This window comes from Silurus aristotelis (assembly GCF_946808225.1).
Source record: "Silurus aristotelis genome assembly, chromosome: 24".
Taxonomy (NCBI): Eukaryota; Metazoa; Chordata; class Actinopteri; order Siluriformes; family Siluridae; genus Silurus; species Silurus aristotelis.
This window is the reverse complement of record NC_139597.1, coordinates 4174510-4244633: the sequence shown is the minus strand read 5'-3', so window position 1 is coordinate 4244633 and position 70124 is coordinate 4174510. Positions and strand designations below refer to the sequence as shown.

At 38.8% G+C, this 70124-nt stretch overlaps 5 protein-coding genes across 5 annotated transcripts; 4 read left to right on the top strand and 1 right to left on the bottom strand.

The window, feature by feature from the left end:
- The first annotated feature begins 14210 nt into the window (after positions 1 to 14210).
- On the top strand, positions 14211 to 17627 carry lum (lumican). The gene is made up of 3 exons (XM_083528947.1): positions 14211 to 14678; positions 15362 to 16265; positions 16352 to 17627. Exons 2-3 carry the CDS (start codon positions 15395 to 15397, stop codon positions 16504 to 16506), a joined length of 1026 nt encoding a protein of 341 aa, XP_083385073.1. The 5' UTR covers positions 14211 to 14678; positions 15362 to 15394; the 3' UTR covers positions 16507 to 17627.
- A 6198-nt stretch (positions 17628 to 23825) lies between these two features.
- kera (keratocan) lies at positions 23826 to 32615 on the top strand. Its single transcript, XM_083527841.1, has 3 exons — positions 23826 to 24113; positions 30607 to 31481; positions 31597 to 32615. The coding sequence occupies exons 1-3, from the start codon at positions 24097 to 24099 to the stop codon at positions 31764 to 31766; spliced, it is 1062 nt and encodes a 353-aa protein (XP_083383967.1). The 5' UTR covers positions 23826 to 24096; the 3' UTR covers positions 31767 to 32615.
- A 7446-nt stretch (positions 32616 to 40061) lies between these two features.
- epyc (epiphycan) lies at positions 40062 to 55324 on the top strand. The gene is made up of 9 exons (XM_083527990.1): positions 40062 to 40104; positions 48801 to 48984; positions 49236 to 50276; positions 50532 to 50693; positions 51014 to 51133; positions 51706 to 51864; positions 52201 to 52403; positions 52709 to 52804; positions 54259 to 55324. Exons 2-9 carry the CDS (start codon positions 48963 to 48965, stop codon positions 54427 to 54429), a joined length of 1974 nt encoding a protein of 657 aa, XP_083384116.1. The 5' UTR covers positions 40062 to 40104; positions 48801 to 48962; the 3' UTR covers positions 54430 to 55324.
- On the bottom strand, positions 55010 to 60321 carry LOC310718908 (uncharacterized protein). Its single transcript, XM_083528042.1, has 4 exons — positions 60151 to 60321; positions 58588 to 58681; positions 58371 to 58458; positions 55010 to 56226 (listed from the first exon to the last, which is right to left on the bottom strand). Exons 1-4 carry the CDS (start codon positions 60221 to 60223, stop codon positions 55534 to 55536), a joined length of 948 nt encoding a protein of 315 aa, XP_083384168.1. The 5' UTR covers positions 60224 to 60321; the 3' UTR covers positions 55010 to 55533.
- A 965-nt stretch (positions 60322 to 61286) lies between these two features.
- LOC310718918 (uncharacterized protein) lies at positions 61287 to 62591 on the top strand. The gene is made up of 2 exons (XM_083528064.1): positions 61287 to 61948; positions 62112 to 62591. The coding sequence occupies exon 1, from the start codon at positions 61486 to 61488 to the stop codon at positions 61879 to 61881; it is 396 nt and encodes a 131-aa protein (XP_083384190.1). The 5' UTR covers positions 61287 to 61485; the 3' UTR covers positions 61882 to 61948; positions 62112 to 62591.
- The last annotated feature ends 7533 nt before the right edge of the window (positions 62592 to 70124 follow it).

The window sequence follows — 70124 nt, the reverse complement described above, 5'->3', positions numbered from 1 at the left end:
AAATTATGATTTTATCTTTTCACTCTCTATATGCCTTTTCTGTTCTCCTTTGCTTTCTCTGCTTTATTCTTCTTTTTCCCTTTCTTTCTTTGTGACTTATCTCTATTTTCTTTCATTATTTCTTTCTCTCTTTCTCTTGAGTCTTTTCTCTCATTTATTTCTGTTTTTGTTCTCATATTCTTGTCTATCATACTCTATCTCTATCTCCCTGTTTGTCGTTTTATCATCTCATTCCGTGCTTTTTCGTCTCACTCTGTCTTTATTTTTTCTGTTCTCTTCTTTCCTATATTTTTCGCTACGCATTTGTTTATATTGTCTGTCTGTCTGTCTGTCTCGCACTCGCGGTGTCTCTTTCTTTCTTTTCTACAGTGCCCCCTGCTGGTAAATACAATTATGCCACGTTTTATAATCACAGCCCAATATGTCACAAACCAAAGGAATGCTATGGTCGGCCATTACAAAAAATAAAATAAAAAGGAAAGAAAGAAAAAGCCCACAAAATAATCACCCCCTTGTAAAACGTTTCCCATTAAATTGCCCCAGTCTTCCTGGGTTCTGCTCATAAAATGGACACACAGCATATCAGGAGGTTTTAGTCAAGCCAAGAAGTAACAGCTAAGTCAAAGCTAACGTACATTTACTTACAAGACACACTGATGATGCAGTGAAGTGCTTTGTGCGAATGGGAAACTAATTTCTAAAGAAGATGTCAAAAAGCAAGCAGGAAATAAATGTCTGGAGCTAAGAAGTGGTACATTTAAGGTCGGAATCAACATGCCTATGTTGGGTCATTAATAATGACTAATAAATCCAAAAAGATGGCTAGAAATCTGACACATTAATATGGATTTTTACTGCCTCCTACATCTCTACATCCTCCAGGCTTAAAATGGAGCAGGCCCTGTCACAACCCCTTGGATTTTTTATTTTTTTATTTTTTTTGCAATTTGAGTACTCTAATAGTTTAGTCCTTAAGGGTATAGTGGTAACGCATGTGTGTGTGTGTGTGTGTGTGTGTGTGTGTGTGTGTGTGTGTATGCAGGACAAAATGAGTGAAAGAGAGGGACAGTGTATCAGTGTATGACTGTGTATGTGTGTGTGAATGTGTGTGTGTGGGGGGGGGGGGGTGAGAGAGCGAGAGAGAGAGAGAGAGAGAGAGAGAGAGAGAGAGAGAGAGAGAGAAGAGAGAGAGAGAGAGAGAGAGAGAGAGAGAGAGAGCTGTTAGAAGCTTGAACTATATCATATTTATGGAGGGAGGAACCTCCTGCAAAACAGAAAACTCGATTTCCATAAACTGAGCAATGTTAAAAAATATCAGAAAACAGCTATATACATGTTCAGACCCCGACTTAGACCCCAAAGGCACAACCAGAGCAGACACCAAAAGAAAAAAAAATCTTACTGAGACAAAATGAGAAAGAACCCCTTGAGAAGAACTAATGTTTGAGACGACCTGAAAGTCGATACACATAGACCTACACTGACATCGGTATTTACAATCGTTCATTGATAAACATCAAGGGTTAGAGAAAGGATTAGCATGTGTGTGTGTGTGTTTGTGTGTGTAAGCTGATGTGTGTGTGAGCTGCTTTAAGTCAGTCGAATGCACTTTCCGTGACATCTTGTGTGTGTAACACCATTGCACTGGCTTGTTGACTTTTTGACCACTTGTCCAATAAAGTGTGTGTGAGAAAGAGAGAAGCTCAACAGCATATTGCTTGTTTTTTTGCACCACCATTATGTCATTGCATCACTTATTACACCAGAGGGGTCTTTTGAATTCTGTGAAAACAGGTGCCTTTAACTAAATAATTGGCCTAAATGCAGCTAACAAGCTGTAGCAGAAGATTTAGTAAAGTTTTGTAATAAATAAATAAATAATTATAATAATAGATACAAAAATACATTAATCAGTTTGTTATTTTGTCATGTACTTCAAGTTTCAAGTGTATTGCCATTTGCGCAGATACATTGCAGTACATGTACATTGGAATTTTTTTGCATTTGTAACTAAAGTCAGCTTTATTCACAAAAGCCCTTTACACAGTATTTACACAAAGTAAAATACACAAATAGACTTTCTAATTGAAATAAAATAAAAGTTATCAAAAAGCTTTGAGACCAATGGTGCTGACTGATACTATTCTCAACCATGTCTGCGATTTTATCATGGACAGCAAGTTAAAACAAAGAGCAAACATGGAATTCTGTGTAAACCTGGGTAAATCTGTCACAGAGACGTTTGACATGACATTGACATTAACATAAGGAGAGGCTTACGACACAGGAAGACGACGAGCGTTTAGTAAGGCTTTCAAGCAGCTCAACCCTCTGAAAATGTCAAAACCGTTCGGAAACTTGTGCATGATGATCGCCGTAAGAAGCCACATGATCTCACTTTTGCACCCACCCTACTCGCCAGACTCTGCTCCTGTGGACTTCGCCCTCTTACTGATGATAAAGATCCAGCTCAAAAGTTGCCCTTTTGACACCATTGCGGGGATCCGGCGCAGATCGCAGAAGGAGCTCGACATACTTGAAAAGAAGACTTCCAGGACACATTCCAGAAGTGGCAGGAACGCTGGGAGCACTGTATTGCTGTGCAAAGGGACTATTTTCAGGCTAACCTGTGTAGATCTAGATAAAGTTCTTTCTTGTCAATAAAGCTAGTTTGAAAACTTTTTTCGTATACCACCTCATATACGTTATAAAAAGTAGTGAAATTAAATAAATAATATTGCACATTGTTTAAATAAGGAACACTGCACATTGTTGGCTGTACATGTACTTAAGTAATACTGCACTTTGTTGTTCCAGCAAATTAATAAGCAGGGTCCACGAAGACTTTTTCAATCGATTTGTCGACTTTTTTAGACTCCTTCAACACAACATTATCTCAAAATGGAGCCAATCATCAAATCTAATGACTTGTAGTTAATACATTTCTCCAGCTTACATCACCTTACATAAGGCAGCCTTAGTCAACTTACTAGTTGTGATGTCTGACTATGCTGTTTCTCAACAACCAAACACTAATACCCACTGTTAGTCCTATCTTCTATCTTCTTCAAGTTTCATTTGAAGCTGTCCTCTTAGAAATACACTATACTGATAAAAGTATTGCGACACCTGACTTTTCCAGCTGAATATTTTATTTAATATTTTAATTTTTGTAATTATTATTAAATGATGAATTTACTAACTACTTAAAAGCAGTAGATAAAGTCTGAGCAAGTTAAGTAGAGACCCACCACCTGGTCCTTTATGTTTACAGCATCTATGTGATTAAGTAGTGGGTTTATGTTTATGTGAATTTGCCTTCTATTCTCTTTTATCTTTTCGCCCAATGCGTTGCTCACCCTGATATTAAAAGTACATTACCAAAAGGTCAGTGTTTGTTGGTCGCCTGTGGGCTTCCTCTGTGGTTTTATAACCTGTATAATTTGGCGCATGGTTAAATTACTGCCACACGGAGACATGTAAACATTCTGAAATGGAACCACATGGGTCACTTAACAGCTTTAAACATAAAACCGTATTTGATTTAGATCACTTCGACAAGCATTGGGCAAATGTAGAAAATGAAATACATAAACAGCAAAGCCCAATCACTTGTTTATCTCAAACTCCTATATAATGTATTGCGATAATGAATCTACTTATAATCTTCATGAAATGAGTCCCAAAATTATTTTCACCCAGCACAGAATTCAATACCCTGGAATACACCTACACATACACCCGACCCTTTTATTAGAATTTCCTGACAACATAATGATTATATAAACCATATGCCAGTTGCTCCTGCATGGAAAAATCCAGAAAACAACTGAGCTACTGTTTCTCCTCACTGACAAACACATTATGCAACAATCTGTGGAACAATGGGATTACTGAAGACCTGAGAGACTCTCAGACTCTCATGCTTTTTACCTTCTCATTTGATCTTATTATGGAACAAGGTAGTAAATAAAGACACAAACAAGCTAACTAACTTCACCCATGTATTAAGTTTGTCTAAATTGTAACAATTATGTGATATTCCTTGGGCCCCAACTTAAATATGCATGATATTTATGCAACCTATACAGCCAATACTATAGCATATAGACTTATACAAATGGCCTATGCAAATATTTTAAATCATCATTGTCTACTAATGCCTGAAATATTCTAAATCAGTATTTGCTCTTTGTGATTTTCTCTATTTAAATACATTTCCAACGAGATAATTAAAGAGGAAAGAAAGGTGCTTTATATTTGTCACATGTACTCTACAGCACAGTGAAATACTTTCTTCACATATATGTTAGGAAGCTGGGGTCTGAATGCAGGATCAGCCACGATACAGCGCCCTTGGAGCACTGAGCGTTAAGGGCCTTGCCCAGGGGCCCCAAGAGTGGCACCTTGGCGATACCGGGTCTTGATCCTCCGACCTTCCAATCAGCAATCTACTGAGTAGTTACACTGTGTAGCTGTAACAAGGAACAAATATCTGGAACCAAAATCAATGCTGTTTTTTAAACAGATTTTAACCCAAATCAAGGTTGTGTTTTAGCAGTGCTTCGATATGAATTGAAGGGAGACAGCACAATATCCTGTAAGTTTTTCTCACAATATCTAACCTCAACTCTGGTGTGATATGGATTATTGTATTCCAATTTGATATCTGCTCTGTTTGATCACTGGCTTAATTAGGTTTCCACATTGTTAATAGAATATTTTTATCATCATTACTTTGGTGATGCTGAGATATTTTTTAAAAGTAGCAATATCTGGAGACAATTTTACATATTTGCTGCACATTTGTACCAACCAAATTCATCCATCAACATAACAGTGAGATAGGGGTACTTTGCAGGGTCCTGGCATGAGAGGCGTGGTTTAATTCAATTTTAATATCGTTTAAAGTGATGATTGGTAAGGAAAAAAGTACTGATTACCTGTGGAGGATGAAGTACATAAACTATGTACTTGAATTAAAGTAGAAACTTAAAATGTAGTTGAGTAAAAAGTACGATATTTGACATTGAAATACATTGACGTTAAAGTAAATGTCTCCCCAAATAGAAAACTTAAAGTAAAGTACAGACACGTAAAAAAACTTAAGTACAGTAGTTAACTATTTACTTTGTTACTGTCCACCACTGCTAATTTCATCCGACTCAGAAAGTACAGGGGAAATATATAAAATTACTTTAAAAGCTCTTGCTTTTATCTTTGGTCACTCTACCAAACCAATCATCATTCTCATATATGCTTTGTTAATTTGAGCTGTTTCTTGCTGCTGTTTTGTTTTTTTTTTGTTTTTTTGCAGAGGACCTGACACAGCAATTATGGCCCTTGGATGCTTGCTTTCCTGACATCTTGTCCTTTTTTTGAGACAGAGTGAGAAGCTCCTTTGCCAGGCCACTGAGAATCTTCCTCAGCTTGATGCCTAAAAGAACTGAAGTCTGAGAGATTTCAGGAGCTGCTGGCTGGATGTTCCAGTGTAGCCAATGCAACAATTTCCATGCTTTTTAGCCCACAGAGATTGCTCAATGTAGTTCTTTCTCTAGAATGTAGCCTTCATTCCCTTTCCCCTTATGATGGTCAATTCAACCATTGTGATGATTCTAGTGAATGTAGAAGACAGAAGAATTTCAGGGCACATGGAGCTGTTCAAGGTTTGCCTCCAAGTGATAGGACAGGAGTTTTTGCTATGAGGCTAGCAATACCCCCACCCCCAGTCTTTGTGCCTCAACACTTGAAGGTAATTAATGCAGGTCCCAGTTGTGGTGCTATCTTTATAAGTTTGTCAATTCTACCTTACAGCTAGAAACTATATACTGTACTTAAAGCTCAGGTTCTCAGAGTTGGCAAATCTCCTCTGAATCAGAAATGCAGATTCTGTGGACTTAGAAGTATCTGATATAGCCCTGATAAGAAAGTTCAACCTCGCATAGCGATCCCTCACATATCCACTTAACAGTTCTAGTCACATCCTCTAATATATTATATAGCAGAGTTCAATTGCCTGGGGCATCATCTCAACAAATGGAAAAAATGCCAAGACCATTACAAGTGTCCATGTCGGTGTGGAACAGCATGATGTGGCCATGTCTAATGATCTCCACAACAGTGGAAAAAGCTAATGGAAACAGGAGCAGCTTTCAATTCCAATGCTCCTTCAGTTTTTAACATATGATGAGCACACCTGCTCTGGAAAATTTTATCTCTTGCCAACTCACAGATTTGAGCAAAGATCGTAATTTCGGGGATATGCAATAAGACTCAGATGCTTGAGGGATTTCTATACTTTTTTGGCCATCTATGCAAGTGGTAAGAAGACACTAAGCAGCCTGCAGTGAGGGATCTGTGTAAGTTTGACTTTAGATACTGTGCCAATGGAGTGAGGCTGTAATTGTGAGCTGACCTAACAGTAACACTTTGTGCTTTAATGAATTCGTGGTCAATGCCTGTCCTTTTTTTTACCTTAAGTTTTACTTATGCTCTGGCTCCCTCTAAGCAAATAAACTGTTTACTTTTTTTATATACACTATATGGACAAAAGTTTGTGGACACCTGATCATATGATATATATGTGCTTTTTGAACATCCCAGTGCACACTTAATAACAACCTGCATACTTCTGGGAAGATGTTCCACAACATTCTGGAGATTTGTTCTCACAAGGGCATAGTGAAATATTATTACATACTGTAAAAAAAACTTCCTTTGTTGGACTCTCTATATATTTTTGCACATACAATGCATCGGGAAATTATTCACAGCACTTCACTTTTTCCACAATATGTTATGTTACAGCCTTAATCCAAAATGAATGAAATACATTTTTTTCATGAAAAATTCTTTAAACAATACCCCATAATGACAATGTGAAAGAAGTTTGTTTGAAATCTTTTCAAATTAAAAATAACGTAAGACAACATATTCACAGCCTTTGCCATGATACTCATATTTGAGCTCAGGTGCATCCTGTTTCCGCTGATCATCCTTGAGATATTTCTACAACTTGATTGGAGTCCACCTGTAGTAAATTCAGTAGATTGGACATGATTTGGAAAGGCAGACACCTGTTTATATGAGGTCCAAAAGTTAAAAATGCATGTCAGAGCACATGAAGAGCCAAAGAATTGTCTGTAGACCTCCAAAACAGGATTGTATTGTTGGCACAGATCTGGGGAAGGGTACAGAAAAATCTATGCAGCATTGAAGGTCCCAATGAGTACAGTGGCCTCCATAATCCATAATGGAAGAAGTGTGGAACCACCAGGAATCTTCCTAGAGTGGGCCGCCCAGCCAAACTGAGCGATCAGGAAGGTGACCAATAACTTGATGGTCACTCTAAATTAGATCCAACGTTTCTCTGTGGAGAGAGGAGAATCTTGCAGAAGAACAACCATTTCTGCAGCACTCCACCAATCAGGGCTGTAAGGTGGCAGGAACTGGGAGACAAGTCAGGACTGAAGGAAAGATGAATGCAGCAATATACAGAAAGATCCTTGATGAAAGCCCGTTCCAGAGCGCGCCGGACCTCAGACTGGGGTGGTATCTTCCAACAGGACAACGACCCTAAGCACACAGCCAAGATAATAAAGGAGTGACAACTCTGAATGTCCTCAAGTGGCCCAGCCAGAGCCCAGACTTGAACCAGATTGAACATCTCTTGATGTGGTGATTTCAATTTATCCAAAAGGTGTTTAATAGGGTTGAGGTCAGAGCTCTATTGCAAGGGATCTTCCACTCCAATTCATTTAAAGCCTATCTTCATGCAGCTGGCTTCATACACAAGGACAATGCCATGCTGGAACAAGTTTGGGTCTCCTAGTTCAAGTAAAAGGAACATTTACTGCATCCAAAGACATCCCATACAATTGTGTGCCTCCAATTATGGTTTAACAGTTTAAGAACAAAGCACATATGGCTGGAAAAGTCAGGTGTCCCAATACCTGTCCCTATAGCATGTCTAGTTTGCTTTACCCTTGTGTCTTATTCATTATTATGACAATTATTGTATATGTTACCCATTCTCACAATCCTCACTTTTTTCTTCCTTTACACTGCATCGCTTCTCACCTCCATGTCATCATTCTAGTGTTTTCTGGCTTTGATTCAGCTTCTCTGTGCCTCTGTAACAAAATTAATGTAGTTTAATCTTAGATGATCCTTCCATGTAGGACATCTTCTCCTTCATTACTCCATGACTCTACTTTCAAGTTTTATAGGTTTTATTTGGGTCTGGGTTAGAGAACTGGGTAGGACATCACCAGACAGACATTTTGTGGTCAGTCTGATTTTTTTTTTTTTTGTACATCTGGGGAAATGCTTTTGGAATATTTTCCTGCAGGAAGATCCAACAATGACCTGGTTTTAGCGCCTAACAGCCAAAAGCGTCATCTACTTTTCTGGCCATTTTTTTTCACTTGTAAAAATAAATAAACATGTTTATAGTAAACAGCAGGCTATTGGACAGGAGTTCTTAGTTAAATAAATTCAGACAAATGTGCCAGTAAACAAACGTACGAAAGCGGACGGAGCCCAGACTTGCTGTCGGAACAACGCGAAGGTCTTTCCAGTTTCCATTCTTCGGGATTGTTTAAAAAAAAGATAGAAATCCACTTTTTGTGAGAGAGAAGAGCTGGTGAAAGAAGGAAGACCCTGCCCTGAACTTTATCTGGTTATAAGCTCACAACGAACAGTTAACATGGTTTTAAGCCTATAATTATTGATGAGGAAATCGTGCTCAATTGCTTGTTGCTAGTACAGCTCAGTGATTCTCGAAAAGAAAATCCGCCTCACTGTTTTGTGGCTTAAAATTGAGATGCTTATGCTTAAATTCTTACTCCCAAATCTTCAACACTACATTCTTGTAAGAACCAAATAGTATATTATTATTCTTTCTCCAGCACCAGCTACAGTCTCATAGTGGATGTTTGAATATATATATATATATATAACATTTTAAGGAAGAAATAATTAAAGTTGGGACAGGGCGATGTTTACCACTGTGTAGCATCACGTCTTCTGTCTGTTCACATCTGGGAACTGAGGAGACCTGTATGGCAGTGCTTCTGCATCATGTTCACGCATGCCTTCTTCTTTGCATAATAGAGATTTAACATGCATTTGTGGATGACATGTCAAACTGTGTTCACAGACAATGAATTCTGGAGGTGTTAATAAGCCCATGCAGTGATTTCTATTACAGAATCGTGACGTATTATATAGAATCATGGTTTTAAATGCATATTTGCAAGATAATACATTTTTATTAATGTTCGATTATGAATATTACCTGAAGCTGTTGACCTGTATCTGCATAATTGTTTTACTGTGCTGTTTTCATGTGCTTGGCTGATTTAAATAGTCATTTTTGCCATCAAACATTGATTGGAATTAATTGCATAGAACAAGAAAGGAACTAACATCAGTAACTAAATTCGTAATTGGTAAAATAAAACCCAAAGGCTTCCGGTTACTGATTGGAAGGTTGGGGGTTCAAGTCACAGGATCACCAAACTGTCACTCTTGGGGCCCCTAACTACAGTCCTTAACCCTCCGTGTTCCAGGGGCACTGTATCATGGCTGACCCTGCACTCTGACCCCAGTTTCCTAACATCACTGGGATATGCAAGAAAGAACTTCACTGTGCTGTAAAGTACATGTGACAGGTATAAATCACCATTTCCATACCCTTTTTTCTTTTACTTTAAACTCCAAGCCAGATATAACTTGTTGCATTTTGCAGACGAACTTATCCAGAGTGACTTACAGTAATACAGCTGAGCAATTGAGTGGTTAAGGGCCTTGGACAAGGGCCCTAAAGTGGAAGCTTGGTGGTGCTCGGATTTAAACCCAAAAGCGCCCTCCAAACCGGAATCCAACGTTATATCCACTGCACTTACCACTTCCCTACCAGTTCCCCCATATGAGCATGTGAATTGAAGTGAGAGCTCTAAATACCTAGTCTGATTAATGAAATAACTAACCCAGCCATTAGGGGGGCACAAGCCAGTGTACTCTTAGTGCCGGTCCCAAGCCCGGGTAAATGGGGAGGGTTGCGTTAGGAAGGGCATCCAGCGTAAAACATGTGCCAAATCAAATATGCGGATCACAAATGAGAATTTCATACCGGATCGGTCGAGGCCCGGGTTAACAACGACCGCCACAGGTATCGTTAGCCGACAGGGTACCGGTGGAAATTGGGCTACTGTTGGCCGAAGGAGGAGAAGGAGAGGAGGAAGGCGTCTACAGAGACGGCAGGAAAAGGAGCAGTGTAGGAGAGTAGAGGTTCGGGTTGGTACTTTAAATGTTGGTACTATGACGGGTAAAGGGAGAGAGATAGCTGATATGATGGAGAGGAGAAAGGTAGATGTGTTGTGTGTTCAGGAGACCAAGTGGAAAAGGAGTAAGGCCAGGAACATTGGAGGTGGGTTTAAACTGTTTTACCATGGTGTGGATGGGAAGAGAAATGGTGTAGGGGTGATTCTGAAAGAAGCATACAGTAAGAGTGTAGTTGAGGTGAAGAGAGTTTCTGATAGGGTGATGATCGTGAAGGTGGAAGTTGAAGGGATGATGATAAATGTCATCAGTGCCTATGCTCCACAAGTTGGCTGTGAGATGGAGGAGAAAGAAAGATTCTGGAGTGAATTAGATGAAGTGGTAGATGGTGTACCTAGGAAAGAACAATTGGTGATTGGGGCAGACTTTAATGGGCATGTAGGTGAAGGGAACAGAGGTGATGAGGAGGTGATGGGTAGGTATGGTTTTAAGGAGAGGAATGTGGAAGGGCAGATGGTGGTAGATTTTGCTAAAAGGATGGAAATGGCAGTGGTGAACACGTATTTTAAGAAGAAGGAGGATCATAGGGTGACGTATAAGAGTGGAGGAAGGTGCACACAGGTGGATTATCTTCTGTGTAGGAGATGCAACCTGAAGGAGATTGGAGACTGTAAGGTGTTGGCGGGGGACAGTGTAGCTAGACAGCATCGGATGGTGGTCTGTAGGATGGTTTTGGAGGCGAAGAAGAAGAGGAGGAAAGTAAGGTTTGAAAGAAGAATAAGATGGTGGAAACTGAAGGAGGAAGAGTGTAGTGTGAGGTTCAGGGAAGAGGTCAGACAGGGGCTTGGTGGTGGTGAAGAGGTGCCGGATGATTGGGCAACTACTGCAGGAGTGATGAGGGAGGCAGCTAGAAAAGTACTTGGTGTGACATCTGGAAATAGAAAGCAAGACAAGGAGACGTGGTGGTGGAATGAGGAAGTGCAGGAGAGCATTAGGGGAAAGAGATTGGCAAAACAGAAGTGGGATCGACAGAGTGATGAGAAGAGTAGGCAGGAGTACAAGGAGATGCGGCAGCAGGTTAAAAGGGATGTGGCGAAAGCCAAGGAAAAGGCATATGAGGAGCTGTATAAGAGGTTGGACACTAAGGAAGGAGAAAAGGATTTATACCGATTGGTCAGGCAGAGGGACCGAGCTGGGAAGGATGTACTGCAAGTTAGAGCAATAAAGGATGGAGAGGGAAATGTGTTGACTAGTGAGGAGAGTGTGTTGAGAAGATGGAGGGAGTATTTTGAGCAGCTGATGAATGAGGAAAATCAGAGAGAGAGAAGGTTGGAGGATGTGGAGTTGGTGAAGCAGGATGTAGATAGGATTAGTAAGGAGGAAGTGAGAGCAGCGATTAAGAGGATGAAGAATGGAAAGTCGGTTGGACCAGATGACATACCGGTAGAAGCGTGGAGATGTTTAGGAGAGATGGCAGTGGAGTTTTTAACCAGATTGTTTAACAGGTTTCTGGAAGGGGAGAGGATGCCTGAGGAATGGAGAAGGAGTGTGCTGGTACCGATCTTTAAGCATAAGGGAGATGTGCAGACCTGCAGTAACTACAGGGGAATTAAGTTGATCAGTCACACCATGAAGTTATGGGAAAGAGTAGTGGAAGCCAGGCTGAGAGAAGAGGTGACCATCTGTGAGCAACAGTATGGTTTCATGCCGAGGAAGAGCACCACAGATGCCTTATTTGCTTTGAGGATGTTGATGGAGAAGTATAGAGAAGGACAGAAGGAGCTGCATTGTGTATTTGTGGATTTAGAGAAAGCGTACGACAGGGTGCCGAGAGAGGAGTTGTGGTATTGTATGAGGAAGTCAGGTGTGTCAGAGAAGTATGTGAGGGTGGTGCAGGACATGTATGAGGACAGTGTGACGGCAGTAAAGTGTGCAGTAGGTACGACAGACTGGTTCAGGGTGAAGGTTGGACTGCATCAAGGATCGGCCCTGAGCCCTTTCCTGTTTGCAGTGGTGATGGACAGGTTGACGGACGAGGTCAGACAGGAGTCTCCCTGGACTATGATGTTTGCAGATGATATTGTGATTTGTGGTGAGAGTAGAGAGCAGGTTGAGAAGAGCCTGGAGAGGTGGAGATATGCGCTGGAGAGAAGGGGAATGAAAGTCAGTAGGAGTAAGACAGAGTACATGTGTGTGAATGAGAGGGAGGGCAGTGGAGTGATGCGGTTGCAGGGAGAAGAGGTGGAGAAGGTGGAGGAGTTCAGGTACCTGGGGTCAACAGTGCAAAGTAATGGAGAGTGTGTTAGGGAAGTAAAGAAAAGAGTGCAGGCAGGGTGGAGTGGGTGGAGAAGAGTGACAGGAGTGATTTGTGATAGAAGAGTATCTGCAAGAATGAAAGGGAAAGTTTATAGGACTGTGGTGAGACCTGCGATGTTGTATGGATTAGAGACAGTGGCATTGAGTAAAAAACAGGAGGTGGAGCTGGAGGTAGCAGAGCTGAAGATGTTGAGGTTTTCGTTGGGAGTGACGAGGATGGACAAGATTAGAAATGAGTTTATTAGAGGGACAGCACATGTAGGATGTTTTGGTGACAAGGTGAGGGAGGCGAGATTGAGATGGTTTGGACATGTGCAGAGGAGGGACATGAATTATATTGGTAGAAAAATGCTGAAGATGGAGCCACCAGGTAGGAGGAAAAGAGGAAGGCCAAGGAGGAGGTTCATGGATGTGGTGAGGGAAGACATGCAGGTAGTTGGTGTAAAAGAGGCAGATATAGAGGACAGGGTGGTATGGAGACGGATGATCCGCTGTGGCGACCCCTAATGGGAGCAGCCGAAAGAAGAAGAAGAAGAAGATTAATGAAATAACTAGTTTCACAGTAAAATTAAAATTAGACTAATGGTGAGGTCTGATTTTTTTTTTATTTGAAAATTATGCAGTCATAGGAAACTATGTTTGAAGAAGTCTTTTTTTCTTAAGTGGTTCCAGATTTGCTTCGACCCCAACCCCCCCCCTCCAAAAGACCTTTCACCTGAGCTATTTATCCACCTAAAAATCCATATGTCTATCATATGAACAATATTATATAATACCAGTAAATCTGGGCCTCACGTTCACCCATATGATCACATTCTTTCGAATATGAAGACAAAATCTGGCTGAGGCTCAGCGTGCTCTAAGAAATAACATACTGCTTTTTGCCTGGCTCTCAAGTACTAACACATGTCTGTGTGGTGGAGGGATAGAGCAGTAGCGAGAAGGCTTTTTGTGAGAAATATTCATGAGAAGCCCTGTTTCATCACAGACCATACAAATCGTCAAAAATGTTATGTTTAAAGGTGGATATCCTGTATATTTTTTCAACCCCAGATTGAGCAAAGTAAATTTGTGCAGAGAACATTCCAAGCGACAACCAGGCATAGTGTAAAGATACAAGTACCAACTAGCACAACTTGTCTCTATTCTCCAGTTAAGAAAGTTTTGCAGTAATCTTTGTGTCTGCTGTCCAGAAGCATGCTTCAATATGACAGCATGCTGAGAACGAGAGAGGCAGAAAGCAGGATATACTCTCAGATAAAAGGATGCCTGCTGCCAATTTTATACACATCTGCAGAGCATTGGACGTGCTTTCACTAGATGCCATGCTCTGCAGACAACCGGCAAAAAGCAACAGTAGTAAAGGTCTTATGTAAGTTTGGTCTGGCTTCAGTTTCTTCCTCTGCTTCCTTTTGTCACTTTTTCCGAAGCTTATTTACAACCGCACTGGACTGGTTAATATAATGGCCGGCAGTTGGCATCACATGCAACCGAATGTTTTTTTTTCTTCTTCCTCGACTTTCCACAACATTTTATGAAACCAATATTGTTCCAAAAATTTCTTTATATAAATGATTTCCCCGTTTTAAAAGAAATAGTTTTGGAACTTTGGAAATGTTCAGAGGTGGCGTCATGCTTCACGTGCCTTGGTGTTGCTTCTTCACAATCGTTTGTTTTGTTTTAAAGGGTAATTTGGAATGATTGGGTAATCGAGGTGTGTGTGGGTGTGTATATAAACCAAGCAGGTATAAATATTTTGCGAAGTTTCTTGCAAGCCTTTGCACCCGAAGCACCTCTGCAGATGCGCTATCCGCACCTGAATCTCGTTACATGCTAAAATCGACATGCCACGGCACACGGAACGCTGATATTCCGCAAGCTGTCTGACTGCTGTTTTCCATCATCCTAGGGCCACTGTAGTTTAGCTGAGCCAGTTTTCTCATTCTCGATTTTCCCTCCTCTCTTTCTTCTTTTCTCTATCCCTCCCTCTCTCTTGCCCTCCCTCTCTCATCCTCTCCAGAGACCTTGGGCCACACACACCTCTGCCTGCAGCCTGAAACAGGGAGAGAGAGAGTAAGGTAAGTCAGATCCTACCTGATAAACTAAAGGATTCTTCTGAAAAGTTTGAGATTCGGGCTCTGTTTTGCGTCATATCGTTTGCCTTTTCGTTTGGCGTAGGTTCAAATCGAGGTCTGTTTCGGTGTATTCGAGAGGTCTGCCTAGTTCAGTTACATGTACGCCTGCACTGCAGGGTTATGTGAGCTCGGAATTTCCTTTAACACTTTCTGGAAAGATTTGTTCTGATTTTGCATGATCAAACATAATGCAGAATATGTGCATGTATGGGTCGAAGTACTGTTTGGTGAAAATTCCTAAATCCAAGACAATATATAAAATGAATGTACACTTTTTTTATATACTGACAGAATCATACCTGATTTTTTGCATTGTTGCTTTTGTGCTTTAAATCCCACCTGTAATAGTTTACATTAAAAACCGTGCGGGAGGGGTGAGATGGGGTATGTTTTAGATTGGGGAGGGGCAAGAAGGGTCGGATCATGAGTAAGCAGTATAAGTAATCCCTAATGAGGCATAAACGTGGATTTGTGTACATGAGGCATCTAATTTATTGCGGTTGTGACCTAATTTGTTTGACTTGACATACAAGAATGCAAGTTTATAGATACTGTACAATTTTTGTCCAAGTAAAGTCCTTCAAAGGGAAGAATCTGCAACTTTTTTCTTATTTGTTTTCCAACAGATTTTCCACAGCGTTTGTCACTGCTGTGAAACCATGTTCTCTCTTCGGTCTGTCCTCTTGGCTGGGCTTTTCAGTCTGTGCATTTGTCAATATTATGACTATGACTATGAGCCTGCTGCACAGTCAATGCCATCCTCGCCCAATTGTGCCCTGGAATGCACCTGCCCCATCAACTTCCCCACTGCCATGTACTGCGATAGCAGAAATCTAAAGAACATCCCATTTGTCCCGACTGGAATCAAATACCTTTACCTGCAGAACAACCTTATCGAGGAAATCAAAACAGGTGTTTTTGACAACGTCACTGATTTGCGCTGGCTCATCCTTGACCACAATAACATCATCAGTGACAAGATCCAATCAGGAACCATTGACAAATTGAGCAAATTGGAGAAGCTCCTGTTCAGCTACAACAAGTTGAGCAAACCTCCTAGCCTTAGCTCCAAGTCCCTGGATGAAGTGAAGTTCATTGGCAACCAGCTTACTACATTTCCCTCTGGCACTCTGTCTGGCATGGAGAACCTCACGACCATCCACCTGGGCAAGAACAAACTGACCTCAGAAGGCATCACTGGGGCCTTCAAGGGACTGAAGTCATTGATGCTGCTGGATTTAAGTGAGAACAAACTGAAAAAACTTCCAGCGGGCATCCCCGCTTCCCTGCTGATGTTGTATGCTGACAACAACGATATCGAAAGCATCCCCAAAGACTATCTGGCCAAACTGCCATTACTGCAGTACCTGCGTCTCTCTCACAACAAGTTGGCCGACGCAGGAATTCCGGGAGGTGTCTTCAATGTTACTGCTCTCCTGGAGCTGGACCTCTCCTTCAACAATCTTGAGTCCATCCCTGAGGTCAATGAATCCCTGGAGCACTTGTACCTGCAAGTCAATAAAATAAGCAGTGAGTGCCCATGCTCTTCTAATTTGTTGTTTCTCTACCAGTGTGTTCTCACTCCTGTCTGACTTGTGGTTTTTCTTTTCTTCCAGAATTTGACCTGCCCAAGATCTGCAAGTTTATCTCACCTGTAAACTACTCCAGACTGAAGTCTCTGCGCCTGGATGGAAACAACCTTACCCACAATAGCATGCCTGATGATGCATCCAGCTGCCTCCGTCAGGCCTCCGAGATCATTTTTGACTAGTTTTCCGCTCGCTGTTTCAGCAACTCCTACCAGCTTCTTCTAAAAGATCTACTCAGATTTATATATAGCTACAAGGGGGGGGGGGGGGGGGGGGGGTAACTTTGCCTCACGGTGACAGAATACCCTATTCATTATGTCAGTATAGCCTCAAAAAACCTTTTGGTTATTTGTTTCAAAAAGATCTGTACAATGGAAAAATATAATAGCACCCAAAGTACACTGAGATCTATGTATTAAATCTTGAAAATATCCATTCTTGGCACATTCCAGTATATATATAGTATGAGGCACACCTGTATTATGTTATGTATGACTTAGTGCTTTAATACAAAACATGCTTGAACACCTCTTCGATCCTATTAGTCACTTCAGACATTCCTGTATGTAATATTTATATGGATCAATTGAAGCACAGATCCTCATTTGCTCTTATGCTTTTGTATAGATTGTCTAAATGCTGGCAGCGACACTCTATATTTACTGTACACGCGATAATATTAAGTCTTCAGGAAATAGCATTTCAAATGTAGTTTTAATAATCTTTAGCAAGCTGTAATAATCTGTTTACTCTTTATCTCTTTTCTGTTTCGAAATTTTATATCAAAAGGTATCAGCTATAAAATTGTTCATGTAACCAGAAAAAGATGAAAAGCGAAGCAGTCCTACAAAAGCTGTCGTGCATTACTCAAGTATCTCTATATTACTTTTTTCTTCCAAGAGTGTGGTCGTTAGTTCAATCTACTAAGGTGTGACTTGCAAGTATTATAGATTTAAACTGTGAAAAACTGCTATCTATTGTCATGAAACTAACATATGATTTACCCATTAACAGCTTGCTGCTCCATAAACTGCCAAGATTGAAGCAATATTCGATTTTGTTTTACTTGCATGCAATTCATCATACACTCTCTATAAAGCACTCTATTCTATTTTTATGGGTATGAACACATAAACTACATTCTGCATTCAATTGTGCACCTATATTTTGCTCACATTGCATTGTTCCAATGTCATTGAGTAATAGCAGATTTCGAGCATAATTGCAGGTCTATTATGTTAAATGGTGAAAATTTCTTTTAAAAAGCAGTGGATTGTAAAGCAAATAAATCAAGTTTCCTAAACACGCTGTAAACTTCACTTTCATCACATTTCAGTACTCTGATGCTCGCTTTTTGATTTTTCACCTATTTCATTTGCACTCACCTTCCGCTTTAATAGGAACACCCAAACATGGATGTTGGTGCCAGATGAGCTAAAACTGCAGTCTCGAATGTTTGAACAAAACGGTGCAAAAAAACTAAATAAACCAAAAAATATTTTTGAGTGACAGTTCTGTGTGGAACTTGAGTGGAAATGCTTTGTTTGTGAAAGTCAGAGGAAAATGGACAGATTGGGTCAAGCTGTCCTGAAGTAACTGGTTTTATTTTAATTTACAATCACAGCATGCACAAAACATTTCTTGTAATGGATACACAGGGGGATGGTGGCAGCTTAGTGGGTATGGCTTTGGGTTACTGGTCGGGAGTTCAAGCCCTGTTATCGCCATGCTGAGATTCTTGGGGCTCCTGATCAAGGCCTTTAGCCATCAATGCTCCAGGGGTGCTGTTTCATGTCTATGGGATATATGAAGGAAGAATATCACTGTGCTTTAAAGAACAAAGCACCTTTTTCTTAACCTTTATAACAGCAAAATCCAGGTTCCACACCTTTCAGTCAAGATTATCATGAGCACAGACTGTACCCAAACTGTATAGGTAAAAGCCTGGAAATGATTTTTTTCCATATTTCAATTGCCTATTTTTACTAAGCTTGTGTCAAACATCAGCAGACAATGCTCAGTCAGTGAGTGGGGGATCCCCTGCCCCACCTTACAATTAGCCCCCTGTGGTGTTTCATTGCCTGTTGGCAAAATGTCTACATCAAAGCCTGAGTTCCATTGTGTATCTACGGGGGAGTATTCCTGACACTGGATATCATTAATAGAGGTTTTATATATATATATATATATATATATATATATATATATATATATATATATATATATATATATATATATATATATATATAAGAAAGAAAGTTAAATTTTCAATAGTCCATCATTGGATGAATTCTGGAAATTTTGTGTGCCACAGTGAAATGGAAAATTTTGGAGCTAGGAGGTGGCATTCCTGGGTCATCAGCAATTGTTTGGACTTGTGTGACCTCATTTAGAACCCCTTGCTATTAGTTATAATGTAGTTATAATGACACGCCCATGTTGTAATCCCATGTGCAGACGGGACAGAGTCAAGATGTCCTAACTGGTAACGATGCCAAAAATCTCTCTGTGCATCATTATAACTGATGCAAAGGGGTTCTAAACAAGCTCGTACTGGTTCCAAACAATTGCTGACGCCCCAGTTCCACCAACACCTAGTTCCAAAATTTCCTTATTCCCTGTGCTACTCTGTACAATATAATTCAACAAAACAATGTAGAAATGTTAATTTTATGTTACATATTAAAAGCATTCACCTTAGTGTCAAGATTATGGCCCTGAATTACTTTTCCCATCATTCATTTCACTTCCACATACTCCAAGTACCATGCTACATACTTGATCACTCACACATATTTCCTGTTTCGTCTTATTGTTGTCACTATATAGTTTGTGGATTCTCTCTTTCTCGTCTTGCTTTTGTCATTCGCAGGGAAATCATGGGCTCCTGTCAATCAGAGCATCACTAACCATTCACTGGTGTCTAGGAGTTCATGTATGTGGTAGAGGGCAGATTGCATTTTTCTCTGCATGTGCTAAGTTGCCCTGTAATGCATCACAAACAGAAATTTTTTTTAAAAATAGTTTCACTAATTTCACAAAATTACTGGGACACCTGATTTTTTTTAGACTTATGAGTTTCTTACCATAAAGTTGGAGGCACACAACTGTATAAGATGTAATATAGAGCTCTGACCTTAACCCTATTGATCTGATGAATGTGAACGCTGACTGTACCCAAGACCTCCTCACCTCCCTTGTGGATGAATAAGCACAAATCTCCACAAAATCTAGTGGAACATCTTCCCAGAAGAGTGGTGGTTATTATAACAGTAAATGGGGAGTAAATGAGAAATGGAAAGTTTAAAAACTACAGATGAAACTTATGAACAAAGAATGGGAATTGTCAAGTTCAAAATGCTTTCATACATTACAAATCAAATGAAAAATATGATAGAAACCTGATCTCATTGAAAAGTCAAAAGAACATATCTCTTTGGATTTCATAGGAATTTTCATGAGGTAAAACAAATCAGTACTGTGAATTTTCCCATCTTTTCATATCAGCTGAGCTGTGAGAACTCTTAATGATTGGCATGTATAAGACCATGTTGGCTCTCCCTGGTTGTTAGTAACATTCCAGTTTTCCAAAATTTCACTTCAATTTCACAGTAAAGTTAGATCATGAGTTACAGCAAAACAGTTGTCATGACTTTATTCTTGAACAGAGCAGAGACTTTTCAAGTGAATTGAATTCACATGCACAGAAAAAAAGAACACAGTGCATATTTTATTCTTGCTGACTCAGACATTAGATACACTCTTGGTTAAGCCTGTTCAGTCTGAATGTTTTGCCTTTTGCATGTAGAGCTGTACACTACTGTATTCAATATTTTTAACACAAAATAGGGGTTTTATTCAAAGCAAGGATTTTTAAGTGTTTTTAAGTGTTTTTTTGCCACTTTCAGAGCTTAAAGCAAAATCTACTACATGTGATGGATTTGCAATCTGATTCTACTCCACATAAGTAAGCGGTGATCTGTGTTTTCAACCAAAATGAAGCATTAAACGAACATCTTTATGTTCTGTATGTTTAACTATGATATATGTACTGTAGTTTTCGGACTATAAGCCGCTACTTTTTTCCGCCGTTTTGAACCCCGCGGCTTAAACAACGAAGCAGCTAATTTATGGATTTTTCCTGGGTTTTTCCCGGTTTTACAAACTTCAAGCCAAAAAACTGAACCCCATAACATTAGACCAATGACATTTCCGAACAGAAACAAAAAAACGCACCTCACCTGTGTTCTGAGCTGCAAGGCATCAGGAGAAAAAACTTCCACCGGTGGTGATTTTTAAACGCACGACGATGCCAAAAGATAAACTCTCGAGAGTAATAGTTGTGAAAGGAAGGAGGAAGACAGTGAACAATGACTTTCTTGGTATTCTACTGTTTAGATACAAGTCGTTGTAACGCGTTGAGTCTGGGTGAAGGGAGAGCTCACTAACTCCAGTTGCAACAGAAATCATATAAGCACAGACAGGTTTTCAAAACTCGTGCTTTTTTATTTTTCTTGGCAACCGCGTTACGGGTTAGTCAAAGAAACTTAGAAATTAGCATCAGAAAATAATAAGGACATATTCCTCAGTCTTGCACACATGCAGTAATACCGGAAAATGCGGCGGCAGGCTATTCCCAAAATGCTGTGCTGCTCTTAAAGGAGCCACAACATATTTCACCCGTTACACTGTGTAAAAGACACTGTCTTTCATTAAAGCCTGTGTAAAGTTCATTAGTTTCAGTGTAGACTTATAGACAGGTGCGGCTTATTTATGTTCAAAATAAAAATCTTTGTCACATTCAGTGGGTGCGGCTTATATATTTGTGCGCTCAATAGTCCCATGCTTGTGTGTTTCTTCCTGGTTCTTCAGTTTTCCCCTACCTATCTAAAAACATACCATGCAAAATTGCTTCTTGGTGTGACTGAAATCCCTTCCAGGACATACCCCTGTCTCTTGCCCAGTGTTCCTGGGATACTATACAGATCCACAGTGACCCTGACTAAATGTATTTGGTTCTGACAACCAGAAGCTTGCTGAAAACTGTTAAATATTCTGGGCAACTGTGATTAAACAGTTGTTCAGTGATTACAATGATACCCTTTATTTATTTATTTTCCAATAAATTATTTGTAGTCCTCCACATATCCACACCGGCCATAGGGTTTAATACTTTATTCAGGAACATGCAAAGTTTGTGTTGGAAGAACCTGAATAATGTTCTATGGACAAATGTTTGTAAACACCTGAACATTACACTAAAATGTGGTTCTTGCCACAAAGCTTGAAGCACAATATTTTATATAAAGTCTCTGTATGTTATAAATGTATCATTTCACTTACTTGAACTCAGAGGCCCAAACCTGTTCCTGTTCCTGTTCACAAAGCAAAGGTTTGCATAGAAGAACTCAAGTGGCCCAAACTCAAGAACCCTGACCACCTTTTGGTTGAAGCAGAATGCTGATTGAAAGCCAGACCTTCTCATCTACCATTACTGCACAACCTTACTTACAATCTCTTGGCTAAATGGCTTTTCCTCATAGTTATGTTCCAAAATGTATTGGTCAACCTTCCCACTAAAGTGGCTGCTATAGCAGCAAAGGCAAAATCAAGTCCTTGTTAATGGAAATGTTTTTAGGATGTTCTAAAAGCACAAATAGGTGTAATAGTAAGGTGAGTAAAGGTAGATACTTTCCTTCCCTCTAGTTTAAAAGTAACATATACAACCACAATTCCAATAAAGTTGGGTGGTGTGATAAAATGTAAATAAAAAAAAGATCACAACGATTTGCAAATCTCATAAACACATTCTACTCACAATAGAACATAGAAAACATATCTAATGTTTAAACTGAGGAAATGTACCATTTTGAGAAAAAATAAGGCCATTTTGTATTTGATGGCTGCAACACGTCTCAAAAAAGTTGGGACAGGGCCATGTTTACCACTGTGTACCATCACATCTGGGAACTGAGGAGACCAGTTTCTGAAGTTTTGGGACTTTTATTTGTGACCACAGTAAGCAAGCTGTTGAACTGAACACGAATTTGCGAGTCATTTTAGTATTTTCAGAAATCAAAGCAAAGGAAGTCTCAAAATTAGGGTCAAGTTGAATTAAGGCACATTGTTTAATGTTTAATACTGTTAATGCTTCTTCATCTAACTAATAATATTAATCATGGGTAGGAGAGCCTTAGTATTTCACACTTGTCATTCTTAATTATACTCAGCAATCATCTGAGTGAGTTCATGTATGTAGAATATTGTAGCTCCAGCTTTTCTCTGAGGGTGTTTTGCTGCTGTGGATCAGAGCAGATGCAGGAATTTGAAAAGATCAGAAGGAGCATGTTAATCTTTCATGTAGCTGTTGTATGATAGTGGAGAGTTTACTGGTAAGCAGTGGTGGACAGTAAGGAAGTAAATGTACTTTGTTACTGTACAGACTTTAACTTCACTACATTTCAAAGTCAAATATCTGTCTTTATTTATGAGTTATTATTATTATAATTGTGAGTGGATAAGAACGTGTTTTGACTGGTGCTTGGTGGTATCTACTGATAACCAACATACAGTTCAGCATCAGTTCAACATCGAGCAGAACATTTTGAGAGAAATAAATGATGAAGAAACTCCTGCCTCGAACTCGCCACAACACCCATGGCCTTATTTGCACGATTTTTTTGAAGTAGTTGAAAAGAAGGTTTTGGGATCACAATAAGTTTAATAGATACTGATTGATAACTTTTGAAATTATTATGATTATTATGATGTTTGATTCATTAACATCATTCTATTAATAGATTGGTTAGCTGAGAGTAACATTAGAGTCTTTTTAAATAAACTACGTTGATTAAGCAAAAGTCCTGTGACAAAAATGGTAATAGGAACATTATAGCCATTATTAATCATAGTACTTTGGATACAGTACTTAAGCACATTTAAAGGCTAATACTTTTGAATGTTTAAAGAGAGCACATTTACTTTTACTGGATTAATATTATACTGAGTTTATCTGTACTTTAACTCAAGCACATGGTTTGTGTCAATGCCCTGTAGAATCCATCCAGCATCCCCTCAAATATTCTTCTATACAACCTTAATAATATTCTAACCTGTTATCCGAATAATTGCGCTTGAATAAAACTAATGAAAAGCTGTCAGCTTGCTTTCAAAGCCCCCAGCTCATTTTCTACTTTAACTCTACATATTTTAGCCAAACATGTCTGTGCAATCTCTTTAACCCTGCTCAGGCACATGGACAAACTGATGGATGTGCCCTCTGGGTGGTCTGGGAAATTCAAAATGCCAAAGCCATGCAGCAGAGTAAGCAACCGGTGGGTGTTAGCAATCAAACACACCTTCTCCTCCACCCATATCCGCTATTGCACCGTTCCATATGCAGCTTCTACTTGAAAAAAAAAGGAGTAAAAAAAGAAGGGGAGAGGTAAAAAAATATAAAATATGTCTGGCTGTCAAAAAAAAAATAGCCAGTATAGCATGCCACAAAGAAGATGAATTGCATGCAGACTCTCATACACGCACTCACACGCACCCTGTATTCTAGCTGAAGCAGCTGTCATGGGTACAGCCTTGGGCGAATAGCACCACAAACAATACATATCTAATAAAGGACAGACAGACGCTGAGGCCGACAGACACGCAGAGACACTCACGGAGCCCACAGTGTACCAGGACCAAGTAGAAGTTCATCAAGACAAAGGGAACCAGGATAATTGGAGTTTTATAAACCTGTCCATGCCCAGCTCATCTCTATGTATGAAAAAAGCAGGTAATGTTTCATCTTGTTCATCAATGTTTTATTTTAGGTCTACCAGTGAAGTGTTAGTGATGAGTTTGGAGATGTACCAAGGATGCTTCAAACTATGCTAGATGATGATGATGCCTTGAAACACCTGTTGATTTCTTACCTGCTGACTTCTTACAATGTTTCTTATATTTATCTCAAGCAGAATTTTGTAAAGAAGAAATTTGAGCAAAATAAGTAAAAACCTTAGATGATCTATAAACAAGTTGTACAAAGATTTGCATTTTCTAGTTTTTGTCATTGCGTTTGCTTTTAGTCATTGTTCTTGACTAGTTATATTTCAGGGATGTGTAAGGGAAAATAAAAAGTCAATATGTTTCCTTTGTAAAAGCAACACAATGCACAATTTGGAACAAGTCTGAAGTGAAATATATTTGAAAAAGGAAAAAAGAAAGCTCAGAGATTTGGACCACAACATTTCAACCACAGCTTGTCTAAAAGACCTGAACCCAAAAGCTGAGCTAGCACAGATTCACGTGTTCCTTTTCATATAAGGCCAAGAAACAATAGTTCATCCAGGAAATTATTCAGGTTTCCATTCAAAATCTTCATTTCCAAAAGTCAATATTTTGTTTCCACAGACATTTTTATTGGCATACTGCAAATAGGAAAAAAAACTGAGTTAAGAAACATGATTTATTTTTAACAATGAAACTACAAGTATGTGTGTTATATAATGCTTAATTAGAGCAATTTGATACCCTAAAATATATACATATATATTTTATTGATCTTTTTCAGGTACGAGTAACTGACTGGCTTTATTCAGTAAAGGCATCTGAATCTGGTATACAAACTGTTTGAATATTTTGCATATATTCCTTACACATCTCCAGTGAAGCACCTGTAGTGCAGAGACATCTGATCTGTAAGAGCGTTACTCTAAACAGATGTGGGTTATATTGTGGAATCTGGGTTTTTTTCCAAAGCTATGTGCTTGAATTGGTTCAGTATCAGTTCAAAGTCTTGTGTGAATACAACCTACATTGCTCAAATAATGGTCTGGAATACTTAAAAACAGAGAGCTTGGCAAACACCTCTAGAAGCACTGTACATCACCAAGATAAATAATATCACAGCACTGTTGAATTCTTCATTCTGATTGGTCTGAACAAGTTCATTAATTTTCTATTACAGAAGCTCTAACAGTGGTGTAGCTGCGAATCATTGGTTATCAGTATTCAATCAAGCTTAGCTTCTAAAAGTGTTCTTGTCAATAACCTTTATTTTATTGTGCAGTAGGATAAAGAGGCAGGATGCAAGTGCATAGTCATTAACTTTTGTTATAGATTAAATGCAACGACACTGTAATCTTCCAAATTTAAAGCCTTTAAAGAGCAACTGAAGAACTTTGGAGTCGCACTCAATCAATATATCCTTACTCCGATTCCAAAGATCAGAAACTAAGAGTATCATCAATCTAACAAATCTTCTGGAAAGGTTAGTATGGGATGAAAAACTCCAGACATGACTGTTTAAATGAATTGAGAATTCTTCATGGATCTAAAAATAGATCTTTTAGTCAGCATGTGAAGACAGCGGGTGACTTAGCTATTCAGACATGTTGGTGAAAGTTCATTCCTCCACCTAACAGAACAGAGAAGAGCATTGATGCATGCTGGGAGATGGTGGGCCCAACAAACGGTGCTAAAGAATCGAAGGAAGCATGGCGGAGTGTGAGGTTTGAAAAGTGCATGCAGATAGGTGGGTTCTGGTCCATTTTGGTTTTGTAGGCTGTCATCAACATACTGTAGCAATGGTATGAAAATGCATGAAAGATATTACCTCAACAAGAGTGTCTAGAAAGAACAGAAATGGGCCATGTGTGAAATCTTATGGAACACCAGTGGATAGTTGGCATTAAGATGTGGATCCCCTCATTGTCACTTGATACAAGTAGGTAGGAGGCAAACCCTTTCCATGCCATACTACAAATTCCAAAACTCGTGAGAACGACTTAGTGGTTGACTGTTTTGAATGCTGCTGAAAGATTAGGGAGTATAAGGATTAATGGCAGTTTAACTGATCTAGCACCATTAGGTTTCTCAGTGATAGCCATATGGGAGGTTTTTGTGCACTGTGCTGCTTTGAAGAAAGCTGGATTATCATTTTGCAGGTTATTCTGGGTAAGATAAAGAGATTGTACACAGCACATTTGATATTTTTTAGAAAGAAAAGAGAGAAGTAATAGTGAATAGTAGCCACTGATGTCTAAAGTATCCAGACTTTGTTTCTTCAAGATGGGAATAAACCTTGCTGTTTTGTATGCAGTTGGCACATGATCAGTTGCTGCTAGAAGAGATCAATGGAAGAAGGTCTTGTCTGATGATCTGGAGGTTTGCAGAGGACCGGATCCAGGTGGTACATAGAGGGATTGCAAAACAAGATAACTTGAAGGAATTTTTCTATTGATAGGGAAGTGTGTCAAAGAACCGGAAAGCAAGTTAAAGTGTCTTATGTTTTACTCATGCGCAGTAGCGGTACCTAAGCATTTTCAGACTTTTTATTGTGGATGAGCAACTTTTTGGGAAATCATAGTGATTGAAAAACAAGTGTAGTCGCAGAGCATTTATAGAAGAAAACAGCATTTTCAAATGTATCTGGATTAGTATAGACGTAGCCTCAGTTCTGGGAGTTTATCCTTTCCAGCTACAATCAGCTACAATTATGTATTAGAATATATATTAGTGTTAGAATTTGTCTAAAATATCCAAATGGTTTTTATGTTTCTACAAACTAGTAAAACCTTAAAAGAAGTAACATCTCTTTATATAAATTAAAGATCCAAATTATAACCACTGTTACAATTCATGATGGACAATCTACCCCTCCCACCCAGACCACCAGAAGACTAATTGACATTTACAAATGTCAATTATTTCTTCCTGTGTTTGTGCCCACCTGTTTTCTGTTCTCTATAATTAGTTCCCTTATATATGTTTTGTCATTCACCACCTTTGTTGCTGAGTATCGTATTTAATTGGGTGTTGAGTATCCAGTAAAATTTATGTTGATGTTTTCTAGCCTAATCAGTTGCATTTAAAACTAGCTGTCTCCATTTGCATACACTGCTCCTACCTTGGATTTGTTACAATTGCTCTGTATAACTGATTTTCTAAACAATACCCAAGTTTCATTGTTAAAAACAAAGAGGCAAGCACTTTTCTCCTTCATCATTTTTTATCAGAAATTCAATGCAGCTAAATGCTAATCTATGAGCTAATTAGCATGATTGTGGTTTAGCACTAAATTAAAGATTTGGGAGCTGATATGAACAGAATGTACAGGTGAGGAAGTGAGAGATTTGGGCAGATTATAGTGTTACTGTTTCCCTCTCTTTGGGTACATTTACATTTATGGCATTTGGCAGTCCACCCTCATCCATTGAAGTTTATCAATAAATGTATTCTTAAGATGGTTCATTAGGACAGAGACTAAGAGTACCATCAATCATAAACCTTTTGGGAGGGGGATTTTTTCAAAATAGCAATTTTTTTATTAGGACGAATAAGCAAATTTACAAACTTCAGTAACAGCTTGTGACTAGTTATTCAAACATCAGGTGAAAGTTTGTTTCTCTGCCAAAAATTTAAGAACATAATTTTGAATCATATTTTTCTTCTAGATTTGGCCTTCTGTCCACACTGAGATAGTACTTTTAGTCAAAAAAAAAAAAAAAAAAGCTTTTTGAAAACGCTCTCCAAAGTGAATAATTGTGAAACTGCCTTGTCGTGTCGGATTAAGGATTTCGAAAATGATGATGGATTTTTATTCATGTGATGGTGCCATTCCTCGAGATTTAAAAAGCTTTTAAAAAGTTGAAAATAAAATAAATGCTTTACTCATGTGCAGTACAGGGACATAGTTTTTTTTTTTTTTTTGACGTTTTAATGAGGAAGAGCAATTTTTGAAAGCAATAATAAATTAGATAAGTGCTGTGAAATGTGCTGGTCCATTTCTGGTTTTATAAGAAAGCAAGTGTTTTAAATCTGGTGTTTGGAGTTTAGCAATGGGGTGGTTTGGGAGAACTTTGGAGGGTGAAATCAAGTTGTTTAGCTGTATTCTGGATTAATCTGTGGAGGTCAAATATCCCTCAGAGGCAGACATGCAAGGAGAGAGTTGCAGTAGGTCCATCATGAAATGACAAGGGACTGAATATGCACCAGAGTTGCCTGAATTCTCTTGAGGTTGTAATTAAAAATCGTGAGAACGTGAGAAGAAATTGACAGTTGATTGACCATGGTTATTCCAAGGTTGTATGTGTCAATAGAAATCTCAAGATCTTGATGTGGAGATGTACCACCTAGGCTGAGAAGCAATTCAGTTTTGCTACAATTAAGCTTCAGCTAATGCACAATTAAATATCGGCCAGCTGTGCTGAGAGAGTTAAATTAAGAATGTCTGTAAGGGGTAAGACGAGCAATTGTCTGCATATCAATTGTATAACTAAAGGTCAAGCATGAGCTCTAGTGCCACTTAGATAGGGTAGTTGAAACCGCATTGTTAAACCAAATTCCTTCGTAGTGTTTTTGCGGACTTTTTCAGTACAGTGATAAATCAGCTTGGAGTTGCATTTCACACGATCATACTTACTACCATTGAGGTCAAGTAGAGCTGGCTTGGTCAGACATTATTACTTGAGGTCCAGATTGTCTCATTGATCTCAGCTTGCTCAAAGAAAAAGCCTGAACTCAAAGAAATGTGGTCCAATATGGAAACCAGACTGCAGACTCAAAGAATTTAAACCATTACCAGATGAGTGAACATATATTTCTTATCATGAGTGCAGTTCGTGGTAGTCTGATATAAAAATGTTAGACAATGACCACTGACAAGACTGTGTTAATATTTCAAGGCATACTGTGAAAAGAACAGAAAAACATGTAACTTTTGGTTCCATGCCAACAGATGACATTTGCTTAGATTAGACAACCCATGACTCATGACTTCTTCTGGTGTGAGTAACACTATACAGAAAAGGCTCTACAGTCTTGCGCTACAGGAAAGGCTTTATTTGTATGCTTGAAAACCAGTTGTTTTTGCCATTTCTGGCCCTTATGGTGCTCCAGTACCTATACATCACTAGATATACAATAACTTTGAAGGCATGGTGTAGAACTCTTCTAGTCTCTTTATGAAAAGATTATTATTATTATTTAAATACTTTATCTATCCCACAGAAAAATTCTTTATTTGCATATCCCAATTATGTAGGAAGCTGTGGTCAGATGTATTACAGTGCCCCTAGAGCACAGAGGGTTAACGGCCTTGATCAAGGGCCCCAAACGTTGCACTGGGGCTTCCAATCAGTAACCCGAAACCTTAACCACTGAGCTACCACCTCCCACTTATAAGCAATAACAAAGGATGAATAAATTAATTTATTCATTCATATATCATTACTTCCATTAATTAAATTAATTAATTGCTTCTAATTACATTGTCACATCTTCTGAATTATAAAAATAATGTCAGGTGTCAACAGTTTTAGCTGAAAACATTTGGGGATATTGAGTTGAATAAGATTATTTAACTCAAGTGGCTAAAAAAGGTTTCCTGATTGAATCAAGTGTTCTGAGATCATGAGTCCACAACTATAACTTTGTTGATCAGTGGCTCAAGAGAGCAAAATTGGTTGAGTTCTTCAATTGGATAGAAGGAACTAAGTACTTTTTTTTCCTGTCGCTCTCTGCAATAGTCATGGGCATTAGAGTCATATACATCTGCTATTTAATTTATGTGAAATAGCACTTTCCTTTGAGTATTGACCAGTGATGTAGCATGATGCAGTTAAGTGGTATCTGTTATATCATAAAAAAGCTGGTTGGTGGGTGGGAAATGCCCAAAAACAAAACTTCGAGTAGAAATAGGGGAGAATCTAAATCGAGCAAGGCCATTAACCCTCAACTGCTTAACTGTATAAGTGAGATCATTCTATATAGGCAACTTTCAAATGCCATACATGTAGATATTTTGTAAGTTACATGTATGTAAGTATAAGTCAAAGAAAGATAAAATAATAACATTCAACAGTTGGTCATAAAATCTTACAAACCATTACAGCGAAGAACTTTAATAGGTAAGTGAGCATTGCTAGAGTGACCTGCAAAAGCGATTAATTCTAACCTAAGCTGCAAACCTAATCTAGATATTGCCTCAAGAAAAATATCTTTACGTGTTTGTGGAAAAATTGAGACACACGAGTGTTAAAAAATCTTTTCTTATGAATGTGTATAAATCTTACAGAAATCTCTGATTAGATTTAAAGAATGTGCAGTTCTACCACAGCATCACGTGAATAATAGGTATCCCAACACTACGGAGACCAAGGCGTCTCACAGAATATAGATTAACATGGCAGAGGTAGAGCTGCATCTTCCTGGAGACAGAACAGGAAAATAACCTCTGGTTTTAAATATCACAGGCCCTTGAAGTTGTATACCTTTTGTTTCTACAGGTTGAGGTTCAACATGGAGTCCTTCCTCATTGCTTTAGCAATCCTGCTACTCTTTGTCTCAGTGAACTCTGAGGAAATGTCATATGAACAATTGCTGTCCCAACTGCATGCATGCCCCAAAGAGTGCTACTGCCCTCCCAGCTTTCCCACTGCAGTCTATTGCAACAACAAGGCGCTGAAAAGAATTCCCAAAATCCCACCTTTCACTTCATATCTGTACCTACAGAATAACCTCATTGATGTCCTTTCTGTAGATGCCTTCCAAAACGCCACACAGCTAAAGTGGATCAACCTTAATCAGAATAAGATCTCAAATGAGGGTGTGGAAGAGAACGCCCTTAAAGCCATGTCCAAAGTGTTGCACCTCTACATGGATGCGAACCAGCTGACCTCAATTCCTTCCCCACTTCCCCCAAATCTAGAGCAGCTACACCTCTCCAGAAACCAGATCTCAAAAATCCCAGCAGGTGTCTTTTCTGGGAAAAAGAATCTTCTGTTACTGAACCTGCAGGGGAACAAACTTCAGGATGATGCAGTCAATGAGGTCACCATTAAAGGCCTCAGTACTTTGGTTCAGATTAACTTGGGAAAGAACCAGCTAAACAGTATGCCTAAAGGTCTTCCTCCAACCATTGTGCAACTCTACTTGGATGGCAACAACATTCAGAAGATCCCTGCAGGATATTTCAATGGGCTCCCCAAGATGACCTTCCTAAGGCTTAATCACAACAAACTATTTAATGGAGGAATCCCAAAGAATGTGTTTAACCTTTCTAGCATCCTGGACCTACAGCTTTCTTACAACCAGCTTACAGAGGTACCACTCATTTCTTCTGCTCTGGAGCATCTACACCTGGACCACAATAAAATTAAGAGTAAGTCAATAACTAACCATCTAATAAAGGTATCTATTACAAAAATTAATCAACAACTTCTGAATAATCAGAGCACAGTGGTATAACATGTATTACATATTTGTGTTCACTACAGGTGTAAACTCCTCTAACATCTGCCCTGTTTCCATTGATCATTTGGATGACTACTCTGATGAAATCGCCCCTCGACTCCGCTACCTCCGCCTCGATGGGAACGTAATCGAGCCGCCCATTCCCAGAGATCTGTTTAACTGCTTCCGTCATCTCAGTGCTGTAGTCATATAGCTAAAGAACTAGGGCCCAACTTTGGCTTAGGTGGAAAGTGAAAATGTGAAAAAGTGAAAGGAATCGTCTTGTCGTCTTGAAGCTTTGATACTTGGCAGAGAGAATGGGTTTAGAGACTGTTTATTTTATTTCAGAAGTGACTTCTTTGTGACTGTTCAAGTCCCAGCTGAGTAAACATGGTACAAGGGGAATCGTATTTGTCAGTAAGGATGTTGATCTGAGTGTGAGGGTAAGGCAGTCTCTTCATGTTTGGGAAAGTATGTACAGGCTACAAATCACATTGAATCAAATTTGCAGGCCAGGGTAAATAAATATTCAGCTTTTCATAAAAATGAGACTGCATTACACAATATTTTTGAATTAATATAATAGATGTATATTCATTATATATTAAATTGACATGCACTAAATTGCTGTGAGACATGAGCAGTTTGAGATCTGACATTGTAGTAGTTTAGTGTATGCCAGCAATTGAACCTATAGAGGAAACGATTGATCTCTTTTTACTCATTACTCATTTTTTTTGTTCTTTTTTGGGGGAAGAGGCTCAGGGTCTTTGGTATGATCTTTAACTGAAACATGAATTCTATAGAATTTTAATGCAAATCCAAATGATGTTAATCACCTACATAATGTCTCTTTGGGTTTGGAAATGCTGCAGACAAAATGCTAAATAAAACCTGCTTTTAATCAAATGCTGAACTCATAGCATTTTATTGACTTAATGACCTGGGAATAGTAGCTTGTTGCATTTACAATAAAATTTTATTGTTTTAAAACTGCATGTCTGTATCCACATCAAACTCTGACCATTTAAGTGCACATAATAAAAAATGAACATGGGACAAATATTACATTACCTGTCTATCCGTAACTATAGTAACTGAATTACATAAAAAAAAAACGAAAAGCGATCTGAAATGCTGGTGTCTAAATGTCTTCAAGTCAAGTCAATTCAATTCATTTTTATTTGTATAGCACTTTTAAGAATAGACATTGTCTCAAAGCAGCTTTACAGAGATAAATCAGTAATAAGAGTGTATAAGTTTATATAGAGTATATAGTTTTTTATAGGGAAAAACTCCCTGAGATGTCAATGGTGCATAAATGATGCTGTCATTTAGGGTGTACGATGTGGCAATGCGGAAGAGTGTAATATGGTAATGCAGGAGGTAAGAACGAGGTGGTATCAAAAGTTTCGAGACTAGAGTGTATAAAGGACATTAGACAGTGGATGCTTGATAACTTTCGTCTGCTCAACAAAGTACTTTTAGTAGGACCACATGCAGCTAGAAGTAAAATTTCCGATTACGTAGCATCTCTGGATGGTGTTTCTATCTCAGTGTGTACAGCAGTCATAAACCTTGGTGTGATTATTGACCCTAGTCTTTCTTTTGAGGCTCACGTGAATAATATTACCAGGATTGCCTTCTTTCACCTTAGAAATATTGCTAAAATTAGAAATATGATGTCTTTACAGGATGCAGAAAAACTAGTTCATGCTTTTGTTACATCTAGATTAGATTACTGTAATGCTTTACTGTCTGGGTGTTTGAGTAAGTGCATAAATAAGCTTCAGTTAGTTCAGAATGCAGCGGGAAGAGTCCTCACTAGAAATATGAGCACATCACCCTGTTTTAATCCGTCTACACTGGCTCCCAATCAAAATGATAAAATACTACTACTGACGTATAAAGCACTTAACATTCTCGCACCGCAGTAGCTGAGTGAACTTCTGTACCAGTATGATCCTCAACACCTACTTAGATCAAAAGGTTTTTGTTGGTACCTCAAATAATGAAGACTACAGCAGGGAGCAGATCTTTCTCTTATAAACCCCACAGTTATGGAACAACCTTCCAATCAGTGTTCGGGACCCAGACACAGTCTCAGTGTTCCATTCAAGGCTGAAAACGTATTTATGTAGTCAAGTCTTTTATCAGTAGATTTTTCTTAGGTAAAGGCTCAGATCTGGAGGGTTCATGGATATCGAGTGTTTGGTGAACTTGGATATTTGTATTCTATTGTCCCCTCACTCTCACACGTTCACTCAGGTTTGTTGATGGTGGTGTGGTGGGTCGTCTCTTATCCCAGAGATCCCTCATGTCTGTGTTACCTTCTGGTTCTCCCTTTTAGTTATGCTGCCATAGCGAGTCTTGCCGGAGTCCAAACTGCACAGTGACATTAACTTTCATACAACAATAAGGACACATAATAATCCATAGCCTTCTCTTCCTGTCACCCCTCCTCTCTCTCTCTCTCTCTCTCTCGCTCTCTCTCTCTCTCTCTCTCTCCCTCTCTCTCTCTCTCTGTCGAGTTAAACCTGCTCCTGAGGTTCCAGTCACCACTGTTCTTTCACTGATCTGTGCACGGATCTTCCCACTTCGTCCAGGCCTGCCTCTAGATAGTGTTCTCTTCGATTGGAGGCCACTCTGTGCAGCTGGGGATGGTTTCACATCAACGCCTTTGGCGGTTTCATGAAATTCCGGAGTGAGAACGTGCTGTTTAAGGATGGATTTGGACTGTAGTTAATGTCAACAGTCTGCTACACTGACTCAGGACTACAGTTTGCTTTTGATCACCATCAATGTACCCCGCAACATCGTATATCTGCAATAAATGGACATTCGGTGCAACCCAGATGAGGATGGGTTCCCTCTTGAGTCTGGTTCCGCTCAAGGTTTCTTCCTTATGCTATCTCGGGGATTTTTTTCCTTGTTACAGTCGCCTCCAATTTGCTCATCAGGGACAAACCTACACTTATAAAGAACATATAATTTTTTTAGCACCACATTATCTGTGTAAAGCTGCTTGGAGAATGTTCATTGTTGAAAGCACTATACAAATAAAAATGAATTGGATAGATCTGTTTAAGGAAATACTTTACTTATCTACATTTGCACACTATCACCTTCAAAATAGTCCCCCTTACAAAGCAATACAGTGCTCCCAGCATTCCTGCCACTTCTGGAATGTATCCTGGAGGTTTTCTTTTGGAAGCGGGTTAAGCACCTTCTTCTATTCGCCCTGGATGTTAGACATTGTAGCTACTGTTGCAGTCTAAGATGAGACCACAACATCTCTAACTATATATATATATATATATATATATATATATATATATATATATATATATATATATATATATATATATATATATATATATACGGTATATATATATATATATATATATATATATATATATCTGATTCGTCTCAGACTCACCATGTGCTTAGTCTGGAAAAACAAGACTGTTTTTGAGGAAATATTTTTTTTTTAATAATAAATATTAAACAAATTGTTAGCAACAACTCACTGACTCTCATTCCACTTGTTCTTGTTCAGTATCTCCAATAAAGATTCTGAAGTTTCAGTCACACAGACACCAGGATATTTATGACAATTTATTGACAGAGAGAATGCATGATGGACCTTCTCGACGGCTATTAAACCATTAAATTACATATCAGTACATAAAGAGAACAAAAACATATCTGAAGGCTGTACTGTTCTTGTACTAAGATTATTTTAAAACTGTTTTAGTTTACTATTTAACCTAATTATATTATATTACATTTATGTCATTGGGCAGACATCCTTATCCAGAGTGCCTTACAGTTATCTTATTTATACAACTGTGCAGTTGAGGGTTAAGTGCCTTGGTCAAGAGCCGACCAGTGGCAGCTTGGTGGGATTTGAACTCACAACCTTTCGATCAGAATAACATCTTACCTACTGCGCTACTATTTTTTCATACTACAAGATGGATCATGTTAAATAGTTGGTCGAATCTAATAAAAAGGCTTACTTTTTATTCAAAGTTTATAGTATATGTGCTTTGTAGTACCAGGAGAGAAATGTGCTATATATATATTGATTTAAATCTAAAACAAAATTAGAACGAATCATTTAAGTAATGCTGGCAGCGAGCTCGCTTTTGTTTCTGTCGAGTGTTGCATCTCTTGGCAGTGATTAACTGGCTCAGTGTTGGAGACTGGCTCTGTGAAGAGATTGAAGGAAAGGCCTTCCTCCAGGTGGAGATTTCCTCCTGGTCCAGGACTAACAGAAGAGTCTGACAGAGGGCCCATTGTGCACCAGGGCCCGGTAGATCTGCACATTAAAGCAGCACATGCCTTACTTTCACCCCTGTGAAAAAAACTAAGACAAATATCTCATACTTAATTCTTATTCTCTTATTCAGGAAAAAAGCTGAATGCTCTGCAGGGTGTTTCTCTGTGTATTTTGTTTCCGCAGCAGGTTCTTCCTTTGTGTGTGTATGTGCATATGTGCATATATGTGTGTGTGTTGAGTGTGCCGTAGTGTGGTGTGGGCTGGGTGCTGCTGCTCATGCAGATGTGACCAAAACCAACCTCTCCCCTCTGCTCGGCCTCAGTGCCTACCTTTGCACATGCACTGCAGGTAGAGCACCCAGGGTCTAGAAGTTCACACACACTCACCCGCACACTCATACACGTACACTCTCACACAACCCTATACACGACAATATACAAATACACGCATACACACACACACTCACACCCATTGCCCTTCTCAAAGCTACCGTGAGAGCTACCGTTACTCTGGGCAGGCCCACCAGTCCTGTGCATGTCTGAGCTGGAGTTCAGGACCATCTGAGACAGCAGGAGACAGAGGTAAGTGTTCCATCAATTCTACTAGTGCTATGTAAAAATTGTTCATCACTTTTCACTATTAGATTTAATAACACAGATACTGGAGCTTATGCATGCCTGCTGTCTTAATATCCACCTCAAGGGAATTATTATGTTTTAGGCCTTGGGTTGGAGTTTTATGTTGTTGCTGTTGCTCCTGGTGATGTTTTAATATTACCATAAAGTTATTTTATATTAGAATATAATATTCAGTATTTTGCATATGTAATTAGTCATTCTGATGCTGCTAACAAACAGAGTATTACAATATCACTTTGGGGAAAAACTTGCATAGGTTTTAATATTTAGAAAATATAGAAAATGTAAAACGATGCACTGGATTGCTGAGCAATGATGTTCATTTGAGAAGAAAGAGTAACTATTATCAAAGAAAAAGAATCAATTAGATATTTCTTCTATTTGCATATGCGCTGCACAAAATTTGTATTCAAGGCCGAAAACCCCCCAAAAAAACCCCAGACAACCTGATCGATTCTCATATCAGTTTCGAAGGTGTGCTGCAATGATTGGCAGAGGACATTGTAAAATCAATGAATATCTGAAGCTCGACCACGAGCCAAGAAAAACAAGCGCATATACACGCTATGTACACTAAACACACTCACAGGAGTGTATAAATGCCCAGCTGTGTGTAAAGCACAGTCCCTCTTTCAGTGTGTCCCTGCTGAGTTTGATGCTGTCAGAAAAAGGACACAGAAATGCCTCACTCTTCCTCGCAGAGGAGCAGAGCTGAAGATCCTGCACTTTCTGCCACGTCTTAAACTAATCATTTCTATGAAAAAAAAAAAAGAAATCATCTTTTACAATCGGTGCTGTCATGAATTAAAAACCACAAGGAACCATTTTATACGCGATCGCAAATCCAAAAACTGTAAAAATAGCAAGTCAGGAGAGGCAAATGGACTGAAAGATCTGAATGTCTATCTATTAGAGTGTTACAGTCAAGTATCAATGAGTCCATGGGATTTTTTTTCTCTCCCCCTCTCAGCTCTGAGCTACCATCCTGTCCACAACCCCTGGTGGAATTTCGAGTATGAGTGCAGAGACAGATTGGGATATATGCTTATAAAGAAGCTCTGTCAAAGCTTTCAACTCCCTCTCTCTCTCTTTCTCTCACACACATACACACATACACACATTCCCCTTACACCAAATGTTCTCCATCTCACCTTGAGGACCAGAACTTCATCCAAATCCACATCGCCTTCTTCTCTGCTCATGCCTTTCCTCCCTCGTCTCTTCTTATTCACTTAGTTGTTCTCGGTTTGAATAGACCTCAGATAAGCTGATCCCGGTTTCACTGTCTTTCAAAAGCAGGATCTCGACGATACAATGCTGGAATAGATAAGGACCCAGACATAGAACATATACACCAGCTTATAGTCCACGAATGCATGAAACTTTTCTCATTCTTCCATTGAATATATGAATGTACACTTTGAGCGTCAGTGTCTGTTACTGATATGGCACACAAATAATGAACACTAAATCATAACAATGAATACCACATTGCTGTCGAATTCCGGATTCTGATTGGTCAGAGGGTGTCAGTTAATGATCTCTAATCGCACCTTTGAAGATCGTGCAGCTGCAAATCATTCAATTAAATTATCAGTAAATTATTTCGATTCTGAATATGGCAAGGTTTTTTGTACAGAAACCTACATTCATTTAGGAGTTAGGGGTTTAACTCTGATATTTTCCAGTTGACACACTTGGGCCCTTTGAGTAGGCCCTTAACCCTCTGTGCTCCAGGGTGCTGTATCATGGCTGACCCTGTGCTCTGACCCCAGCTTCCTAACATCACTGGGTTATGTGGAGAATTTATTTTACTCTGCTGTAAAAGTACATGTGATAAGTTTTTCTTATTATTAATATTATTAGATTCAGACCAACAATTACTCATGAAAATGTTGAACTAGTGTTGATTTCTGTGCTTTTCATGCAGTAATGCAAGCACAATTTTGGATGCAAAAAATCGAATTTTGGATTCAGTGGATTTTAAATGACAAACGTCATATTTTCACTTATTGATTTCTAACCACAACAATATCATGAGTAAAAAAATACAAGAAAAAAATACCCGATTGGCACAAAAAATTGTGCTTATGTGCTTATGCCTACACCACAAAAAGCCTTGCACAGCTGCAATAATTAAATCAGGTATTGAAAATTATATTGTATTGTATATACTTTTCTAGATAGGAAAGTGATTGATCAATGGTTATAAATTCTTGCACCACCAAGCTGCCACTGCTGGGCCCTTGAGCAAGGCCCTTAACCCTCAACTGCTCAGTTGTATAAATGTGATAAATGTAATTCTGCCGAATTTGTAAAATATTACCATTCAGTTTGGTCAATATGGCGATGCTGAGAAATAGTCAGGAAGTGTGAAGAATATAAAATGTTATTGTTCGTATTGTAAAAACTTCAATAGTTACTTAGACTCTGATTTAAATATGTTGAATTGCCAATATGGTCATTTTGTTGTTTGTTTTATCATGCAAGGAGTCTCCAGTGTCAGTACTTAGTAATGTTCAGACACTAACAGAAGGGTTTTTGCTTTGCATTTTCTAAGTAACAGGACCAACTTTGTTTTTGGCCTTATTTACTTAAAAGAAAATGGTGAGGAAATGACTATTTCTAGCTGCTATAATATAAGTAATAATAAAAATATTTTGCAGATGTTCCACAATGAACAAAGTAACTATTGAATTATTTAACAATATTCATTAATAAATAAGTTTTCCTGTGGGATAAGTGGATCGAAGCAAAATAATACAGATTATAAATATGATAACAATCCCACTTCACCCACTCACAGTTGTGTTCTATTTCTAAAATGCACTGTATACACAATAAACACAGCTAATGGAAAATGAAAAATTATAACAAACTATGGCTAATATTTGGTTAGAACAAAAATCCACGATTTTAAATTTCAAATTTGAATTCCAGCTATTATTCATGTTAAAGTACCTCATTCCAATATAAATGACTCAATAATTACAGTGAAACTAATAGGAGAGGTATGTAGGCATGTGTCCAGGGCTTGAAAGTAATAAAGCAGCCCTAGTCTTGGTGTCTTTTACTGGTATTGCCGGATTTGCTGTAAGATTTAGGTCACCAAATGCTGGGCAGGTTCATGAGGTCAAAGTTAAACTCTAGAACCATGAAGATGGAATTGGACTGTAATTAATATACACAGTTTGCTTTAATGGCACAGGGCTGCAATTGCAATGCACAGTTTTGCATTCAAGCATCCAATAATGAACAGTACAATAACTTTAATGTATAACAATAATGGAATTATAATGAATGGACATTTAGTGTAACCCAGATGAGGATGGGTTTCTATTCATCCTCCTGCAATTTAAGCAAGTTTTTCCATTTTTACCACTGACTCACTTAAATAAATAAAAGAATTTGAAGCAGCAGTTTGTATGCTCTTATTCATTCAGATATTTTGTTCTGACAGGTGGATGATAATGATGATGCCATGCAGGTTAGTTTTAGGACTCCTGGTCCTGAATTTGGTTCTGGCTTCACCCCCAAGATACACCCGACAAGTGGAGCCGGACTATGACGATGTCGATGTCGATGTCAATGTCGAATATTATGATGATCTGACGACGGATGAACCTAAGGTGGGAAAGTGCATGTGCTATGGGTTGTGAAAAGGTCTTAGATCCTATATTGAAGATTTTAAATAATTATTGCTTATTATATTCAATATTAAACATTTTATTACATTTTTACAACCCCAATTGCAAAAGAGTTGGGACTCTGTGTAATATGCAAATAAAAACAGAATGCAATGATTTGCAAAATATAATAAATCCATATTTTATTCACAATAAAACCAAAAAATATAAATTTTTAAAGTGAGGAAATGTACCATTTGAAGGGAAAAAAAGCCCATTTTGAATTTGATAGCTGCAACTTGTCTAAAAAAAGTTGCTATTGGGCAACAAAAGTCTGGAAAAAGTAAGTTTTATTCAAATTAAACAGTTGGAGAAACATTTAGCAACTAATGAGGTTAATTTTGAGTATAAATGTATCTTAGAGAGGTGGGGTCTCTCAGAAGTAATGATACTTTAATGGGTTGTACTTCATTACTTTTATCTAATATAAAATGTAATTCTCAAAAAGAAGAATTTGCTTGAGTACAAGTTGTTTGCTGTGTTTTAGTATGGGTTCAATTCAAGACAAATCTTGAAAATCACATATTAAGAGATAATAATCATTGTAATAATAAGTTACACAATTTTCCTAAAACTTTCCAGTATGCTTTTATGCTTTTTTACGGTTGAGGTTGGGGTCTGAGAAAATGTACCCGACATTGAATGAATACAAAATCCACACAGGGCCAACATTAGTCTTCAAAATCATTTTGAGATCAAAATCTTAACTTACTTTACCTAACTGACTGAAATACTAGCTGTACAAAATACATCATTAAAATGTTTCCCCGTTCTGTCAAACAGCTGCTCTTGGACCCTTGGGCAAGGCCCTTAAACCCCAACTGCTCAGTGAATGAATAAGATAATTGTAAATTACTACCAATAAAGGCATTTACTATCGAATCTACTACTGATCTACTATCAATGCCACAAATGTAAATAAGTAACAGCACAAGCAGTACTATACAAATTTGTATAATTTGGTACTTTTAAAGCTCTGCCAGAAGGTATGGGGGAAGGGCAATAGGACAGTTATGATGGACAAATAATTTCTTGCATTTTCACCATAGTGCTGCTGAATTTCCAATTTGGATTGGTCATTTTCTATAACAGAAGTGCAGCAAATTTTATGTTAATGTATTTGTTGTTTCTTTAGTAAAATTACACCAATACTTGTACTTGCATTGAGGAAGTATAAAATGGTAAATGTGGTGAAGACAAGCCGAGTTACTGTTGTTCAAGGAAAACAACATTGTGTCTGGTGAAGGAACAAGAGTTTATAGCTGCTATAACATAAGTGATTAGGTTTCACGGTCGTTCTACAACAATAAATGTAACAATAAATGGATAAATGGAATGGTGAGTCATTGCTGTGGTATAAGAGGACAAACAGTCTAGGGTGTGCTGTTATAGGAAAACAATCCACTTCATTATTTTCCTTATAACAGCTTTTCTTCATACATTGAGGGAAATAGGTTTGTACTGGGTGGCTACTTTTTTGTCAGAAATCTTAATTTTTTAATTCTTAATTTTGTTGATCTGATTAAAATGACCATATATGAATGACCAATATTTGTATATATAAAAAAAAAGAGTGGTTCTTTTCATACTATATTAGTTGATTAAATTAGTTCACAGTTTGAATGAACGTATGAACATGTATTGTGCAGTTTTTCTACATTTGTGGTTGTGTAATACAGGTTATTATCATCACTTAACTTATAATGTGAGTATAGTATTTTTTTTAATAATCTGTACACAGATATTTACAGATAATTCCTTTGTTTTCCATTACTCCATTATAAAAGCTATGTCATAACTGAAGAGCTTTCTCTGAAACATGGGGAATCTAAAATATTTATAGTCTACCCTTTTTTTTCTGTTGGCTCACAATGTTATTTTGGCACACTGTAATGGAAAACTTGATATATCCATCTGTTTGGTCTTTCTTGCATGTCTTTGGTTTGAATGCATGCAAACTGTTTAAATAATTCAGATCCAAGTGTGATAAACAAAATTTGGTTAATGCTAGGAAGAATTTATTAGGTCATCATTTGAAATATCATAATGGTCTCAGACTCAAACAGATTGTATGTACAGATTAGATGGTTAGGTTGGTTGGTTGGTTGGTTGGTTGGTTGTTTGGTTGGTTGATTAAGGATGAGGATAATAGATGTATGAACTTGAAATTCGTATGAAACCATAGCAACAGGATCAACATTTTTTGTTCAAAATTCTCATAAATCACACATGAGCTGATATTCTTTTAAACTTCTATCTTTATTGACTATATATAGCTTGTACAAAGGTTTCTCATTCTTGGACCTGGAATACAATGGTGTTTTCTGTACCTATTGCAGCCTAAGTCAGTCTTAAGGTTTAGCTGATTAATTTAATTATTATTAGCTCAGTTATTATTATTATTATTATTATTATTATTATTATTATTATTATTATTATTATTATTATTTGTTATTATTATCAATGTTTTTAATGCAGTGAATCGTCTAGTCTAGTCTGTGGCAAAAATCAGGTAAAAACAAAAATGAATTGTTATTTTAGATGCCACTTTCTGATTTTCACCTCAGTTCATTTCAATCTTTGCTTTTAAAATCAATGCAACAATGATGATTTTCTAATAGACAAAACAATAGCGTGTTTCTTGAGCTACGGATATAGTAGAAACGTACAGTAGATTGCAGGATTTTACAGTATGGGTTAAAAATCCACTTTGAGAAATATTGACCGGTCACAACATGAAATATCTGTTTCAGTTTCCTGCTCTGATGAAAATGCAGTAGAAAGATTAAGAGAAAGATAAAGAGAAAGAGAGAGAGGGAGAGAGAGAGAGAGAGAGAGAGAGAGAGAGAGAGAGAGAGAGAGAGAGAGAGAGAGAGAGAGAGAGAGAGAGAGAGAGAGAGGGAGAGAGAGAGAGAGAGAGAAGGAAGGAAGGAAGGAAATTAGCATAGCATTTCATGTATTCATGTGCTCTTGTGTTATTTGACTTTATCTTATTAGTAGCTCTTTGCATGTTTTGGCCTGTTTTGTGTGTAACATGGTTTAGCAGTAAATGGAACATTTCTGCTTCAGAGTGAGATATGCAGCCAGAAATTCACAGAAGTGCGTGTACACTTTGCCACGTCTTCTACTTACAAATTGATATAAACTGCTTAATACCAATCGTATTGTGTGTCTATGTCAAACGTACTTAAAAATCTATAAAACATTTTATGGCTACCGATCTGACATGATATTATGACCACCTGCCTAATGTTGTGTTGGTCCCCCTTTTGCTGCTAAAACAGTCCTGATCCGTCGAGCATTAATAGCATTAACTAGAGCTGCAGTTTTGGAGATGCTCTGACTCAGTCGTCTAGCCATCACAATTTGGCCCTTGTCAAACTTGCTGGAATCCTCATGCTTGCCCAGTTATCCTGCTTTTATATACAGTAATCCCCTGTTTTTCGTGATGGTTACGTTCCAAAACCTCCCGCAATTTAATGGACGCACCCCAAAAATTCATTTTTTTGTAAACGGTACTGTAGTGTATTAACATTTTACTTCATTTTATAATTAATAATTATATTTATATCAATAAATGTTATTATTTCAACATAAAACTCCATAACAACCATTCCCTATACGTTTTTTAGTCTAAAAAGTCGAACTGTGGTAAAGCACATTACCGTATATGGTTTATATAAATAAAATAGCTAGCTCCGGTCCACTAATCTGATTGGACGACCGGTATTCGACATGTGCCTTTATTTTGTATGATCGCACTTTTAACTGTGTTTTTCCACTATGGTTGTGTAGCTTCTTAACTTAACAATTCCACTTCCTAGTTCAAAACCGTTTCCACATTCGAATGCTTCAGTAAATCAGGCAATGAAATAAAGTCACAAACATGCCTTAGATATTCCAAACCCAGATTCTTTAACACGAATCTAGTCTACTTTAACTAGTAGACTAGCAGGCTAGTTTTATTGCTAGCTTGTGGTGATAATAAAAGAAAACAACAAAGGAATAAAAACATGCTTTCTCAGAGTTAAACACAATGACAATTGTGTGACTCATTCTGACCACTGGTCTTTGTCTTTTTGCTCATAACACTCTTGAGTTGTATAAACCCACATTATCTCAGTGATTGGAACAGACTTTCCCAGCTGCATATGAGGATTTATATTACATTACAGCATATATAATGAGTTCGTGTCTGTGCATGTGCTGGCTGCAATGTGTTGGTTCTTTGGCTTATTTTAGCCTGCATTTTTTTTTTGCTTCTCGTCCCCACGCAGATGTGTGTGTGTGCTTCAATTTAGAGTAGGTTGGCGGAATGTGTGTGTGTGTGAGGGGGGGGGAATTGCTCTGGGGTTGATGGTCAGGAGGTGGGGTAGATTTTTTACTTGCACAGAGTCAGGCCTTGTTGCTCCTCAAAAGCATTTGGGTGTCATTACACTGAAAGTTCACTTATACTTATTAAACACTTGCTTAACCCTGAGCAGTGGTTGTATGTGGACTGTATGTGGTTATAATAATTCTCATAACTTGTCTTAATCACACAGCCTGAGGAGAGTAGTATTTTTGTGACTTTTTTCTCAATGAGAAAGCTTTGCTTTTTGGTACTTTGTGCAAAATGAATGTACAGGGATTAGGATTTTCAGCCTCCATGTATGTCTTGGTTCCACAAGGACCATTCGCATGCTGATGATAGAATGAGAGAGGATTTGTGTGTGTGTGTGTGTGTGTGTGTGTGTGTGTGTGTGTGTGTGTGTGTGTGTGTGTAAGAGAGCGAGTGAGAGAGAGTAAGGGGGCATATATTGCAGAGCGTGGTTTAGGGGCGCCACATTCTGGTTTGTGGTGTAAATGCAGAAAAAAACCTGAGTTGGATCTCATTTCTATTAAATTTCTTTTGACTTTTACACTAATGTTTAATGACTTTTACACTAATTTTAAACCATTTACTTGCAGGACAATCCACTGCTTTTCTTTTGACCTGTCCAGCCATTATACCTCACATCCTAATCTTATAAAAATCACTGCATGTGAAACAAAGTGACGCTTTTAAAGGGTGAATGCTCTGATGGTTAAGATCCCGACCCTCCTTGTGCAGGTTTGGTGACCATTAGTGGCATTGTCGAGTTGTCTTAATCCTAACCTGTAGAGACCAGCAGACATATAAGCAATTTTTTATGTCTTAGTGATGTCTAAAGAAGCCTATCAGGAAGGGCTACACATATAAGTATGTATATAAAAAATTTTTTTTAAGTAAGTACAGAAGTTAATTAATGACTGAATGAATGAATATTCATTCATTAATATAATAAATGTGTTTTATTTCTGGACTAGTTAACAAAACAAAAATAGTTTAAATTAATAGTATTAATACTATATTAAGTCTATTAATCGAATAAATCCTATATATAAGTCTACGTACGTGCGGTGTAAGTATCAATAATATTAATAATAATAATAATAATAATAATAATAATAATAATAATAATAATAATGTAATATAAAAAACAAATTCAAAATATTAAAATGCTCAATATAAAAATTATTTAAAAAAATAATAATAATATAAGACATTTAAGAATGACTAAATAACCAAAACATTAAAAAAAAAAAAAACTCAAAAATCCTTCTTAGAAATAAAAATGTTTGCACAAAGCAGACACCTGGAATGAGAAACATTTGCTATTCCAAAGATTAGATGTGACATTGTAAAAGTGTCCACCGGCGTATAATTTACAGTTATCCCTAGGTGGTGATAATAAACCTGCCTCAGCTGAGCAGAGTGTTTAAGATGGGTCGAAGCATTCCAAACGATCAGGAAGAAATACCAAGGATCAAATTATTAGAGAGATGTGTAAATTATATATATATATATATATATATATATATATATATATATATATATATATATATATATATATATATATATATATATATAGTGAGGAAAATAAGTATTTGAACACCCTGCTATTTTGCAAGTTAATAATCTAAAAAAAAAATCCAGAAATCACAATATATGATTTTTTAACTATTTATTTGTATGATACAGCTGCAAATAAGTATTTGAACACCTGTCTATCAGCTAGAATTCTGACCCTCAAAGACCTGTTAGTCTGCCTTTAAAATCTCCACCTCCACTACATTTATTATCCTAAATTAGATGCACCTGTTTGAGGTTGTTAGCTGCATAAAGACACCTGTCCACCCAATACAATCAGTAAGAATCCAACTACTAACATGGCCAAGACCAAAGAGCTGTCCAAAGACACTAGAGACAAAATTGTACACCTCCACAAGGCTGGAAAGGGCTACGGGGAAATTGCCAAGCAGCTTGGTAAAAAAAGGTCCACTGTTGGAGCAATCATTAGAAAATGGAAGAAGCTAAACATGACTGTCAATCTCCCTCGGACTGGGGCTCCATGCAAGATCTCACCTCGTGGGGTCTCAATGATCCTAAGAAAGGTGAGAAATCAGCCCAGAACTACACGGGAGGAGCTGGTCAATGACCTGAAAAGAGCTGGGACCACCGTTTCCAAGGTTACTGTTGGTAATACACTAAAACGTCATGGTTTGAAATCATGCATGGCACGGAAGGTTCCCCTGCTTCAACCAGCACATGTCCAGGCACGTCTTAAATTTGCCAATGACCATTTGGATGATCCAGAGGAGTCATGGGAGAAAGTCATGTGGTCAGATAAGACCAAAATAGAACTTTTGGGTCATAATTCCACTAAACGTGTTTGGAGGAAGAAGAATGATGAGTACCATCCCAAGAACACCATCCCTACTGTGAAGCATGGGGGTGGTAGCATCATGCTTTGGGGGTGTTTTTCTGCACATGGGACAGGGCGACTGCACTGTATTAAGGAGAGGATGACCGGGGCCATGTATTGCGAGATTTTGGGGAACAACCTCCTTCCCTCAGTTAGAGCATTGAAGATGGGTCGAGGCTGGGTCTTCCAACACGACAATGACCCAAAGCACACAGCCAGGATAACCAAGGAGTGCCTCTGTAAGAAGCATATCAAGGTTCTGGTGTGGCCTAGCCAGTCTCTAGACCTAAACCCAATAGAGAATCTTTGGAGGGAGCTCAAACTCCGTGTTTCTCAGTGACAGGCCAGAAACCTGACTGATCTAGAGAAGATATGTGTGGAGGAGTGGGCCAAAATCCCTCCTGCAGTGTGTGCAAACCTGGTGAAAAACTACAGGAAACGTTTGACCTCTGTAATTGCAAACAAAGGCTACTGTACCAAATATTAACATTAACTTTCTCAGGTGTTTAAATACTTATTTGCAGCTGTATCATACAAATAAATAGTTAAAAAAATCATACATTGTGATTTCTGGATTTTTTTTAGATTATGCCTCTCACAGTGGACATGCACCTACGATGACAATTTCAGACCCCTCCATGATTTCTAAGTGGAAGAACTTGCAAAATAGCAGGTTGTTCAAATACTTATTTTCCTCACTGTATGTATGTATATATATATATATATATATATATATATATATATATATATATATATATATATATATATATATATATATATATATATATATATATATATAATAAATAAATTAATTAATAAAACTATGGAGTGACATAATTCAGTGATCATTGCTGAGATGAGCTGGAGTCCACCTGTGGAAAATAAATTGATTAGACATGATTTGGAACGCACACACCTCCCTATAGAAGGCATCATAGCTGATAATGCATATCAGAACAAAAACCAAGCCATAAGGTTAAAGGAGCTGCCTGCAGAGCTCAGAGACAGGATTGTTGCAAGGCACAGATCTGGGGAAAGCTACAAACAATTTCTGCTGCACTGAAGATTCTCAAGAAAATGGTCCCATAGATATCCAGAGTTCCATAAATCCTGTGGAAAGATGGGACAAAGATCCAGAAGAGCAATGATCAATACAGTTCTCCACTGATCTGGGCTTTATGGCATAGTGACTAGACAGAAACCAAGATTGAACTGTTTGGCCTCAATTATAAATGTTATATCTGGAAGAAACCAGGCACCACTCATCACCTGCCCAAAACCATCCCAACATTGAAGCATGTTGGTGGCATGAAGTGTGAAAGTATTTTTTATGTTGTAGGGCATTGGCAACTGGTCAGATTTGAGGGAAAGCTAAATGAAACAAAAGTGCAGGGATATGGTTTAGTGCCGGAGTGGTTTAGGGATGACTCTATGAACGTCCTAAAGTGGCCCAGCCAGAGCTCTGACTTGAACCCTAATGAACTTCTCTGAAGACACTTGAAAATGTCTGTCCCCTGATGGTCCCCATCCAACCTGAGCCAGACTGAGAGGATTTGCAAAAAAGAATGGCAGAAAATCCACTCAGTCCAGGTGTGCAAGGCTTGTTGCATCATACCCAAAAAGGCTATAATTGCTGCCAAATTTGGTGCAGCTAAGGGTTTGAATACATATGTGCATGTGATATTTCGATATTCTGTTTTTTTTTTCTTTTTGATAAATTTACAGATATTTTTAAAATTCTGTTTTCACTTGTATTTCACATATTGTGGTATCGGATTGCAGGCTGAGATAAATCTTTTTTTTTTTCATCTTCAACAAAAATTCAACAAAAAAAAAATTCAACTTACCTTTCCTTTTCCTAATTTTCTGTAGATAGAGGTTAGCCCTGTGTTCCCAGATGAGGACATTGAACCTGCACCTGAAGCCTCACTAGAGGAAGAGGAAGAAGAACCAGAAAAGGAACAGGAAATTAAATATGAATTACCAATAACACCTTCATTCATCCCATCCGGCTCTGGTGTACCGGGTGTTTTGATGGGGCCAAACACTCAAGGAGGTCTGTATTACACTGAACCAATCAGACAGACAAACACATCAAATAATGTCTTACCAACATTTAACGACATAAAATTTCTTAATATCCATTTAACTAGCAGTTTGATTGGTTAAATGTTTTTTTTTTATAAGTCTGTAACCCGCTTTCTTACAATGCATCACCTAAACCATCATCTCTAACTGTCTAAAATGAATAATTGTCATCATGCAGTTCTAATCAGTTTCTTAACACCTAATCTTGTCTCTAACAAGAGAAAGAGCTGCGTCTGACGCCCACTGAAACCCTTCATATCTCTGGAGACTCTTTGGGTTCTGGGAGTTCTGGAGCTTCTGGAGCTTCAGGGATTTTTGAAAAGATTCCTGGTACTGGGGAATACCATTCTAGGGACACTCTGGGTTCTGGAGGTTTTGGGGGCTTGAGTTCTGGAGGATTTGCTGAAATAAACTCTGGACATATTAGTTCTGATGGCTCGGTAGACCTTGGTTCAGGAGTCTCTGGAGACCTTGTTTCAGGAGTATCTGGAGAATTTGTTTCAGGAGTATCTGGTGACCTTTCTTCTGGAGTATCTGGTGACTTTTCTAGTGTCTCTGGAGACTATGTTTCTGGGGCCTCCGGAGACTTTGTTTCTAGTGTCTCTGGAGACTTTGTTTCTGGGGCCTCTGGAGACTTTGTTTCTAGTGTCTCTGGAGACTTTGTTTCTGGGGCCTCTGGAGACTTTGTTTCTGGAGTCTCTGGAGACTTTGTTTCTGGGGCCTCTGGAGACTTTGTTTCTGGAGTCTCTGGAGACATAGTTTCTGGAGTCTCTGGAGACTTTGTTTCCGGAGTGTCTGGAGACTTTGTTTCCGGAGAGTCTGGGGACTTTGTTTCCGAAATATCTGGGGACTTTGTTTCCGGAGTGTCTGGGGAATTTGTTTCCGGAGTATCTGGGAATTTTGTTACTGAAGTCTCTGGAGAATTCATCCCTGGTGTCTCTGGAGACTTTTATTCTGGAGTACCTGGGTCCTTTGTGTCTGGAGTCTCTGGAGACTTTGTTTCTGGAGCCTCTGGGGACTTTGTTTCTGGGGTCTCAGGGGACTTTGGCAATGGACCTTCTGGGGATATTGTTTCTGGAGACTCTGGGGACTTTGGCTCTGGACCCTCTGGGGACATTGTTTCTGGAGACTCTGGGGACATTGTTTCTGTAGACTCTGGGGACTTTGGCTCTGGAGACTCTGGGGACTTTGGCTCTGGAGACTCTGGCTCTGGACCCTCTGGGGATTCACAGGAAGAAATAATATTGACTACTGACAAAGGTCAGTAATATAGACCATAGTGAAAACTGCATTCTGTAGACCTACATCCTGTGTAGTCCATATTGTAGAATGCGTTTGAGTTTCACTATGGGTTGACTAGTCAACTTGCTGGCCACATGAACAGATTTAATTTAGATAATTAAATTCTTATTAGACTTTTACTGTGAAAATTGCTATCATACTGTTAGGCCTCTAGTGCTACAGTGTTATGGGACTCTAAATGATATCTTACCGAATCACATTGTCTTTACCAAGTGGAGGAGTTCACCATTACAGTTACCACTGGCCCCGAAGAATTCAAAGAAGGGGATTCTGAGGAATCAGGGAATTATACATTGCCTAATACTCCATGGCCTCCTGAGGAATCTGAGCATCCTGATGGAGGGGTAACAACAATAATTCCAATTGTAACGGAAGGTTAGTATTTCACTTGCTCTGAAGAAATATTTGCAATTTGGTAGCACAACAGTCTGAGCGCTCCAGAGTCATAGGCAGCCAACAGGCATATTTTGGGTCATTCAAATAACTTTCATCAAGTATTACTCACACATTTACTACATAGCACTTATACACAACATTCTCCTCTTCTCACAAACCTTCGTGCTTCATTTAACTGGCTGTGATGGGTTAAATGTGTGTTATTTGTGTCCAACTCAAGATCATCATTGCTCACATTATCTCTTTGTCAAACCCTGTGCTAATCCTTCTCCTAACATCCTAACCTTGTGTGTAACAAGAGGAGGAGCTGTTTGTCATCACTCAGACCCCACCCCAGGAGGGGACTGACAGTACAACAGGTTCAGGGCTAGATGCTAGCCCTGAGCCTGATACTGAGGTCTTTGAAATTGATGTACAAGGTTAGTGTCCTACCTGTTTGTTGTGCGTTAAGATCAACCAACTTACATACTGTAAATTACAAAAACCAGATAGACTTTAAAAGAATGAAAAGAATATTCCACTTAAGAGATATGCACACTAAGGTTGGTATGGTTGGCACACTTCCATTATAACAATGTCCTATGTTTTAAACTTTATGTTGTATACATTTATTAATTGGAACATGTTTTTAAAACTGTTTATGATCTCAGAATGTTATGCAGTTGTTTAAAATATAGAGAGCAGATTGCATCATTCATATTAGAATGTGGCTCAAATTAGCATTGATCCAACTAGCATTGTCACTTTTTATATTGATTCTTAGTGTAGGACTCTTTTGAAAAGTGGTCCACTCAGATTTCCCCACCTCCCAATACAAACATGCTTACTATTAATTTATATTGCAATTGCATTGAACAGAGGAATCCCTTGACTTAACTACTGCAGGATATTTGTTTCTTCAATGGCATTTTCAACTCATATTTATGTGTCTTTGTGTGTGTGTGTGTGTTTTTTTTTTTTTGTGAACACCATGTACTGGTTTGGTGGCAAGGTATGCCCACCTGTATACTGTGTACCTGCTTGGGAGGATCTGTGTACTGTGATGATGTGAAGTTGGTGAACGTGCCTCCTCTTCCCAAAGATACCACTCACTTCTACGCCCGCTACAACAGGATCACTAAGATCAACAAATCAGACTTCGCTAACATGAGTAGGTTTAAATGCTAATGAGTACGGCTGGGCAAAATGACTATAGGAGTCAATATTGTTATATTGTGTATTAATGACATTTTGAAGAGTTTCTTTAGTGGACATGCTCAAGTGGATTGCATAACGGTTACAGTATTTAGTCAACATAAACATATTTTTTACTTGTTTAGTTTTTCATGTTTGTGTCCACTTTGTCAGCAACCCGTGGCTAATGTAAATATCAAGAAGCTGGATTTATTTTATAATCAACAATTCTTTGATTTATACAATTTTCTACGTTGACTCTTGACTTCTCTGCAAACGTCCTGTTTGCTGTTCTCCGTCTCTGTAACATAAGACAAACTGAAGCGCATCGATCTGACGAGCAACGCCATCTCCAAGATTGAAGACAGCGCCCTCTTCGGCCTGCCTGCTTTAGAGGAACTGGTAATACGAGAAAACAATGTGGCTCAACTTCCAGCACTGCCAAAGACCATGACCCTTGTTGATGCCAGTCACAACAACCTGGGCAGAACTGGCATCCGACATGAAGCCTTTAAGGTGAGAGGAAAGAAACAAATCTTTAGTCGTTGTGGGTGTTTTGTAAGTTGTAACTAATAGATACTTGTAATGGTTCGCTTTGTATACAATAAGTACTTTACAATACAATAACTATTTTGCTATAACAGCATGTCTGGGATCTTTCTTTCCTTATATACTGTATATGATATTTCTGTAACCAAACATGACCAATGAATCTTCTTAGGTATAAGATATCCATGATGTTTGTGTTAGCACAAGATATACAAGGATATTTGTTTGTAATTATGTACATGTGGAATGATCTGTCTGTTCTTGCATTGTAGGACATGACAGGATTACTTTACCTGTACCTGACCGACAACAGGCTTGATCACATCCCCATTCCTCTGCCTGAGAGTCTGCGCTCTCTGCACCTACAGGTACTTGCACTCCCACCTCACTGCTGCCCCCTTGTGTACACTCTATGTGACAGTGGTGGTTTTGTCTCCTTTTTTTTTTTTTTTTTTAAGCCAGTGTGATATTTATCCTTCTCACAACATTTTCCCCCCAATAAATAGACAGAATACCAGACATAGAAAACCACTTTCTCACTTGATTTAAAATATTTTAAACATTTAATGACATTTTTCATCTTTTATTATATCTCGTAGTCTATATCCCGGAATCTATAGACAGTAACTTTTTAATACTGTGTTATAGTACTGTTACTAGGAATAAATCATCCTTAGTAAATAAAAAACCCTTCCTCTTTTATATTTTATTAATTCATTTCATTAACAAATGACAAAGAGTGCAACTCTGTTTTAATCCTCAACCCCTCAGTTGTCTGGATAAGGGTGTCTACCAAATGCCATAAATATTGATGTTGTGTGTTTTATTTAAATTAAAAAGGTCTTTAAAATGTTTGAGAAACATTTGGCTTTAAAAACACTTCAAATCAAAGACTGCGGCCATGTCCACAATAATAAATTTTCGTTTGAAAACAGATATTTTTCTTTCTATTTTGGCCTTTTGTTCACACTGTAACGAAAATGTGGCTTTTTGAAAAACGCTTTCCGAATTGGATTCATTTAAAAATGCAATTTTCGCCTCACAGTGTGGAAAATGATGACGTCGAAGTGTGTTACGTTTTGTACAGTACAGGCGCGTTTTCAGCAGTTCCAGCGTGGATGAGCAACTTTTTTCGGAAACGATTTAAAAGAATAGTGTGGACGTGGCCTGTGTAAAAAAATTAAGACGGTTTGACACTTCCAAATTTGATTGCATAAAATATAAATATCAGAGCAATATGAGTTTAAGGATGGGCTATGATTGAATGTGGCCTCGTGGGATACCGATGAGTGTGTGGAGGTGTGTTACAGGGATCTGAAAACTAAAGCATTTATAGGATTGAATAATTATCATAGAGTTGTTTAGCACTTTATGGGTTGCTTAACAATATGTTGTTAAAAATAATAAGCAGCCGTGTGGAAGTCACGATGTTATTATTCTCAAAAAGCACATCCTTAGCTGTTTTATTTTTATTACACATTTATGGTTTTTAGTGTTTTTATCCTTTTATAGTTACATTTACAGCATTTCTAATATCGTATATATGCAACTGAGCAGTTATGGGTTAAGGGCCTTGCTCAAGGGCCCCAACAGTGGCATCATGATGCATGGGGTTTAAACACAAGATGTTCGGATCAGAAATCCAACATCCACTGAGCTACCAGGTTACATTTAATAAAGGCTTATAGGAAAATGCTGACAGAAAAAAATCACGATACAAATAACTGCATCGTTTATAATCTGTTCATATTTTTTATAGAAAATGTATTATACAAACAAGGTCATTCATATGAATCTCTGCATGCTTCCTTGTTTTCCCCAGAACAACAACATCCAGATGATACACGAAGATACGTTCTGCAAACGAACCGACTTGAACTTCTTGCGGATGGCGCTGGAGGATATTCGCTTGGATGGCAACCCTGTCGTCCTCAGCAGAACTCCACAGGCTTATGTGTGTTTGCCACGTATTCCTATTGGCGCCCTTTTTTAAACACACACACACACACACATATACACACACCTACAGATATACACCACAACCTCTGAGTTTCCAACTGTTTCTTCTTTTTTTTTTTTTTACTTTGGGCTGGAGTAAACACTTGTATGAATGGCTGTCTTATACAAGACACACACACACACACACACACACACACACACACACAGTTAACTGGTTCCTTTCAGTTAATTTCTTCCCCCTACATGTGCAATATACACACATCATCCGACACGTTGAAATGTTAAAAATACGAGACGATGATGTGTGAGTGAATATTTAAGAACGATCAAATGCCAGAAATCTAAAAAAAGAATAAAAAATGTAATTAATAAAAATTGGAAATTACGGATGCAAATCTAAACATCACCCTTTTAATTTTTATTATTATTATTATATATTTTTTTGACTGAATGATAACCAGACAAATGAAGTGTTTTGTAAAATAATAAGAATAATTCTAATAAATGACATTAATATACAATATTCATAGAATTCTTTTTTTTTTTTTTTTTTTTGCAATCTGTTTAGTGTAAAAAAAGACAACAAAATAAAATCAGTCACAGCTGGTGCTCGCTGAATTTTTGAAAGGTAAAATTTATTACTCAATGCAATAAAAGAAGCATCAACATAAACATTTTTTGTTGTAAAGTCTGTAAAAAAAAAAATAATAATCCAGAGTCCCCCTCCCCCGCAACATGAAATACAATATTTGGTATCGAATTAATCAAAAACATTTTTTTTTTTTTTGTCCATGTGGAGGGGCAAAGAGGGTCTTCAAGTGAACACTGTTGTACTGTGTTAGGGTCGAGAGATGCTTAACATGGTTCATGTGTGCTTTGTATGCAAATACCACAATTGAATAAAAGTTGTTTGAATGACCTCTCCAAAACAGAGGTGGCTTAAGGTTTTTTTTTTTTTTGACAGCCTAACTGAGGAGAACTCTAAAGCTCAGATCCTGAACACGTCTCGGACACGTCTGCCATTCACATCAGTAGGATACCACCAAACGAAAAGAAAATAATTAAGCATGGTAAATCATACAGTATCATCCGCGATAAAACAAAACAAAAAAAACCCACTCAGATTCACAAGAAGCTTTCAGAAGTTCTCGATCAACTTCTCAAATAAATCGAGGAATTTCTGTCTCCTCTGTACAGATGCCAGCTCTATTTCTCCTTCCTCCATTTTTTCGGGTCCTTCCTGATTGTCGATCGTGTCTCCTCCGATGCCTGCTCTCTGTCTCTCCAATGCTGCTCTGTCTCTCTCCAGCCGAGCTCTCTCTCTGTCCATCTCGGCCCTCTTCTTCTCCAGCTGAGCACGCTCGTGCTCCACGGAGGCTCTGTCCCTCTCCACTGCGGCTTTCTCCCTCTCCAGAGACGCTTTGTCCCGGTCCAGAGCGGCGAGCTCCCTCTCCAAGCCGGCTCTCTCTCTGTCCAGGACCATCTTCTCTCGCTCCAGCACCATCCTCTCGCTCTCGAGAGCCGAGCGGTCGCTATCGAACAGCGCCCTCTCGTGGTCCGTATCGTCCCGGTCGCTTCCCAGGTCTCGTCCCATGTCGCCTGAGAGCCCCGTGTCTTCTCCGTCCACTAGGAGCTCGATGTCGCTGCGGAACGAATCGCGGCCTCGTCGCCGGGGTTTGTCGGGACGGTAGTCGCTGTCCTCACCCAGAGACATGGTGGACACCATGGCCTCGCTGTCGTTCAGCCTGCCCTCCATGGCGTCCTCCATTAGGGAGAACCACTGCCAGTTGGTTGGGTTCACCGTGATGCCTGGCGGGGGGTTCTTCATTTCCTTTCAGAGGAAAGACAATTATTTTTAAAAATATTTATAAAATTTCTCTTTAATATATTTCACGACACTTCAGTGTGTATCGAAACATCATGGGGAAAAAAATCAAGCGTGGAAGAACAGACTGTTGATGCATCTGGTAAATACATGAAACCAGTACAGTTATATGCTGGTTATAAGTAGAGATGTGGAAATCCGAATTAATTCAGGTTAAATAAACCGATCCTTTATATGGCTCAGGAATTATGAATCCTTGTTTTCATTTATTTGGATTACTTGAGTCTTTGGTTATCTTGCTATTAACAACATATATAAATTGTAAATTACACCATTTAGTTGTTCTAAGTAATTGTTAGAAAGTTAACAAGTAGCTGACTGAGTTGGTCAGAAACACAAAAGACTCAGTTTCACGGGTCCTATAGGTGCCCTGGCTGATCCACCTGAACCGTGAGATTCAGCGGATCCGTCAGACGAGATCAGCCGGATCGTGTATCGAATCGGCCAGATCCAGGAATGTTTTTTTATTGAACATATTAAACAGGATATACATATGCAATGGCACTAACGCATGCAGATTACGAAATATTAAGCAAGGCACATACACAATATGAATGCAAAGTACCAATAATTTTACATTTATTCTTAGAAAGCAAAGAAATTTGAATTAAGAAAAGTGTAAATTGGGGGTCTCGTCATTCCTCCTTAAATATATCAAGTTCCTTATTATTTCAACAAGTTTCTGGCCCTTTATATTTTTTTTGATGGCTCCAGGGCACTTTAGTGGGATTCATGAGTCCGAGGATTTGGTGAGTGCCCTCTAGTGGAATTCCATTGCAAAATCAGGGAGAATTCCTGCTAAATCAAGTGACTCAAGGGAATCGTGAGACTCGGATCGGTTCACTGAGTGATGCAGAAGGAGTTGAATCTGTAAATGGATTCGGATTTCCCATTTCTGGTTAAAACCTAGTAAATATATGAAGCTAGTACAGCCTACTTTGTTGAATTGTACATAATTTAATTGCTGTTTGCCTACATACTACATTTGCCACATAACTAATTAGTTTGGCTGATTTTCCCAGTCTCTCGCGGAGAGCACGGATAGGGAATCGTTTCTATGGAGTTTTATTATTAAGTTATTTAATAACGTATCATTAAAAATATGATGATTAATTATAAAATGAAGAAAAATGTTAATACAGTACAGTACCGTATACATAAAATAAACGAGGGATTACTGTGCTATTATAGACAAACCCAAAAAGCAATGTGAGAGACGGGTTAATAATTGTTTAATAAATAAATAACATGTTTTATATATATCTAAATTGATACTACTGGGGGAGAGTGGTGGCTCCAGCGGTTAAGGCGCTGGGTTGCCGATCGGAAGGTCGGGGGTTCGAGCCCCGGTATCGCCAAGCTGCCATTCTTGGGCCCTTGAGCAAGGCCCTTAACCCTCTATGCTCCAGGGGTCCCTTACGAGGGAAATATCAAGGTCCGTGACGTTGGGCCGCCTTCCCGTGGGCTCACCACCTGCAGGAGGGACCGTAAGGGACGGTGCTGTGAGGATTGGGCAGCAGTCGAAGGCGGGGGCCTACTTAGACTGCTGCCCCCGCGACCCGAATTACGGATAAGCGGGAGAAAATGAATGAATGAATGAATGAATGAATGAATAAATTGATACTAATCCACATTTCCACCCGGATCTGATCCCGGCTCGAAATCATACACAAAGAGTAAAGCAGTGCAGTACGATTCCATTTATGAGAATACGAGAGAATTATTCGCACCGCATCATCACTAATAACGAAGCTGCTTGTGCACTTTTTGTCGTATTTCCCATTTCGCCGTTTCCCTTTCCGATTCTTCTCACACCTTCGGAATGCCGTGCAAAAACTCCTCCGTTCAGCTCAATAAGCTGCTTATTACTAGTGCATTCATTTCGAACGCTCGTTACGTTTTCCTTCAGCCGTCTTTGAACCGATCAACTCATAAAAACAACTTTATAATGTTGCAGTAATCAACACGCGGCATCGTTTTATTTGGTAAAACCAAATCGAGTATATGATATGAAGTGAGGGAGGAGCAGCAGGATACATCACAGGAGAGTAAATCTGGATTAGACTGGGATTGTAAAAAGAAAAATGTACCTTGTATTTCTTTTTGAGATTTTCCCACTTCTTTCTTGCCTGACTGGTCGACATCTTTCTGTGGATCCCCATCTCTTTCAAGATGGCCCTGTAACACAAACAAGCGCACACAGAGCTTATAATGCAGCAAGACCTCTGTTATTACACAACTGTGATAGTGATTTGTTTGCATTAATATGTGAGAGTGATAAAGGGTTATAAGGTCATCCATTATCACCTCCAGGCGATGACCGACGTATTCCTTTTCCCGGTGAACAGAGTGTCGTTGGCAGCACGTAACCTCACAAACTTCACCAGCTCGGCTTCGGACACTTGCGTTGGGAAACCAAAAAAGACAAATAAGAACTTTTGGAAATAAAAATAGGACATGTTAACTTTAAAATGTGTTGGTAGCACAAGTTTCTGCTTTTAATAATGAAACTAAAGCAAGACGTGTCTTTTGCAGTAAGGTAGCCATGATAATGTTTCTTATTTCCTCCTCTCTTTTTTTTTTTCGCATCATACCACTCTGAACCTAGTTCAACTTTTCCTGCTGTCAGATCACGTTGCACATCTGTGAGGAACTACAACGTCCTGCGGTCTTCGCTTCCTTTTCTATGTTAACATTTGTGATCTACACTGATCTGATTTTTTATCGTAAACAATTCATAAATCCTGATGGGAAAAAATTGATTATTTCTGTAATACTTCACCCCCACCCCTGTAATAATAACTGATACCATTGCTTGTGTTGTTGTTGTTGTTGTTTTTGTTTTTTTTTACATTAATGATACAAGCGTATAAAAACTAATATCTGGCAACACAGTGCACATCTCCATGTTATTAAATTGTCATTAAATGTAATTTAGAGAAACGTATTAATGTATTAAAGTGTTATTGTTACACTGTTATTACAGACTTTGCTTAAAAAAAAACAAAAACAAACAGAAAATACCCGAAATACTACAATTGTTTACGTTTCAGCACAATAAAGAGATCTTTAAAAACGTTTTGAGTATTAAAACAAAAAGAACCATGTGAACAATATTCAACTGGATTTGTTACAAAACCACAAACTACATTTGTAATATAAATAAAGTGTTAATCACAATATTGGCATTATTCTATGTGTTAAACTTTGGGCTGGTTTTAGAGACACACGTGTCAATAACAACAAAATAAATAAATAAAAATATATATAATACGGATTTTAAAAAATAGAGTATAAACTATAGAATGCACAAAAAATAGTGACATTTTTAATAAACTTTTTTTTTTTTTAAATCTATATAAATAATACTTACATAATTATATATATAATTTATTAAAAATATAAGTGTATATATGCAGGTGTAGATAGTAACAAAGGTTTATTATAAAGTGTGTATATATATATATATATACACATACACACACACATACACACACACACACACAGTCTGTGTTAGTCAGTACACAGCGACCAGTCCAGGGGTTTATAGTGAAACTGGTGACTTAAAAAGGTTATAGCCGAGTATAAGGGGCTTGTTTTTAATCTTTATATGCGCACAGGATGTTTATAAATGTGAAATAAAAGGCATGAAGTGTGCGCGTGTGTGTGTGTGTGTGTGTGTGTGTGCGCGCGCGCGCGACTGTATCAGCACTGCGCCGTTACGCAGCCGCCATGAAGCGAGTGCGCGAGGCTGCTCCGGAGACTACTCCCTAGCTAGGCAACATGGCCGCCGTCAATAACATAATGGAATCGAACAAAACCCAAAAACCATCAAATGTCCCCAAAAACGCGTGGATTCCGTCTACTTACTCTTATAAGTGAAATCTGGGCTTATCGTAGGATCTTCCGGTGGCGACTGCACCACATAAAACGCGTGATCCATGCCTGAAAAAAGTTGTTTCCTGCCGCCGCGAAGTGGCCTAGTGTCCGACACGAAGGGAACTTGGAACAAAATGGCGGACGCGCCCTCCCGCCTTTTTTCAGGCTCACTCCACAGCGCCCCCTATAAGACTCACAGAGCTTCCGCTACCACAGGATTGTGGGTAAATTAATAATAATAATAATAATAATAATAATAATAATAATAATGCAAATTAAGTTACATTTATCATAACTTATTCGACAATTTAACTAGTTTGTTAAATCAAATTAAATGTAAAAATAATAAAAATAAGAGTTATGTTTAACAGCCAAAACGTTATAAAAAATACATTTAAAAAAAATGCAAAATTGCTTAAAGTAAGACATCTCTGAAATATTTTCAGTCTTCCAATGTTCAAAAATATTTACACTATTTGTCATCCACTTTCTACAAATCTTAATAAACACTTTTCAAACTTTAAATCATTTTATATAATATATTCGGGATACAATTTCCAAAAAAGTTTTTTTTTTTTTTTTTACATCTTTCAAATTAAATTCTTTAATTTCAAATGTATATTATTCGTATAATATTTTTTTCTGAAATTTTTTTTAATATGTTTTGCTTTTCTCTTCAGCTCTTTTACATTTTTTTATTGTTTGTTTTTTATTACTTTTAATGATTTAATATTTTTATGTTCTTTAACCCATGTGTATATATATGTATATATATATATATATATATATAAATATATATATATATATATAGTGTGTGTGTGTGAAAACTAATAATGATCAGTTTTTTATTTATTTAAAGTTGATTTACATCTTATATTTTCCTAAAACATAAAAAAAACTATAAATTAACTGTTATGTATATATATATTAATTAATAATAAATAAATAATAAAGAGTTTTGTATTTGTTGTATGTTTACTTTGACCACCAGGACACGACCAGACAGTAGGTGGCGGTATACACGGGTCAAATACTGACAACAAGTCCACTGAAGGAGATGAAGTTGACGTCGGATTGGCAATTTCAATTTTCAACGTCACTTCCGTTTTCGTTCGAAGTTAAACGTGAATCAGCGATTTGGACGAAACAGAAACGTCGCGAGGACACAGAGAGGAAGAACAGCACTGTTTTTAGTGCGATATCCGATTATTTTTTTCGCCTTCTTTTTTTCCCCCAAGATATATATATGTATCTACTTCATTTATAAAAGACATTTATTTAATTGTTTTTATTATTTATATATATTTTTTTGAATAAGTAAGTGTTATGTGCCGGGACGTCATGGCGACAGACGGGAGAAAGCAGCGCGACAGCAGGCCCCGCTGGTGGCGGAGACGGAGGTCGGGGTACGCGGCCGTTTCGAAAGCTGCCGTACGTAAACACCTCGGAAGTTTGCAGTGGAAGCCCGAACGTCGCTCCCGCAGCCCGGCAAACGTGAACCAGGGGCGAGCGAACGCGTTCCCATTGGGAGCGAAGGCGCCGTTGAACACCACGCAGTACCTGATGGAGCTCGTCTACAGCGACCTGGACATCGTGGCGCCTCCATCGAGACATAACGCGTCCACTTTGATCAGACACAAACACGCGTATTCGTACACCGAGGACACGATGGACTTTCAGCACCGCGACTTCGAGAGCGTCTACTTTCGCAACGAGATTTGATTCGACGCCATTTTACGGCCGCCATCTTGGAAAACCGGGCAGCTGAACGTGTTTTAAGTTTGAAGAAGTGAGCGCTGATATTGTAACTCGATTGTTTATTTAAATTGTGCTGTATTGTAAGAAAAACAAACAAACAAAAAAACTTGTCAAGGGTTTTGGAATGAAATGTTTGACTTTGTACGCATTGTATCCGAACAAGGGTTCATCTCTTGGCTCTCCTTGTCTCACAGCGACACGCGCATGCGCATTGGGAGACTCGTGGTGGCTCTGCGTCGTGTGCCGCTCCGCCCAGAGTAGCGATAAGCCCCGCCTACAGTAGCGGTAAGCCCCGCCCATGGCCGTTCAGACACACCGGAGCACCCAGGTAAAGCCGCTGCATTGCGTGTGTGAGTGTGAATGCTGTTTATCATGTATTTGTGTTCTGCTGTGCATCTGTGTCTCCGAGAGACTTTTGCAGGTCTGCTGCTGCTTCATCGCTGATGACTTTCAGCAGAATTTACTGAGCAGACGCTGTCAGGACACGAGGCCGAAAGGCTCCCAGTCTTCAGACCTGGGGTAACTTTCTGCTTTTTCCCACAAATCAGACTCGTCCTACTTCAATGCACTGACTTCATTATAGAGTTGTTTTTAAGGTTATGAAAAGACTAGCATGTACATTTTGTATATAAATCTGTAAAAGAAAAACTATTAAAATTATTTTGCTGGTACAATGAGGTTGTATTTTTTTCCCTCTTCTTTCTGTCAATAAGGTCCTAATGCCAATAATCGGAGTAAGGTTTATTGCCAAATCAGTTAATGCACAATGACACCCCAAAACCCCCTTTTTTTTTATCATTTTTGTTTTGTCACAGAAGCTGTTAAACACAGTTACAACAATTACAAGATTTCAGGATGATGTACATGTTTCAGAATACTTCATTGATCACATAAAATATGTATATTGTTCTATATTAGGTGTAGATGCTGAACAGTCAATAAAGATACCTGTTTACTGTGTTTATATGCAGTCATGGACAAGTGAAACGTATTGCTCAGAATTTCATGTTATGCTTTTTTTTTTATGTAGAGCTACAAATTTGGAGCATCAGGATGAGAATCACATAAACTGTAATGCATTGAAAAAGGTTTGCACACTGATTATACTATAGTGGTCAAAGATTCGAAAAGGAATTGCACTGAAAATGAAGGGAAAAATCTATCAAATGAGAGTTAAAGTAAAGGTGTATGTATATAAAAATTAGGGTTATGATAGTAGATTTTTTGGTACAGGCCTTTTGCAATCCGTTTTCACGTGCGGAACATAGTCACAATCTGAGTTTCATTCAGGAACATATTAAGTGGCGGACCACGATTTTGTTTAGTGTTCGACTTGCACATAGAGTGAATGCCGTGTTGTTTGCACATGCATGAAAATGCTAAAGAATTTATAGCGTCAGCCGATAACCCGGAAGTGGTTGCAAACATTTGTTACAGTATGCTGAAATAAGTAGAACAGTTAAGTAGATCATATATTCAGAAAATGAAATGTAAAACACACTTGCACATTTGTATTACATTAAGGAAGTCTAAAAAAACATATTTAATTTATTTCATTTCATCTTTTCACTGTCTAATCAAGAAAATAAATGGACCAATAAAGCCAAACCTCTCTTGACTTTACTTTGTGCCAATTTAATTGATTACCCAATTTAATCTAACTAATTGAAAGTGTATTGTATTAAATCTATTAATTCATTCGAAATTAAACCAAACTGGATTTTGTGTGCCGTTACACCCTTAATATAGATAGAGTGGTAAATAAGAGATCTCATTTTTAGAATCCATTTTTGGCAATGTGTGTATGATATATAGAGGCTTTTTAGAGGTGTTAAAAGTAATAATAAATTATTGGGTGGTTTCTTTCTTTTGCAGGTCGACTAATTTTGACTATAAATAAATGTTAAATCTTTTTTTTTTTTTTAAGATTTAAGAGTATAGTAAAATAGAGAGTGTGTTTTTTATAGACATTTGTAAAAGTGTGTGTGGATAGTATAAAGAGGTAGTCTGGTTATTTGCTGTGTTTTAGAAGAATTTATTAGTTGACATGTAGATCTCAGATGACAAATTGTGCCTGCAGTGATGGGGAGAGGCAGTAGATGGTGGTTTCCAAGCCTGCTGGACTGTGCATAAACTGGTTTTCAACCTTGAAGTTCTGTGGTGTCTGCCTTAATGGTAGGAGTGTGACAAGGCTGTGTTGGGGGAATTTTTGTACTTGAATTAGTGTAGCTAAAAAGGAACAGAAATCAGGCCTTGTCTGGAAGTTAGTCTATAGCTAGAAACTAAAGATAATTTTTGGGAACACTTCAAAATCAAATTATAGGAATGAAAGTTTAGTAGATAATACAATTCATTAGGGAGGCAGTGCACTCTGAATGTCGGTCCCAAGCCTGGATAAATGGGGAGGGTTGCGTTAGGAAGGGCATCCAGCATAAAACATATCAAATCAAATATGCGGATCACGAAAGAGAATTTCATACCGGATGGGTCGAGGCCCGGGTTACCAACGACCAGACGTCTTCAGAGAAGGTAGGGAGAGGAAAAGTGTTGGAGAGTGAAGGTTTGGGTGGGCACTTTAAATGTTGGTACTATGACTGGTAAAGGGAGAGAGGGAGCTGATATGATGGAGAGGAGAAAGGTAGATATGTTGTGTGTTCAGGAGACCGAGTGGAAAGGAAGTAAGGCCAGAAACAGGTGTTTAAATTGTACTATCATGGTGTGGATGGAGTAATGAAGAAATGGTGTAGGGGTGATTCTGAGGGAAGAGTGTAGTAAAGGTGAAGAGAGTTTCTGAAGCTGGAAGTTGAAGGGATGATGATAAATGTCATTAGTGCTTATGCTCCACAAGTGGAGCATAAGCACTAATGCTCCACAAGTGGGTTGTGAGATGGAGAAGGAAAGATTCTGGAGTGAATTAGATGAAGTGGTAGATGGTGTACCTAGAAATGAACGATTGGTGATTGGGGCAGACTTTAATGGGCATGTAGGTGAAGGGAACAGAGGTGATAAGGAGGTGATGGGTAGGTATGGTTTTAAGGAGAGGAATGTGGAAGTGCAGATGGTGGTAGTTTTTGCTAAAAGGATGGAAATGGCAGTGGTGAACACGTATTTTAAGAAGAAGGAGGATCATAGGGTGACGTATACGAGTGGAGGAAGGTGCACACAGGTGGACTATGTTCTGTAGGAGATGCAACCTGAAGGAGACTGGAGACTAAGGTGTTGGCAGGGGGACAGTGTAGCTAGACAGTGTCAGATGGTGGCCTGTAGGATGGTTTTGGAGGTGAAGAAGAAGAGGAGGAGAGTGAGGACTGCAAGAAGTATGAGATGGTGGAAACTGAAGGAGGAAGAGTGTAGTGTGAGATTCAGGAAAGAGGTCAGACAGGGGCTCGGTGGTGGTAAAGAGGTGCTGGATAATTGATCAACTACTGCAGAAGTGATAAGGGAGAAGCTAGAAAGGTACTTGGTGTGACATCTGGAAATAGAAAGGAAGACAAAGAGACGTGGCGGTGGAATGAGGAAGTGCAGGAGAGCATAAGGAAAAAGAGGTTGGAGAAACAGAAGTGGGATCGACAGAGTGATGAGAAAAGTAGGCAGGAGTACAGGGAGATGCGGCAGCAGGTAAAAAGGGATGTGGTGAAAGCCAAGGAAAAGGCATATGAGGAGCTGTAGGAGAAGTTGAACATTCAGGAAGGAGAAAAGGATTTGTAGCGATTGGCCAGGCAGAGGGACCGAGCTGGGAAGGATGTGCTGCAAGTTAGAGCAATAAAGGATGGAGAGGAAAATGTGTTGACTAGTGAGGAGAGTGTGTTGAGAAGATTGAAGGAGTATTTTGAGCAGCTGATGAATGAGGAAAGAGAGATGGTTGGATGGTGTGGAGATGGTGAAGTGGATAGGACTAGTAAGGAGGAAGTGAGAGCAGCGATTAAGAGGATGAAGAGTGGAAAGTTGATGACATACCTGTAGAAGCATGGAGATGTTTAGGAGAGATGCAGTGGAATTTTTAACCAGATTGTTTAACAGGATTTTGGAAGGTGATAGGATGCTTGAGGAATGGAGAAGGAGTGTGCTGATACCGATCTTTAAGAATAAGGGAAATGTTCAGAGCTGCAGTAACTACAGGGGAATAACGTTGATCAGTCACACTATGAAGTTATGGGAAAGAGTAGTGGAAGCCAGGCTGAGAGAAGAGGTGACAATCTGTGAGCAACAGTATGATTTTATGCCGAGGAAGAGCACCACAGATCATTTGCTTTGAGAATGTTGATGGAGAAGTATAGAGAAGGACAGAAGGAATTGCATTGTGTATTTGTGGATTTAGAGAAAGCATACAATAGAGTGCCAAGAGAGGAGTTGTGGTATTGTATGAGGAATTCAGGTGTGTCAGAGAAGTATGTGAGGGTGGTGCAGAACATGTTTTAGGACAGTGTGACAGCAGTGAAGTGTGCAGTAGGAACAACAGACTGGTTCAAGGTGGAACTTGTACTGCATCAAGGATCGTCTCTGAGCCCTTTCCTGTTTGCAGTGGTAATGGACAGGTTTTTGGATGAAGTGAATGAGACGGAGGGCAGTGGAGTGGTGTGGTTACAGGTAGAAGAGGTGGAGAAGGTGGAGGATTTCAGGTACCTGGGGTCAACAGTGCAAAGTAATGGAGATTATGTTAGAGAAGTGAAGAAAAGAGTGCAAGCAGGGTGGAGTGGGTGGAGAAGATTGATAGCAGGAGTGATTTGTGATCTAAGAGTGAAAGTTTATAGGACTGTGGTGAGACCTGAGATGATGTCTGGTTTAGACAGTGGCATTGAGTAAAAGACAGGAGGTGGAGCTGGAGGTAGCAGAGCTGAAGATATTAAGGTTTTCGTTGGGAGTGACGACGATGGACAGGATTAGAAATGAGTTTATTAGAGGGACAGCACATGTAGGAAGTTTTGGAGACAAGGTGAGGGAGGTGAGATTGAGATGGTTTGGACATGTGCAGAGGAGGGACATGGAGTATATCAGTAGGAGAATGCTGAGTATGGAGCCACCAGGAAGGAGGTTTATGGATGTGGTGAGCGAAGACATGCAGGTAGTTGGGTTAAAAGAGGCAGCTGTAGAAGACAGGTGGGTACGATTACAATTCTATGTTTTCATGTTGCAATCTTTGACTCCGACTGCAATCGTGCATTTGATGATTGACTGGCAGTTGTAGCCTTTTTGCCACAAGAGGGAGCCATTTGAACTTTTTTTGATGGCACTTGACTCCAAAAACAGTGCATATAAATCATTCCAAAATAGTTGTTCAGAATGATCTGTCTGTCCTGATGTGTGTGTCCTCTGCAAGAATGACTTGTGGAATTGGTTGACGATCCAGATAATACGTTTGGTCTTCATCCTATTCTCAAAACCAGTTCAAAAGGCACCCTCTGTGATTGAAAGACTGATGTTTATTGCTTTAATCCAGGTCCAAATGTGTGTAGAGGCTGTCACTGGGCTTTGAAACGGTTCTGGAGGCCCATCATGGTTAATACATGTTACTGATACTCCAGTGCTCCCCCACCTAATTTAGCCACCACAGTAACATTATGGCTACGATCTAGTCCACAGACTGCCATTAACCGTCTCAAGAGACACGTTCATGAGGCATCAGCACACCGTTATTCACGGCTCACCGAATCCGCTCGGATCTTTTCCGTACACAACTAATTTGACTTCAGGGACACGGTGTTCCTGTCCTCACCCTGAGGACCATTCTTTTGGCTCATGTGCTCTGGAACAGGTGCATGACCCTTACCCGGTTTGGCCACCGTGAGGTGCTGTGGTGCTGCGTGCCGCGATTACAGCCGATTGTTGTTTCGTTCCGTGGCGACTGAGGACTCACGAGAGCAAGGTGTTGATTAATCCAGTGCTGCATTTAGATTCTAGCGTGCGGCATCTGTCTAAGAGGGGCATGTGGGTTTTAAAGTGAAGCTTGTGTGGAGATGGGGTGTCGACAAACCCAGGACAAACTGCTCCGATTACACACACAGCGAGGACATGCACTTCCTCTGGTTTGCTAACTTGGGCTCTATGACTTTGATCGGCCTGAATTGGACTGTCACTCCCTCCCCTCCCCTCAAAGCACTGAAGCAGACATAACACGTTTCTTTTTTTCGCTTTCGATCCTCTCCACTACCCACGTTAGAGCTTCTCTGGTGCCAATTATTTGTGCCAGGCAGTACGCTTGTCCCTGTGGCCCATCTGCCGAGAGTAATAGACAGCCGTGGCTCATGCGCGGGCCGGCATTGAGGATACTGTCAGCGAGACGGGGGTAGAGTACGAGGCGCTCGATGTGATTGATGTGTGAGCCCGTGGGCCAGCACTGCCACTCTATTGATCGTTCACTAGGCTGGTCTCAGGAGAAGCCGCGCCCTGGCGCTATTCATCAAGCCTATTTTTACCCCCAGCCGGACAGGCGTGTGTAACGAGCCACGGTGAGGCGTTTAGCAGGCAGGCCTTCATGGGCACTTTTGTTCTGAATAACTTGTACTTCGCAAAGCACAGTGCTGTTAGATTTGCAACTCTGTTCTCGTCTCGACACGCTATTGTTTCCATGGTAACGACGAACATGCACAGGGACTTGTATAGCACAGGCGTCCCATAATTCCAAAACTGATAATAAACCAATAACGATGAACTATTATTAAGCGAAGACAAGCGCGTCGTCATAGATATGGCGACATTTCAATTGACATTTCTGTTTATTCAATTAATTTAGTGCCCCTTTCAGTTTATCCCTAATGAGCAAGTTAGTGGTTACAGTGGCAAGGAAAAACTCCGAGATGGTTTGAGGAAGAAACCTGCAGAGGAACCAGACTAGGAAGAGACATCACGTTAAGAGTTTGCTATAATCATCCTATCAATTAAAACATACAGAAACCAGCCACGTCAGTCATTTAGAAACTCTCACTCTGAATGTAACTGTAGGTTTTTATGGTTATAGCTGTTTATTAGACATTCATTTGGAATTGTGACTTGAGTGCACACCCTTCTTCCTGCCAATCAGAATATTCAAACCTTCTTGTGGATGAGTTCTGTTGGGAATTTCACAGCTGATCTCATCCGACTAAAGCCAACGGTGCAAAACACTCCAAAAAAAAACTAAAACCACTTAACATTGCCCAAGGGCCGACGGTCAGCTTGGTGTGTTTCAGGCTTGAGTGTAATGTGTAAACTCTATAGAAGGATTCCCACTTTCTAAATCTTTGTAAACATTTCTTTAAATCACCAGGATGTGAAGAAATGGCAGTCATAGAGAGACTCATAAATACCAGGGAAAACAGTGGGACAGGTTGTTTATTGTCTGGCTGTTTTTGTTTAGCCGTGCTGTAAAGACTCACCTCATCATCAGCGTCTTGTCAACACAGTGGCACGTTTGGCTTTCGGTTTTCCTCAATAAAAATGAGTACACGTGCAGCTCAGATCGAACGGATTGTCATGATTTATCCAGGATACATTTTGAAACTGTTTTTAAGTCTAAAAATGCTCCGTGTCCACACTATGGGTTTAGATCATTGCCCAAAAGTTGCTCATCCACACTGAAACGTCTGAAAATGTTTGTCACTGTACTGCACACGAGCAAAACATAAGACGCTTTAAAATGTTTATTTACTTTCCGGCTCATTGAAACACTGCGCAAACGTCGAGGAAAGGCACAGTCACATGATTAAAAAAATGCATCATCAGCTTTTTGGAAGCCTCCATTTTTACAGTCCACACTGTGACACGTAAACTATGTTTTCAAATGTATCCATTTTGGAAAGCTTGTTCTAAAAGCGACACTAAAATGTTTAAAATTTTTTACTAAAAATGTCATCCCAGTGTGGATAGAAGGCCAAAAAGGAGAGAAACATTATGCGATTTTAAACAAAAATGTATAAGTGTGGACATGGACTCAGAAAAAGTCACTGCTTTAATACGATTCGGAGATTTCAAGAAGGCAGATCGCAACACGACGTGTCTGAGATTACAGATGCTGTTAATGCTTTGTCCTTCTAGAAGACAAGAAGTGACAGGCCCCTGTGGCATTTAGAGGTGCATGGTGTGTGTGTGTGTGGAAAGGTTGCTCTGTAAAGTCGATGTTTGATGAGCTGTGTTTCGTTTCTTGCTGTTCTCATGTCACAGTAATGTGTTTACTGGATGTTATACAGAATTAGATTTTTTATTTGATATATAAACCAGTGCGTGTAGGAGAC

Coding starts and splice junctions, on each gene's coding strand:
- lum (XM_083528947.1), top strand. CDS start 15,395: ATGTTCTCTCTTCGGTCTGTCCTCTTGGCTGGGCTTTTCAGTCTGTGC. Junction 16,266..16,351: donor GCAAGTCAATAAAATAAGCA/GTGAGTGCCCAT, acceptor CTTTTCTTCCAG/AATTTGACCTGCCCAAGATC.
- kera (XM_083527841.1), top strand. Junction 31,482..31,596: donor GGACCACAATAAAATTAAGA/GTAAGTCAATAA, acceptor TGTTCACTACAG/GTGTAAACTCCTCTAACATC.
- epyc (XM_083527990.1), top strand. CDS start 48,963: ATGGGGCCAAACACTCAAGGAG. Junction 48,985..49,235: donor GGGGCCAAACACTCAAGGAG/GTCTGTATTACA, acceptor GTCTCTAACAAG/AGAAAGAGCTGCGTCTGACG. Junction 50,694..51,013: donor AATTCCAATTGTAACGGAAG/GTTAGTATTTCA, acceptor GTGTGTAACAAG/AGGAGGAGCTGTTTGTCATC.
- LOC310718908 (XM_083528042.1), bottom strand. CDS start 60,223: ATGGATCACGCGTTTTATGTGGTGCAGTCGCCACCGGAAGATCCTACG. Junction 58,459..58,587: donor ACGTCGGTCATCGCCTGGAG/GTGATAATGGAT, acceptor TTTGTGTTACAG/GGCCATCTTGAAAGAGATGG. Junction 56,227..58,370: donor ATCTCAAAAAGAAATACAAG/GTACATTTTTCT, acceptor TTCCTCTGAAAG/GAAATGAAGAACCCCCCGCC.
- LOC310718918 (XM_083528064.1), top strand. CDS start 61,486: ATGTGCCGGGACGTCATGGCGACAGACGGGAGAAAGCAGCGCGACAGC.